At 46.1% G+C, this 72,089-nt stretch overlaps 1 protein-coding gene across 1 annotated transcript; it reads right to left on the bottom strand.

Moving 5' to 3' along the window:
* Positions 1 to 41,622: 41,622 nt before the first annotated feature.
* On the bottom strand, positions 41,623 to 68,478 carry LOC116970168 (zona pellucida-like domain-containing protein 1; the record flags this gene model as incomplete). Its single annotated transcript, XM_033016874.1, has 6 exons — positions 41,623 to 42,059; positions 57,525 to 57,554; positions 60,919 to 61,033; positions 64,936 to 65,107; positions 68,212 to 68,292; positions 68,381 to 68,478. Coding segments are annotated over 6 exons (669 nt in total), but the record flags the coding sequence as incomplete, so codon positions are not given.
* Between the last annotated feature and the right edge of the window lie 3,611 nt (positions 68,479 to 72,089).

Below are 72,089 nucleotides of genomic sequence, written 5' to 3'. Positions count from 1 at the left end.
GGGAACAGTGTTTGATTTAGCGCATCTATCACATCACATATTTTAGTTAATATTATCGTCAATGTTTGCCCCCTCGTCCCCTATTTCCCTCCCATCTTTCCTCCCCAGCCGCCACCTTTGCGTAGTTTCCCTTGCATTGTATTGTGCAGTTTCCCTTCTATTGCTTTAACACACACTGTGCACAAAATTAAATTTAACTTATATATATATTCATATGAATGTGCGTGCCTGTGTGTGAGAGGAAAGTTAAGGGTCTGTCCCACCAGCGCGACCAAACGACCCTTGAAAAATCTTTCACTGTGCTGTAAAAATAAAAGTGACGACATATTTCTCTAGTTTCTTTCTTCAGATTACCTCTAATTTGTTTAGCAAACTTTTTCTTTCAATCTGTGTGTGTGTGTGTGTGTGTATATATTATATATATATATATATATATATATTATATATATTTATTTTTTCAATCTGTGTGTGTGTATGTATATATATACACATACATACATATACACACACACACACACACACACACACACACACACACACACAGATTGAAAAAAAATATATATATAAATCTTTCTTTTCAATCTCTGTGTGTGTGTATATATACATACATATACATACACACACACATTAAAAAAAAGATATATACACACACACACACAGCACTGCCTGCAAATAGATGTTTGGGTTTGGGTTGAAGTAAAAAGGCACTCTCTCTGTTCCCCCCCCCCCCCTCCCGCTCCTCCCACCCCCCCCCCCCCTCCCTCCCTCCCCCCACCTCCCTCCTCTCCCCCCCTCCCTCTCCTCACCCCCTCCCTCTCCTCTCCTCTCCTCTCCCCCCTCTCCTCTCCTCTCTCTCCCTCCTCCCCCCCCGCTCCTCTCTCTCCCTCCTCTCCCCCTCTCCTCTCTCCCACTCTCCTCTCCCCCCCCTCTCCTCTCCTCCCCCTCCCTCTCCTCTCTCATCCTCATCCCCTCTCCCCCCCCCTCTCCTCTCCCCCCTCTCCCCCTCCTCTCCTCCCCCCTCTCCTCCCCCCCATCTCCTCCCCACCCCCCTCCTCTCCCCCTCTCTCCTCCCCCCCCCCTCTCCTCCCCCCCCTCTCCTCCCCCCTCTCCTCTCCTCCCCCCTCTCCTCTCACCCCTCTCCTCTCCTCTCCTCTCCTCTTGGGGACTCAACTCGAAGGATTCAGATTCAGATTCAGATTCAGATTCAGATTCAGATTCAACTTTAATTGTCATTGTCCGTGTACAGTACAGAGACAACGAAATGCATTTAGCATCTCCCTGGAAGAGCGACATAGCATATGATTTGAATAAATATTTACATTAGCATATATACAGACATAGTGTTTTTCCTGTGGGAGGAGTGTCCGGGGGGGGGGTGATTGGCAGTCACCGAGGTACGTTGTTGAGTAGAGTGACACCCGCTGGGAAGAAGCTGTTCCTGGACCTGCTGGTCCGGCAACGGAGAGACCTGTAGCGCCTCCCGGATGGTAGGAGGGTAAACAGTCCATGGTTGGGGTGAGAGCAGTCCTTGGCGATGCTGAGCGCCCTCCGAAGACAACGCTTGCTTTGGACAGACTCAATGGAGGGGAGCGAGGAACCGGTGATGCGTTGAGCAATTTTCACCACCCTCTGCAATGCCTTCCGGTCGGAGACAGAGCAGTTGCCATACCATACTGTGATACAGTTGGTAAGGATGCTCTCGATGGTGCAGCGGTAGAAGTTCACCAGGATCTGAGGAGACAGATGGACCTTCTTCAGTCTCCTCAGGAAGAAGAGACGCTGGTGAGCCTTCTTGATCAGAGTTGAGGTATTGTGGGTCCAAGAGAGGTCATCGGAGATGTTAACACCCAGGAACCTGAAGCTAGAAACACGTTCCACCTCCGTCCCGTTAATGTGGATGGGGGTGTGCGTGCCGCCCCTGGACTTCCTGAAGTCTACAATGAGCTCCTTGGTCTTCTTGGAGTTAAGGGCCAGGTTGTTGTCAGCGCACCATGCTGCTAAGTGCTGGACCTCCTCCCTGTAGGCTGACTCATCGTTGTTGCTGATGAGGCCAATCACCGTTGTATCATCTGCATACTTAATGATGGTATTAGTACCATGTACAGGTGTGCAGTCATAGGTGAAGAGGGAGTAGAGGAGGGGGCTCAGCACACAGCCCTGTGGAACGCCGGTGTTCAGGGTGAGGGTTGAAGAGGTGTGCTTGTCTAACCTAACAGACTGTGGTCTGTTGGTTAGAAAGTCCAGTATCCAGTTGCAGAGGGAGGGATCGATGCCCAGGTTACCGAGTTTGGTGATCAGTTTAGATGGTATAATGGTGTTGAATGCTGAGCTGTAATCGATGAACAGCATTCTTACGTAAGTGTCTTTGTTGTCGAGGTGGGAGAGGGCGGAGTGAAGTGCCGTTGAGATGGCATCCTCCGTACTCCTGTTCTTGCGTTAGGCAAACTGATAGGGATCCAGTGTGGGGGATAGGCAGCTTTTGAGGTGTGCCAGGACCAGCCTCTCGAAGCACTTGGTGATGATGGGGGTAAATGCAACTGGGCGGAAGTCGTTGAGGCTTGCCGCAGTGGAGTGTTTTGGCACCGGCACGATGAAGGTGGTTTTAAGGCACGTGGGGACAACTGCTTGGGCAAGTGACAGGTTGAAGATGTCAGTCCAGACGTCTGTCAGCTGCGCAGCACAGGCCCTGAGCACGCGCCCTGGGATGCCGTCAGAGCCAGCAGCCTTACGTGCATTAATCCTACTCAGTGCCACGTATACGTCGTAGGGGGTGAGTGTGAGGGGTTGGTGATCGGCAGGGAGCACAGCCTTGATGGCTGTCTCTAGATTGTCCCTGTCAAAGCGGCCATAGAAGTGATTAAGCTCCTCAAGGAAGGAGGTGTCGCTGGATGTGGGGGTGGTGTTGGAGGGTCTATAGTCCGTGATGGCCTGGATGCCTTGCCACATGCATCGGGGGTCAGAGTTGTTGTTGAAGTGCTCCTCAATCCTGAGCTTATGGCAGTGCTTGGCCTTCTTGATGCCCCTCTTCAGGTTAGCCCTGGATGAGCTGTAGGCTCGAGCATCGCCTGACCTGAAAGCGGTGTCCCGTGCTTTCAGCAGTAGCCTGACCTCGCTGTTCATCCATGGCTTCTGATTCGGGAATATGGTCACCCGTTTGGGGGAGGTGACACTATTGATGGTGGAGTTTATAAAGTCCAGAATAGAGGATGTGTAGGAATCAATGTCCGTGTGGGAGTCAAGGGTGGCCTGGGCTGCAAACGCCTTCCAGTCAGTGTTTCCAAAACACTGCTGAAGTGTGAAGTCCGCTTCCTCTGACCAGACTTTAACTGTCCTCACAGTTGGTTTAACCCGTCTGATGTGTGGGGAGTACTTAGGGAGCAGGAACAATGAGACGTGATCAGACTGACCAAGGTGGGGGAGGGGGATGGCTTTGTAAGCTTCAGCCAAGTTGGTGTAGACTTTGTCCAGTGTCTTGTCTACTCTAGTGGGGAAGGAGACATGTTGGTGGAATTTGGGGAGTACAGTCTTCAGGTTGGAGTGATTGAAGTCACCCGCAACAATGAAGGCTGCCTAGGGGGTTGTGCGTCTGTTGATTGCTAATGGAAGTATGCAGCTCTTTCATTGCAAGCTTGGCATTAGCATCAGGAGGGATATAGGCTGCAGTCACAACAGTGGAGGTGAACTCTCTGGGCAGATAGAACGGTCTGCATCTAACCAAGAGGAACTCAAGGTTAGCTGAGCAGTGACTCTCGATGATGGTGGAGTCCGTGCACCATGCTTTATTTACATAAATGCACAGACCCCCACCTCTGGTCTTACCGGAGTCTAATGTCCTGTCCGCTCGGAGTAAATGACGCCCCGTTAGCTGGATGGCGCTGTCAGGAACGTCGGTGTTGAGCCAAGTTTCCGTGAAGATCAGGATGTTGCAGTCTTTGATCCAGTTGTGGGAGGTGATCCTTAGCCGGAGTTCGTCCATTTTGTTTGCCAGTGAGCGCACGTTGGCGAGGAAAGGGCTAGGAATCGCCACCCTGTGTGGGGCTAGCTCTAACCTGGCCTTTAACCCACCTCTGCGTCCCCGGCGGTGCTTTCGTATGCGTCGCCGTCTGTTGGTGCTTCTGGTCGGCCGAGCTGGCTTGGTGTGCGCTGGTGTTCTGCCGCTCCGTTGCTCCGCGTCTGCGTCTCCGTGGCTCCGCAGGCGTTCTACAGCCCCGCAGCTCTGCTGATGGTCTCGAGCCCCGGGGCTCACCTGGCGTTCTCCAGCCCAGCGGGTCGGGTGGCGGTCTCCAGCTCCGCGGGTCGGGTGAGCTCCACGGGTCGGGTGGCGTTCTCCAGCTCCGCGGGTCAGGTGAGCTCCACGGGTCGGGTGGCGTTCTCCAGCTCCGCGCGTCAGGTGAGCACCACGGGTCGGGTGGCGTTCTCAAGCTCCGCGGGTAATGTGAGCTCCACGGGTCGGGTGGCGTTCTCCAGCTCCGCGGGTCAGGTGAGCTCCACGGGTCGGGTGGCGTTCTCCAGCTCCGCGGGTCAGGTGAGCACGGGTCGGGTGGCGTTCTCCAGCTCCGCGCGTCAGGTGAGCACCACGGGTCGGGTGGCGTTCTCCAGCTCCGCGGGTCAGGTGAGCTCCACGGGTCGGGTGGTGTTTTCCAGCTCCGCGGGTCAGGTGGTGTTCTCCAGCTCCGCGGGTCAGGTGAGCTCCACGGGTCGGGTGGCGTACTCCAGCTCCACAAGTCGGGTGGCGTTCTCCAGCTCCGCGGCTCACCTGGCGGTCTCCAGTCGGGTGCTCTGTTGCTCTGATGAGCTCAGACGGAAGACGGAGATCACCCAAAAAGTTGTTGCAGCCACAGGAACCGAAGTCCAGAAGTTCCTGTCGGCTGTACGAAATGGATACAAGGGGAATCGTCGCTATTTTTCCCATTTTTGGGAGACACAGGACGTCGCGATGTGCCCGCGCCACCGCCATTTTAAAAAGGACATACATTTGTTTTAGATTATAATTCAGTAAATTTGTATAATGAGGTGGAAAATGATGGAAACATTTTCTTGTGTATTCTATCTGTGTCTGCACAAGATTGTTTACCGAAACTGCCTAGGGCACAAGTAATTGACAATCTATCACAGAACTTCCTGAACGACTAATCTTGCTTCGGTGTAACTTTCCACAGCTAAATGTTATTTCCTGACCATTTGTCTGGATGCTTTTTTGTCTAAATCAATGTGTAAAATAGATGTTTTTCTTCGGAGTCACGTGAGTGACTACGTGAAGAACCCGCTCAGCGCGCATGCGCGGCCATTAACGCCAGCAGTGCAACAGCGGCTGCAACGGGAGTTAGGTGCTCCCGCTACAGAAAGAAACGGACCGTCAGGTGAGTACCCTGAGGTCGGGTTTCCATTACAGGGGAGCCTTTTTCTGCTTGTGTTTTACAGGCAGAGAAAAAGGCTCTGGAACAAAACTGTCCCCCGTTCGAGGAGGAACGTTTTCCGTCGGGGAGGGGGGCAGCAACAGGCGGTAGGAGCGTTTACCCGGTGTTCCGCTATTCCCCGACACCGTGCCGAGCCCAGCCCGCTAGTACCTGAGCAGCGGGCTGGATGCATAGCCACCCAAAGAGACAGCCGGCAGGTGTTTTCCCGATTTCGGACGGGATGTCTGTCCACCCGCACGGGGGGAGAGAGAGCCGCCTGAGCCGCTGGAGTGGCTCTCGGAGCATGTGCCTGCGAGACGCGCTGCTTGAGGGGCGCTCTCACTTCTACAAGGCACAAAAGCTCTAGAAGAAGGCGGTAGGAACAATTACCGGGCGCTCCGCTATCCCCATCACCGCGCCGAGCCCAGTCCCGCTAGTGCCTGAGCTGTGGGCTGGATGTTTAGCCATCCGAAGAGGCATCCGGCCGGTGGCGTCCGATTCGTCGGACGGGGACATGTCTCCACCTAAACGGAGGAGAGACAGTCGCCTGAGCTGCATCCAACAGCTATTGGAGCAGCTCTAGCGGGATGCGCAGAAAGAGCGCTCTCGCGGAGGGAGATCAGGCACCCCCTGCACAGTGTTTCATGCACTGCCCTCTGCTCCCTCATTACTGGAGGCTAGCATTGGTGACCAGGGCTGGGCTGGTCTGGAACAGGGGCTGGCGGACGAGATCGGGAGTATGCAAGGGGTGCAGGAGCAGGAAGAGCTGCTGGGTGTGGTGGACCGCTATGTAGCAACCCCACGTGCTGGAAGACCGCAGGAACCGAAACTGGAGGCCAGCATAAATCAACACAGCACCAGAGAACTGTGAGGCCTCAGAGTGCTGACTGTGAACAGCCAAATCTGGGGGCACGTGGGGTCACACATTCGTAACTATGAACTCAAGTTACAGCGGATCCCAAGGCCCCTGACGTCGGCCATCACAGCCTTTGCTCGTTCTGTGGACAGCACGGACATGGATACCTGCCAGTGTACTGGCATTGATGTGCAACGCTCAATTTGAGATCAACAACTTCCGGTGGGAAATCATAAGACCTGCCCTCAATCCCAAATTTGCTGGGTTATGCAAAGCCCCAGCTGCAGAGACGGACGCTCTGTTATTCGGGAAGGACCTCACCAAAAAGGTAAGGGACATGGAAGAGGCATCGAAAACTTTCAGCCTCATGAGGGCAGGCCCCGGGACGAGCAAACCAAGACCTACAATACCCAAGCGGCAGCACCCCACGGCATCCACCAGTCGACGTCCTCAATATGGGACTGGTGAAAGCTCGGGGACCGCATTTATCCCCAAAGATCTTTTTTTGATCAGGGCCCAGAGCGGACCCCATGGAAAATGCGCCACCCCCCAACATCGCCAGCACGTCAGACAAACAAAGCCTTCAAGAACATGAGAAAACAGAAGACACCCCAATAACCATGGAGGTAGGTGGGTCTGGTTCCTGCCAGCATATAGAGTAAGGGTTCTTTACTGACAGGGGGGAGATTACACTTGTTCAAAGAAGCATGGGGTACTGCCACGAGTGACAACTATATACTCAACAGCATTAGTGGATACAATTCATGTCAGAAAAATCACCGCCAGTTCAACATTGGGCCCAAAGGGTATTTTCTCCCTCCGTCAAAGAGAAACGTGAGGGACAAGCTGAACTGGTGAGACTTATCACAAAGGGGGTCATCGAAAAGACCAAACATGAACCTTTGGGATTTGTATCGAATATTCACTAAAACCAAAAAAGATGGTGGATGCCGCATCATCATTGACTTAACATCATTAAATAAGTATATACATTTCAAAATGGAGACATTTGTTACTGCCAAACAACTGATTTCCAAAGGATACTTCATGGCAAGCATTGATCTCAAAGATGCTTACTATCTAGTACCCATACACAAGGATCATCGCAGATACCTAAAATTTATCTGGATGGGACAGGATGGCAGTACAAAGCATTGCCCAATGACCTAACTTCAGCCCCAAGATTATTCACCAAAATATTGAAACCAGCCATGGCAATACTAAGAAAACAAAAACATATTGTCATGGCATATCTGGATGATATTCTGATAGTAGGGGAAAACGATGGAATTGGCTGTGGCAGCAGTATCAGCTACAAAACAGCTCCTCGATACTCTGGGGTTCGTCCTACATCCAGATAAATCTAAGTTGAAGCCATCCACTATCATGGACTACCTGGGCTTCACAATTAACTCAGTCCATATGACTGTTACCTTGCCAAAGGCAAAAATGGTTGAAGTAGCACAATCATGCAACAATTTAATGGTCAACGTGCGACCAACTATTCGACAAGTAGCAAGAGTAATTGGGGAAATGGTAGCAGCATTTCCGGCTACACAATTCAGACCTTTGCACTATCAAAATTTGCTGAGAGCAAAGGTACAGGCACTAAAACGACATACAGGTCACTATGATCGTGTCATGAAATTACCCACTGAAGCAATATCAGAGCTACAGTGGTGGGCAGAAAACATTTGGCATAGTTTCAGCCCTATCATCATCACTAACCCTACTTTAGTTATTCAAACAGATGCCAGTGCTCAGGCTGGGGAGCGACTAACTCCATATCCAGCACAGGTGGTAGATGGACTAACCTAGAGTCATCATTACTACATACACTGGGCATTAACTATCTAGAGATGTTGGGCGCCTTTTATGGTTCAAAAGCATAAGTATCTAATATGCAGCACTTGCATGTTCGGTTACAAATTGATAATACTATGGGGGTGGCTTATATTAACCATATGGGCGGCATAAAATCGTTATCATGCGACAACATTGGTCAACATGATTTGGCAAGGGTGTGTCGAAAGACATATTTGGCTATCAGCTACTTACCTACCAGGTAAGTTAAACACCCATGCCATGAGAAAATTAAACTCCTGGGTTGCAGGTCTTGAACAGGCCTTACCTGGAACTAGGATTGTCCGAACAAACCATCACCACCATGTCGGAATCCCTTCGAACATCCAACAAGAGGCAGTACTTAACCAGCATCAAAAAATGGGAGAAGTACTGCCAGGAAACAGGGACAACGTACGCAACAACCAGCGCCAGGACAACAGGCGACGGGATCCCATCCACTGGTGGTAAAACTGATGAAGGGCATTTACAATATCAAGCCCAGGTATACCCATATTTGGGATATCAGTGTGGTCCTGACATACTTCAGGGAATGGCCACCAGCCAGATCCCTCGGCCTCGAGCAAGCTACGCTAAAGACGCTCATGTTGATGGCACTTGTATCCGCTCAGAGGGTCCAGTCACTACACAAGTTTAGGCTGGACAACATGGTGACCACCCCAGATCAGATCACATTCATCATACAGGGTCTGGTGAAACAAAGCAGGCCAGGAACAGCTAATCCAGTAGTGGTATTCCGGGCCTACCCCACCAGAGCCACGGTTGTGTGTCGTGACCCATCTACAACATTACATAGACACAACCCACAATATCAGAGGGAGTGAAAAAGCCTTATGGGTCAGCCACAAGAAACCTCATGGCCGGGTAACGAGCCAAACCATTTCAAGATGGCTCAAACAGGTACTGAAGGCTGCCGGAATAGATACTAATACATTTAAGTCTCATTCCACTAGGGCAGCATCTACGTCAACGGCCGAGAGAATGGACGTACCGGTTGACCATATTCTGAATACAGCAGGATGGTCAAGGGAAACGACATTCAGAATTTTATAACAAGCCGTTGACAAAACCTGATTTATTTGCAGAGAAAATATTACAAGCTGCAAATATTTAATTTAAGCCCGGGGGAGGGAGCAATTTATTTTGTTATTGTTAAAAAATACCTTTTTTGTTTCTTGAAAAAACAGATTCATTGGTTGATTACGATAACACTTCCTCCCTCAAGAACTTCGGCAGTGAGTGAAATAAAACTGTTACACGGTTTGAAATCACAGAGCTTTGAAGTCTTCACGTAGTCACTCACGTGACTCCGAAGTAAAATAGTAAGATTAAACGAGAACTTACCAGTTTGAAGTTAAATCTGTATTTTATGAGGAGTTACGATGAGGGATTACGTGCCCTCCGCTCCCACCCTCATTGTATGGATCAAACTAATAACTGATGTCTCCTTTTCTTTACTATGTTTACTTCAAATAACTGTGTCTACCTGTGATTCCACACCGCTGCTTGGAAGTATGCCGCGCATGCGCGCTGAGCGGGTTCTTCACGAAATCCCTCATCGTAACTCCTCATAAAATACAGATCAAACTTCAAACTGGTAAGTTCTCGTTTAATCTTACTAGTTTTCAGCATTAGCTCAGAGAGGACTCCCACAGACACTTGGGCTCTGTGTGACTCTCTCTCTCACAATAAAGTTTGTTCAGTTTCTACCTCCGTTTTTGTAATAGTCTTTGTTGGAAAATTTCTAACAGGCAGCTGATTTATTAAGTGACCTGAGCCAGCATCATAGCCCGGACAACCAGACTTCTAAACAGCTTCCCTCCACAGGCTGTGAGGCTGCTAAACAAGTGATTCCACATGATTTATTACTCAGTGCCAGTTTTTAAATTGTCAGTGCAAAAGCAGCAGAATCATGTGGAATTACTTGTTTAGCAGCCTCACAGCCTGGGACTTGTCACCCTTCATACAGCAAATCAAGAGGCAACTGCTTGGCTAAAGGACTTTGCATTCGCTAAATAAATAAATTAGACCTAAGACACTAGCTGGGCTGCCAACTCTCAGGCAGAGACAGACTGAGAGAGAGGGGAGGAAGAGACTGCAAGGCAGATGGGGCAGAGACCGAGATAGAGAGAGACAGGGAGAGAGGAGAGAGAGAGAAGGGGCAGAGAGAGACAGGGAGAGAGAGACAGGGAGAGAGAGAGATAGAAGGGGCAGAGAGAGATGGGGAGATAGAAGGGGGGAGAGAGAGGACCGGTGACATGTTAAAATGTACAGCCGCCCCATTCTGACAGCTGCCGAACCCGGCACCGCACCACTGCACCCTTCTTCACAGCGGCCCAGCGATGTCTCGGCTCTGACAGTTCAAGGGATCTAATCGGTAACTACACTAAGAGCAGCCCCGGGTCGCTGCGCTACCTGACTCGAATCTGAGGTTAAAATCTTGTGATGGGTCTGATGTGTCTCTCTCCCCATCTCTCTCTCTACCCCTTCTCTCTCTTCCTCTCTCTCCCCCTACGTATACACATACATATGCATACATACATATGCATACATTTATATGCATACATGGAGAGGGAGAAGGGGGGAGAGGGAGAGGGAGAAGGGGGGAGAGGGAGAAGGGGGGAGAGGGAGAAGGGGGGAGAGGGAGAAGGGGGGAGAGGGAGAAGGGAGGAGAGGGAGAAGGGAGGAAAGGGGAGAGGGAGAAGGGGGAAAGGGAGAGAGGGAGAAGGGGGAGAGGGAGAAGGGGGAAGAGGGAGAGGGAGAGTGGAAGGATAGGACATTATAATGGGCAGCCGTCCCATTCTGACCAAAGATGATAGAACAGAGTTGTATAATCTTTGGTTGCACCCTTCTTCACGGCGGGCTTGTGATCTTTGCTTGTGATGTCTCGACAATTCGAGGGACATAACGGGTAACAGCCGCCGCGTTCTCGGACTCGAATCTGAGCTCGAAAAATCTCATGGTCACTGTGTCCCGCGGGCCATATTTTGGAGACCAATCCCTTACAAGAACAAAACCAAAAATGTACAGAAGTGTTAAAATTGTCTTTATTATTGTGGTAAGTAAAGATCTATTAAAAATAAGTCTAATAACTTTCTAATGTACCGACAAACCTAGTTTCCCAATGGCCGTTGATGGGAGAACAGAAAATAACATTTTCACGACAGAATAATATCGACTGAAAATAATAATAATATGTTCTCACCTTTCTTTTTTATTGGGGAACCTAAAGAATGACAGGTCGGGTCGTCTACATTTACGATTAGAACAATTGATAGCAGAGCATTTAGATGAAGATTTAGATGAGGACACCATGACAGTGTGGGGGAAGCCCAATAAAATGCCCTATAAAATGGCATCGACAATCACACACGTCATACTATGCTTTTTTCGAGGAGTGGTCTTTCTTTTGAGGAGTATAATCTTTGATCAGTAGTGATGACTCTGCTGGGTCCTGGTGCACCCCCCCCCCCCCCCACAGGAAAGACCCATCAGTAGTGATGGGTCTTCCCCTTCCCCCTCTTTTAATCAGGTTACCCCAACATTCCCCGCTCAATTATGGATCACAATTTCTACGAATTACGACATATAAAACTATGTAGGCTCACACAAAATGTGAATGCTAGTCTTCACAAAATATATGCAAACATTTTCTGAGATTTCAGGAAATTCTTGGCCCCCCTCCTTTAGCTCCCGGCCCCCCTTTTGGACCCGGGTATGATGTACCCCCTGCACCCCCCTCTCATAGGCCCTGTTCTGAAATATTTCATGACACTGCGTCGATTGTAGTCATTTATCCAATTGTAGCACCTTGCCCTGATAACTTACTGCAAGATGAATGGGAATGAAATCAATTGTTGCAAACAGTCTAATTTAGTGTTTCAAGGATTATATTTCACACAACTGCAACTAACTAAAAACGAGTTAGTAATACACATGTTGCAATCTAACTTTTCTGATGTATTTCACAATGCTGCATCGATTGGAAGTGTTTACCTAATTGTAGCGCCTTGTCCTGAAAGGTTATTTCAAGACGAATGGGAATGAATACTGCTTGCTGCAAAAAAAGCTAATTCAGTGTTTCCAAAGCAGTCGATATTATTCATACAATGGCAATTAACTGAAATGTAGTTGGTGTTGTAAACAAAGTTTCCTGATGTATTTGATGTTGCTGCACCCTTTACTATGGTGTATTTGATTATAGCACCTCGCCCTGCAATGTTACTGCAAGATAAATGGAAATGAATGCTATTTGCTGAAAACAGACAAATTTAGTGTTTCAATAGCAATAGATTTATTTCACACTAGACCAAGTGGGACCCGTTGGGCCCTGTTCCCCCAAGGCAATATTCCACCAAACTGCGCAGTGCAGCTGAAGGGTTCCCATTGTGACGCCTGAAATCCCCGTTGTGACGCGAGTCAAGCAACCCTTCCCCAACTGCGCAGGCGTGGCCGGCAAGTGGTAGCGTGACTGCAAAGTTCAAAATGGCAATAACCTGTAAAATATGAGATCAATGTGAATGCATTTCACTCTCCCTCTTCAGTCCCCTATTCCCCTCCTCCATTATCCTCCCACTCCCCACCCTCCACCAACCCTCCTCTGCTTCCTCCCCTCACCCCCTCCCTCCCCTCCTCACTCTTCCCCCTACCCTTTTCTATCACCTCGCCATCCCTCTTCCTAACCCTATCCTCCCTCCTCCATTGCCCCTCATCCCCCAACACTCCATCCCCTCCTCTACACCCTTTCTCTTTTCTTTCCCCTCCCCTCCCACACTCACCTCTACTTTCTCCTACCCTCAGTCACTCCCTCATTCCCTCCATAACCCCCTCCTCTCCCTCTATCCCCCTGCTCCCCAATCCTCACCTCCCCCCTATCCCACCCCCACCCTCCCTCCTCACCTCCCCACTGCCCTCCTCTCCCTAGATCCCCCCTCCATCCCTACTCTCTCTCCTCATCTCCTCCACTTTCCCCTCTCTCTCCCTCCCTACCCTTCTCCTCTCCCTCTATCCCCCTGCTCCCCCACTCCTCACCACGCCCTATCCCACAATGAAAATCACAATGTTTTTTTAAATGAAACTTCCCCCCATCCCACCACCCCCACAACGAAAATCGCAATGTTTTTTATAAAAAATGAAATACTCAATGAAAATTGTGTTTTTTCTTTAAAATAACCTAAACACAATGTTAGCTGTTAATGAAAATTTGATTCAAACTGAGTTTTTGTGAAAATAGCAACTTTTTATGTAAATGAAATTCGGGATCCCATTGTGACGTTATTGCAAAGTGGCTGACGGGCAGGCAGGATTGTAGAGTCGGAGTCGTCGAGTCGGAGTCGTCGAGTCGGAGCAATTTTGGTGTTGCTGGAGTCAGAGTGGGTAAAGAAATTCCGACTCTGACTCCAACCTCAACATAAATTTCAGAAACTATGTAAATCGGAAAGAAATCCCACTTTTTAAACATACCGCACAATTTATTTCCACCTGAGAGAATGAGAAATCACTTCGCCGTTACCATCACCACCACCAGCTGATTTCCCTCCACCTGCTACTGAGTGAACATGTCCGGATAATTTCTGGATTCTAAACGTAAATTTAATCATTTATTTATGGGGAAATCTATTATAAATGAAAGATTAAGAATTTTCATGATTTACTGCAAAATAAATCGTCAGTGATCATTATTGCCTTCTCAACAGCAGTGAAGACTAGTATTGGTTAAGCGTCAAAGAATTTGGTCATTTTTCATCAATACAAACCATATTTTCTAATATCAGTGGGATGCTAGACACAATATTCTAGGTTAAAACATTTAACCTTTTAACTTAAAAGGTCAGTAAGGGGTTGGGTAATGAAGGAAAAGGTTTGGCAGGGCTGCCAACATTGGGTGAGAGTTGAGAGTGAGAAATTGCGAGGGAGCGTAGCGACCGAGGGGGGGAGGGTGTGGTAGGCTCCAGAGGCGGGGTTAAAACTCCATGGGGTGGGGACAGAGCGGTCGACGGACATAGAGCCGCCGGAGGTGAGGGTGGGAGGTGTGTGCCGTGCCTCAGGGAGGAAGGGGGAGGGGGGTTGGTGCTGGTAGTTTGATAGCCCTGCTTTAAACCAATCCCCTCTAGTGCCTTGGGATGACAGATGGCACAATGGGCTAAGTGTTCGGCTGGCGACCGGAAGGTAGCCGGTTCGAATCCCGCTTGGAGTGCATACTGTCGTTGTGTCCTTGGGCAAGACACTTCACCCACCTTTGCCTGTGTGTGAATGTGTGTGAATGTGTGTGAGTGATTGGTGGTGGTCGGAGGGGCCGTAGGCGCAGAATGGCAGCCACGCTTCCGTCAGTCTGTCCCAGGGCAGCTGTGGCTACAGAAGTAGCTTACCACCACCGAGTGTGACTGAGGAGTGAATTAATAATGCGATGTAAAGCGCCTTGAGTATTAGAAAGGCGCTATATAAATCCCATCCATTATTATTATTATTAGTGCCAAGCCAAACAGCTCATTGCATTTTCATTTAATTTCAATTGCCATTCCAATTTCAAGCACAGGCCAAGCCAAACAGCTCATTGCATTTTCATTTAATTTCCATTGCCATTGCAGTTTCAAGCACAGGGCAGGCCAAGCCAACCGGCTCATTGCATTTTCATTTCATTTCCATTGCAGTTTCAAGCACAGGGCAGGCCAAACAACTCATTTATTTTTCATTAAGGGTTAACAAATCATTAATTGCAAGTACATTGCAGACTCACAGTTCAGTTGATTCACAGCCTAGAATGAGATTCATGGCCTCTCCCTCGTGATCTTTCAGAGTGACTGAGTCATGTTCAAGCATCCGGGATTTTATAGTCCTGGCCCCCCGGAAGGGGCATTACCTTCATCGCGGTGATTGACAGGCGAGAGGATCTCAAGGTTTTTTTAAACACTCATAACTTTTTTATTTTTCATCGATGGCAAAAATCCTCAGAGCCTGCTCAGCGGAGTAGGACTGTGAGTAAGATGCCAACAAATCATAGCGATATATGGTAGTGTTTTTTCTAAAATCAATATACAGTGCAGACAGGAAATGGCCAAGATGAGACTTTTATTGATATAGATATATATACTAGTCCAAGTGGGACCCGTTGGGCCCCGTTCCCCCAACACAATATTCCACCATTCACCCATAGCCCTCAAATGTGCAGGTGCGGCTGTCGGGTTCTCGTTGTGACGCCTGAGATCCCCGTTGTGATGCGAGTCACCGCAAGCCTCCTCAACTGTTCCTCGCCATCCCTCTCCCTACCTCTATCCTCCTCCATCCCCCCTCATCCCGGCACTCCCTCCCCATCCTCTTCACCCTGCCTCTTCTTTCCCCACTTCTCCTCCCCTCCTCCCCTCCCTCCCTCCCTCACCTCTCCCTCCCTATACTTTCTATACTTTAATAGCGTTAATAAGTATCTGAGGGGCAACGTTTTCCACACAAAAGGTGATGGGTATTTAGAATGAGCTGCTGGAAGTGGTAATTGAAGCAGAAACTATAACGTTTAAAAGACAAAGAATAGGTGGCGTTTCCTATTCGTCACCTATTCCTTTTCTCCAGAGATGCTGTCTGACCCGCTAAGTTACTCCAGCTTTTTGTGTTTATCTTCGGTTTAAACCAGCATCTGCAGTTTCTTCCTACACATTTAAAAGACACCAGGGACGTGGATAGAAAAGGTTTAAAGGGATATAGGCCAAATGTTGGCAAGGGGACTTGTGTAGATGGGGCACTTTGGTCAGCATGGTCAAGTTGGGCCAAAGGGTCTCTTTCTGTGCTGCATAATCATAACTTTCCACCTGTGGAAAGTGCCTGGAGAAGTATCTTTAAGAAGGACCAATGTGTCTAAAGTAGTGAATCCTACAGGGTAACAGAATACATTACCATATAACAATTACAGCACGGAAACAGGCCATCTCGGCCCTACAAGTCCGTGCCGAACAACTTTTTTCCCTTAGTCCCACCTGCCTGCACTCATACCATAACCCTCCATTCCCTTCTCATCCATATGCCTATCCAATTTATTTTTAAATGATACCAACGAACCTGCCGCCACCACTTCCACTGGAAGCTCATTCCACACCGCTACCACTCTCTGAGTAAAGAAGTTCCCCCTCATGTTACCCCTAAACTTCTGTCCCTTAATTCTGAAGTCATGTCCTCTTGTTTGAATCTTCCCTATTCTCAAAGGGAAAAGCTTGATCACGTCAACTCTGTCTATCCTTCTCATCATTTTAAAGACCTCTATCAAGTCCCCCCTTAACCTTCTGCGCTCCAGAGAATAAAGACCTAACTTATTCAACCTATCTCTGTAACTTAGTTGTTGAAACCCAGGCAACATTCTAGTAAATCTCCTCTGTACTCTCTCTATTTTGTTGACATCCTTCCTATAATTGGGCGACCAAAATTGTACACCATACTCCAGATTTGGTCTCACCAATGCCTTGTACAATTTTAACATTACATTCCAGCTTCTATACTCAATGCTCTGATTTATAAAGGCTAGCATACCAAAAGCTTTCTTTACCACCCTATCTATATGAGATTCCACCTTCAAGGAACTATGCACGGTTATTCCCAGATCCCTCTGTTCAACTGTATTCTTCAATTCCCTACCATTTATCAAGTACGTCCTATTTTGATTTATCCTGCCAAGGTGCAACACCTCACATTTATCAGCATTAAACTCCATCTGCCATCTTTCAGCCCATTTTTCCAAATGGCCTAAATCACTCTGAAGACTTTGGAAATCTTCTTCATTATCCACAACACCCCCTATCTTGGTATCATCTGCATACTTACTAATCCAATTTACCACCCCTTCATCCAGATCATTGATGTACATGACAAACAACAAAGGACCCAACACAGATCCCTGAGGCACCCCACTAGTCACCTGCTTCCAACCCGACAAACAGCCATCCACCATTACCCTCTGGCTTCTCCCATTCAGCCACTGCTGAATCCATCTTGCTATTCCTGCATTTATACCCAACAGTTTAACCTTCTTAACCAACCTTCCATGAGGAACCTTGTCAAAGGCCTTACTAAAGTCCATATAGACAACATCCACTGCTTTACCCTCGTCAATTTCCCTAGTAACCTCTTCAAAAAATTCAAGAAGATTAGTCAAACATGACCTTCCAGGCACAAATCCATGTTGACTGTCCCTAATCAGACCCTGTTTATCCAGATGCTTATATATATTATCTCTAAGTATCTTTTCCATTAATTTGCCCACCACTGAAGTCAAACTAACAGGTCTATAATTGCTAGGTTTACTCTTAGAACCCTTTTTAAACAATGGAACAACATGCGCAGTACGCCAATCCTCGGGGACTATTCCCGTTTCTAATGACATTTGAAATATTTCTGTCATAGCCCCGGCTATTTCTACACTAACTTCCCTCAATGACCTAGGGAATATCCTGTCAGGACCTGGAGACTTATCCACTTTTATATTTTTCAAAAGTGTCAGTACTTCTTTTACTTTGAAACTCATAGTATCCATAACTACTCTACTAGTTTCCCTTACCTCACATAATTCAATATCCTTCTCCTTGGTGAATACCGAAGAAAATAAATTGTTCAATATCTCCCCCATCTCTTTTGGCTCTGCAGATAGCTGCCCACTCTGTTTCTCCAATGGACCAATTTTATCCCTCGTTATCCTTTTGCTATTAATATAGCTGTAGAAACCCTTTGGATTTACTTTCACCTTACTTGCCAAAGCAACCTCATATCTTCTTTTAGCTTTTCTAATTTCTTTCTTAAGATTCTTTTTACATTCCTTATACTCCACAAGCACCTCATTTACTTCATGCTGCCTATAATTATTGTAGATCTCCCTCTTTTTCCGAACAAGATGTCCAATTTCCCTTGAAAACCAGGGCTCTTTCCAATTTTTACTGTTTCCTTTCAACCGAACAGGAACATAAAGATTCTGTACTCTTAAAATTTCCCCTTTAAATGTCCACCATTTCTCTACTACATCTTTCCCATAAAACAAAATGTCCCAGTCCACTCCTTTTAAATCATCTCGCATCTCATCAAAGTTAGCCTTTCTCCAATCAAAAATCTCAACCCTAGGTCCAGTTCTGACCTCTCCATAATTATATTGAAACTAATGGTATTGTGATCACTGGTCCCGAAGTGCTCCCCAACACATACCTCCGCCTCCTGACCTGTCTCATTTCCTAACAGGAAGTCTAGCACTGCCCCTTCTCGAGTAGGTACCTCTATGTATTGCTGCAAAAAGCTAACCTGCGCACATTTTACAAACTCCAAACCATCCAGCCCATTTACAGAATGTGTTTCCCAGTCTATGTGTGGAAAGTTGAAATCTCCCACAATCACTACCTTGTGCTTACTACTAATATCTGCTATCTCCTTACATATTTGCTCTTCCAATTCTCGCTCCCCATTTGGCGGTCTATAATACACCCCTATAAGTGTTGCTACACCTTTCCCACTTCCCATAGATGAGCCCTCCAATCTATCCTGCCAAAGCACTGCTGTAATATCTTCCCTGACTAGCAATGCAACACCTCCACCTCTTGCCCCTCCAATTCTATCACACCTGAAGCAACGAAATCCTGGAATATTTAGTTTCCAATCACAGCCCTCCTGCAACCATGTTTCACTGATCACCACAACATCATACTTCCAGGTGTCAATCCAGACTCTAAGCTCATCCACCTTTCTTACAATGCTCCTAGCATTAAAATATGCACATTTAAGAAACCCCCCGTCTCTTCTTCTCTGTTTATTTCCTTTTTTTTCTTTCTCCTCTTGTGTCCGAGTGCTTCCCTTTTCTGCTTCCTGCCTCCCATTCTGTCTAATAGCTTTCTCTAATTGAGTCCCTCGCCCAACCATTCTAGTTTAAAGTCTCCCCAGTGACCTTTGCAAATTTCCCCGCCAGGATATTGGTCCCCCTCGGGTTCAAGTGCAACCCATCCTTTCTGTACAGGTCCCACCTTCCCCAAAAGAAGTCCCAATGATCCAGAAACTTGAATCCCTGCCCTCTGCACCAGTCTTTCAGCCACGCATTTATCCTCCACCTCGCTCCATTCCTACTCTCACTGTCGCGTGGTACAGGCAGTAATCCTGAGATTGTTACCTTTTTGGTCCTTTTCCTTAACTCTCCTCCCAACTCCCTAAATCCTCCCTTCAGGACCTCTTCACTTTTTTTACCTATGTCATTTGTACCAATATGTACCACGACCTCAGGCTCCTCTCCCTCTGATTTCAGGATATCTTGGATGCGTTGAGACACGTCCGAGACCTTGGCACCAGGGAGGCAGACCACCATCCTGGTCTCCCGACTGCGTCCACAGAAACGCCTATCCGACCCCCTAACAATAGAGTCCCCAATTACTATTGCCCTCTTCTTTTTTTCCCTACCTTTCGGAGCAACAGGGCCGGTCTCTGTGCTGGAGGCCCGTCCGCTGTTGCTACCCCCGGGTAGGCTGTCATCCTCATCCGTACTCAAACAGGAGTACTTATTTGCAAGGTGTACCGACATTGGAGTACTCCCTCGTTCCTGCCTCTGCCCCTTCCCCTTCCTTAGCGTGACCCACATGTCTCTCTCCCGTGGTTTTGGAGTGACCACCTCCCTATAACTGCCCTCTATGACCTCGTCACTCTCCCTGACCAGACAGAGGTCATCGAGCTGCTGCTCCAGGAACCTAATACGGTCCCTTAGGAGCCCCATCTCTCTGCACCTGGTGCAGATGTGGACGTCTGGAGGGCCATCCGCCACCATGACCTCCCACATCTGACATCCAGAACAGTACACTGCTCTGACTGTCATTCTCTCGCCTTACCCTGGATCCAATACCAGTATAATACAATAGAAACTGCTGGGAGAAATCAGCAGGTATCTGACACAAACAGCTGCTCCCTCTTGCCCTTTAAACTGCACCTTTATTATATAAACAAAAAGCACTGTACCTTTAGCCCACTGTACCCTTAGCTCACTGTACCTTTACTAATGCACTGTACCTTTAGCCCACTGTACCCTTGGCTCACTGTACCCTTGGCTCACTGTACCTTTACTAAAGCACTGTACCTTTAACCAGAAAGCAGAAATGCTAACCTGAGGTTGCACCCAATCAGCTGCTTCCTCTAGTCTGCTTCCGCCAATCAGCGGCTTCCACCAGAAACCCTCCCTATGGAGTGTGGAACGTTACGGGATTTGGTAAAAGCCCTGACCCTCCTCCACTGTCTCCAACGGTCCCGGGCCTCTGTGAAAGCAAGCCCCGCGCCCGATTTAAATACTCACCGCCCTGACCCTCCTCCACTGTCTCCAACGGTCCCGGGCCTCTGTGAAAGCAAGCCCCGCGCCCGATTTAAATACTCACCGCCCTGACCCTCCTCCACTGTCTCCAACGGTCCCGGGCCTCTGTGAAAGCAAGCCCCGCGCCCGATTTAAGTACTCACCGCCCTGACCCTCCTCCACTGTCTCCAACATTGACTACTTTCTTAATCCACAGGAACATCCCAGCTGCTTCAAAAACACACGTTACAAGAACTGTGTTCTCTCTGACTGTGCCTTTACCATGGGCATCAAAACATTATAAATAAACAGAAACAGACAGGGACATACAGGCAGCTCAAAGTATCAGGACTGACCAGACATAGCTTCAGTCACAACACTTTACCTGGGCTAACAAATTATTCTGAATAAAATGTCAAATTAGATTTACAAGTTAATGGAACAGCAATGGGAAGAAGTTTGCCCCAGCTTATGCCCCAACACTTAGCAGAATGTGAAGAGACAGTCTAGTCCTCAGACACTTCCAGCAGCATAGGATCCATGATTTGGAGGTTCTGGGTTGAAACCAACATGAATTGTTCACCCCTTCAGAAGAGAGCCGAGATTAAATGGATTTTGGCAATACAGATGCACACAAATTACCATTGGCAGAATGGGAAGTCTTATACCTAGTAGACATCTCAGGCCCGTACGAAGCTTTTCAAAAAGGGGGGTGGCATGACAGGATTACAAAAAACTTAATGTGAAATAATGTGCGTGCTGCGCACATCACGAGCATGAAGCATGAAGTCCCTCGATGCCAAGGTCCAGGGCCTGCTTAAGGGCCCTGAAAGCTCTGTGGTTTTAGATGCTTTCTGATCCATTCTGAGCCTTATTTTGGAGCATTTTTGCACCAAATTTATGACCAATATTTCAGAAATTAACAGGAATCTGAGAGGTAGCTTTTTCACACAAAGGGTGCTGGGTGTATGTAACAAGCTGCCAGAAGAGGTATTAAGGCTGGGACTATCCTAATGTTTAAGAGACCTTTGGACACGTACATGGATAGGACAGATTTAGATGGATATGGGCCAAACGCATGTGAGTGGGACTAGTTTAGATGGGACATGTCGGTCGGTGTGGGCCAGTTGGGCTGAAGGGCCTGTTTCCACACTGCATCATTCTATGACTAAAAAGTGAAGAAGAAAAATGCATGCAGTTTTGAAAGAGGAGTGAAATGTAAAGGCAGAGAGAGGTTTATGGGTGGAAAGGAAAGGAGGGGGGAGAGTGGGCGTGGGCAGATGGGTGAAGGGAAAATAGACACAAAGTGCTGGAGTAACTCAGTGGGTCAGGCAGCATCTGTGGAGAATATGAATAGGCAACCTTTCACAGAGTGCTGGAGTAACTCAGCGAGTCTGGCAGCATCTCTGGAGAACATGGATAGGTGACATGTCACAGAATGCTGGAGTAACTCAGTGAGTCAGGCAGCATCTCTGGAGAAAAGGTATAGATTATATTTCGGATCAAGACCGTTCTTCAGTAATATTCATGATGTGACATGCATAGACATTCCTGAATGTTACCCAAACCATCGTGAGCTACTTTGTTACTGTGCTTGCCCTCTCCTATAACATCTCTGCTGCCTTGGGTGATGCAGGATAGGAAACAAGCTTTGGGGCACGGTGTGAAGCTGTTGCCGTCTGTCCCAGCATGGTAAAAACCTGGATGGAGTGGATTTGGTGAGGGTGTTTCCACTAGTGGGAGAGTCTAGGACCAGTGGCCACAGTCTCAGAATTAAAAGACATTCCTTTAGGAAGGAGATGAGCAGGAATTTCTTAAGTCAGAGGGTGGTGAACTGTGGAATTCATTGCCACAGACAGCTGTGGAGGTCAAGTCAATGGACATTTTTCAGGAGGAGATTGATAGATTCTTGATTGATACGGGTGTCGGAGGTAATGGGGAGAAGGCAGGAGAATGGATTTGAGAGGGAAAGATAGATAGAGTCATAGAGTGATACAGTGTGGAAACAGGCCCTTCGGCCCAGCATGTCCCATCTGCACTAGTCCCATCTGCACTAGTCCCACCTGCCCACATTTGATCCATATCCCTCCGAATCTGTCCTATGCATGTACCTGTCTAACTGTTTCTTTAATGTTGTGATAGTCCCTGCTTCAACTACCCCCTCTGGCAGCTTGTTCCATACACCTACCACCCTTTGTGTGAAAAACATACCCCTCAGATTCCTATTAAATCTTTTGCCCTTCACCTTAAACTTATGTCCTCTGCTCCACGATTCACTTACTCTGGGCAAAAGACTCAACCATATCTATTCAAATCATGATTTTATAACCTCTATTAGATAATCCCTCATCCTCCTGTGCTCCATGAAATAGAGTCCCAGCCTATTCAACCTCTCCCTATTGCTCTGGCCCTTTAGACCTGGCAACATCCTGGTAAATCTTCACTGTACCCTTTCCAGTTTGATGTCATCTTTCCTATAACATGGTGCCCAGAACTGAATACAATACTCTGAATGCGGCCTCACCAACTTCTTACACAACTGCAGCATGACCTCCCAACTTCTATACTCAGGTTGACCTGCTGAGTTACTCCAGCACTCTGTGAAACGTCATAGAACAGGGCAAGATTAGTAAGATTGGTGATGATACAGAAGTGAGTGGTTTTGCAGATAGTGAAGATGGTTGTGAAAGATTGCAGCAGGATCTGGATCAATTAGTCAGGTGGGCAGAGGAATGGTTGATGGTTGCATGGTTCCTTGAAGGTCGTGTCGCGGGTATATCAGGTGGTCAAAAAGTATTTTGGCACTTTGGCCTTCATCGGTCAGAGTATTGAGTATAGAAGTTGGGAGATTTTTCCCTCTCAAACCCATTCTCCTCTGGTGTTGGGGTTACAGCCGCTGTGTTCAGATTCAGCCACTCCTGCCCGGCGACGGGAGAACGGAGAACTGGCCGTTTCCAAAGTGGAAACGCTGATTTTTTCCCGGAGGTTTCTGCTTTCTGCTGCTTATCTTAGACTGTGACTGTCTCTGGGAGAGTCTCAAGAGGGGTGCTGTTGTCTCTGCTCGAAAGAGGAAAGGTTGAGATGATACTAAAGTCTGGGAGGATGTGGCCCTGGTGTCGGAGAGGAGGATCTCAGTGGGGGAGACCCCACATACAGGTGGAACCGTGTCCAGGGTGAGACCGGACTCCTTTGAGTTGGATGGTGCATGGTGGAACTTCCACCCTGATTCCAATGCTTTTTCGCGGAGGTCTGAGGGTGGTGGTTCCCGCATTGATCGCATGTATATTTCCAGAGCGTATGTTTCCCGTGTCTCAGCAGCCTCAATGCGGCTCGGACCACTGTCTGGTGCATGTGGATTTTAATCCGGCGCGCTCTCGGGCTGGGTCCACGTACTGGCGCTTTAACAACCGGCTGCTGGAGGATCGGTGTTTCCGGGAGTCATTCAGTCAGTTTTGGGTGAAGTGGAGAGAGAGGCAGAGGCGCTTCTCTTCCCTTAGGCAGTGGTGGGATGTGGGGAAAGCTCACATCCGTCTGTTTTGTAAGGAATACACGTGGGGGTCGATGAGACGGCGGGATTCAGTGGAAGAGAGGCTTGAGAGGGAGCTACTGGACGCAGAGACTCGCCTGGGTAGGGTTGGTGATGACTCCTGCGAATAGGGAGAGTTTCAGGAGATGAAGGCTTGAGGTACCTGCAGCTTGAGAGGTCCCGAGGCACTTACGTGAGGTCGCGGGTCCAGATGCTGCACGATCTGGACCGGGCTTCGCCTTTCTTTTTCTCTCTGGAGAAACGGCGGGGAGCCCGCAAGCAGCTCAAAGAGCTGCTCACTGATGATGGCTCCTCTGTCACTGATCCGGAGAGGATCAGTGCCTTGGTCAGGTCCTTTTATGGGTCACTGTTCTCTGTGGATGGATTCAGCGGGGAGGCTCAGTGGGACCTGTGGGCGGGTCTACCGACTGTAGATAGGGAGGTGGCCATTCTTCTTGATGGCCCCTTATCACTGGAGGAGATAACTCGTGCCCTGCACCAGCTCAGGAGGGGTAAGTCCCCCGGGCTGGATGGGTTGACGGTAGAATTTGTTAGAGCTTTCTGGGATATCCTGGGGGGTAATTACATGTTGGTTCTGGGGGAGAGCATGGCGACCAGGGAGATGCCTCTCTCGTGGCATAGGGCAGTTGTCGTCTTGCTGCCCAAGAAGGGTGAACTTCACATGTTCAAGAACTAGCGCCCGGTCTCTCTCCTCTGTACAGAGTATAAGGTTTTTGCATGGGCGATGGCAAATCGCCTGGGCTCTGTGCTGTCTCAACTGACTCAGCCTGACCAGTCCTATACAGTCCCTGGCCGGTCCATTCAGGATAACATCCACCTGGTTAGGGACCTGATTCGTCTAGCCCAGGGTACTGGTTAGTCAGCTGCTTTTCTGTCTCTTGATCATTGAAGACTTATGACAGGGTAGATCATGACGACCTCTTCGGGACGTTGCACGCGTCCGGATTTGGACCGCATTTTGTGGCCCGGGTCTGGCTTTTGTACGCTGCAGTGGAGTGGCTTGTGAAGGTTAATGGATTGTTGTTGGCTCCCTTTTATTTTGGGAGGGGGGTCCGTAAGGGGTGCCCCATGTCGGGTCAGTTGTGCTCGGTCTGTGTGGAGCCGTTCCTGTGTCTTCGGAGGAGGAGGTTGACAGGCCTGGCCGTAGCTGGCCCGAGGGTGGAGGTGGTACTTTCGGCGTATGCCAATGATGCACTCCTTATGTTCACTGATCCTGGTGACCTGCGGAGGATGCGTGACTGCCAGGAGATTTTCTCGGCTGCATCTTCTGCCAGGATTAACTAGAGTAAGTGCTCTGGACTTCTAGTGGGTCAGTGGCAGGTAGACTCCCTGCCGGAGGAGATGACAATGTATGCGTGGAGCACCACGCACCTCCTCTATCTGGAGGTATACCTGAGCCCCACTGAGGATGCTTGGCCGGCAAACTGGCAGGAGTTGGAGATGAAAGTGGTTACCCGCCTGGGGCGCTGGTCAGACCTGCTTGGAGTTCTTTGCTTTCAGGGGAGTGTACTGGTCATAAACTGGCCAGCATTTTGTGTCTATCTTCCATTTTGTTTGATTAGATCAATATGCATTGTATTGTTTCTCTTCAGCATGTTAAGTATATGGCAAACTATTAGAAGTTTAAATCGTCATTCTGCGGAAAGTTTTTCACTCTAAGTATAGGAGTAAGGTCCTACTGCAGTTGCACAGGGCCCTGGTGAGACCACAACTGGAGTATTGTGTCCAGTTTTTATCTCTTAATTTGAGGAAGGACATTCTTGCGATTGAAGGAGGTCAGTGTAGGTTCACCAGATTAATTCCCAGGATGGCGGGATTGACATATGATGAAAGAATGGGTCGACTGGGCTTATATTCACTGAAATTTAGAAGGATGAGAAGGGATCTTATAAAAACATAAAATTCTTAAGCGATTGGACAGGCTAAATGCAGGAATTCTTTTCCTGATGATGGAGGAGTCCAGAACCAGGGATCCCAGTTTAAGAATAAGGTGTGGGCCATTTCGGACTGAGATGAGGAAAAGCTTTCTTCACCCAGTGTAGGGGTTTCGCGTTTCCCTTTACTCCACAAAAAGGATTCCCCTAGGTTCTAGACCTCGGAATTATGGTGGGATATGATAAAAAGGTTGAATTGACCAGAGTGTGCCGATGAGAGAAAACAGAAACCAAGATGGACTCAAAGCAAGTCTAAATTTACAGGCTTTATTAAACAATGAGAAATCGAATCTCACCAACACTACATAATACGTGGCTAAACTTATGCTTTAAACTAAGACTATGGACGGAAAACTATCGGGCACGTCGTAAAACTTACTTTAACACAATTTTATTTGCAAGCATACTTTTATCTTGACCTTTCTCCCCTCAACCTCCTATTTCGGGAACTTCACCAGGTCACCAGGATACTCACAGCTAAGTCGATGCAGGCCCACGAGCTGTCCAGCAGAGCAGGAAGAGCAGGAAGAGAGAGAGAGTTCTGGCTTGACTTCGACTTTTATACCTGAGCTTCCTTTGAAACCCCCAGGTGGTCCTCTGGATAAAAGGGGTTCTTTTGATGTTTCCCAGTTTCGATCTGGCATGAACAATAGGCTTCCGATGATAAGGGGTTTGCTGATGTCATGATCCCTCAGCCTGATCGTTATCATCTCCGATGGTGATTGTGCTTGCTGCTGGCCTGTTTACCAGCGTCTGCTGAGGCTTGGTTCCTTCCTTTGTGTATCCAAGAGAATCTCGTTATCTCCATCTCAGCCTTTCCTGTTCACACCGTTGTGTGATGTCCAAGTCCACAGGCCAGACGGGTTTGAAACTTGAAATTGATTCTTTCTGTGGATTGGGGTGGGGGGGGTGGGGGGGGGGGGTTTCCCGTTGCAGCCAGCAAATCTGTCTTTTAAAATATCCATGTCCTTATCCAAGTCCGGATTGCCCAATAACTTACATGCCCCTACGATACGTCCAGGCTTGCACGGACCGTGTCGATTGACAAAGTTAGTGGGCAATCCTCCAGCCTCAAGAGCTGTAAACACTCCTGGTGAGAAGGTGAAATTATGTACCCCGAAAGCCCCCTTAATCGCTAAACTAGGCCCTCGAAGCACATTAACTTACACTATACACCTTTTACTTTACATCAATCCCACAAACCATACAGTACCCTCACGACCATTCCCTGAAAATGCAGGGATTACAACTTATGTAGCTATACAAAACCTTATATCTAATTACGCTAACTACATCTACTTACACACAAACCAATGCTATATACAACGCCACCCGTCTCCGGGTGGCCAACTCATAACTGGTCCCCGTCACGCTGGGGCCACCCCTCTGGTGGGCCCTCCCGTGCAGGCCAGAACTCCTCCTGTCGAGGGGCCTGACTGCCCCTCACCTCCCTTTGCACTACGGGGTTTTGAGTTACCCCTACGTTCCCTGTGGAGACTGGGCTCCCTCCAGCTGCACTCCGTAGTGCCCTGTTTCGGCCACTCTCCTTCCCGGCCCTCCTGTGGCCGGCCCTAGCCCTAGGTTTAATTAGGGATGGGGACCACCTTACTGGGAGTTTAGTGACCCTGTCACTCCTACGTCTGACCGGGGGTTCCCACACCAGAGGTAATACCTCCATCTCCTCTGTTTCTGCTAGTTCTGCCTCTCTTAGGCAGTCTACGGTACCTGCCTGCGGAGGGCTGGAGTCAGCATCCTTCCCCGCTGCTTCCAGTCCTCGCCCTGGAACACAGCCGGCTACTTCAGGCTGACTACCTGTGGACTCGCCTGGCTCCCCATACGGTTTCCACATCAACCCGGGTCTGTTCTTGATCTTTACCCCCATACGGTCCCTCTATCTTCTCCTGCCTGCAAATGGCTGCTGAGGCAGCCTTTAAAATGGGGTCTTGTGCCTGGACCATGGTCAGGTCCGGGGCCAAAACCACTACTGCACTCTCCTTTTCTCGAGGCTGCTCCCTGGCTGCAGCTACCTGTCCTTCCTCATGGGGATCCCATGCTTTTCCACTCCTGGCTCCTTCTCTGGCCAAGCAATCCGCCCTCTGACTTCCCTTTCCCCGTGGCTCCCTTTTGGAATGGGCCTTCACCTTATGGATATATCTATCCCCGCCCTTCCCTACGGCTGCTACAATCCTCTCTAATAGTGGTTCAGTGGTCAGGGGCTTCCCGTCTGATGAGGTGTACCCTCGGCGGGACCAGATGGCCAAATATTCCGTGCAGGAATTGCATGTGAACATGCTGTCTGAACATATGGTGTATGGAGTGGGGAAACGCTCGGGATGGGTCACCACGTACATTACCGCCGCCAGCTCTGCCTGCTGGGCGCTTAACGTATGTGGGAGTTTAAGAGCTAGGGCTATCTCTGCCTCGGGGTCCCAGATCCCACAGCCCGTGAGCCGTATGCCCTCGGACACGAAACTGGACCCGTCCACGTATATTTCCCTACCCGTGGGATGTAACCCTGCTCTAAGCCCAAAGTCCACCTCCCATACCCCTTCCACCGAGCAATGGCGTGGCTCCCCTGGGTACACCAAATTGGCTGCGAGCTTGGGCTCACATAGCCTCTCAACCCGTAAGGCCATTTGGGAAAGGAGAAGGGTCCAGCGAGTGATCCTCGCACTGCTAACGGTCCCATCCTTAATCCGACCGTCCAGCAGCATCTGGGTTGGGGTATGGTGGGTCAGGAGGGTTATGGGGGACATTCTTATGAAGACCTGTACCTTCTTCACTGCCCAGTATGTGGCTAGCAGGTGCCGCTCACAGTTTGAATAGGACCTTTCTACCTCTGTGAGGACTCTGGAGGAATACACCACTGGCCTTAACTTGCCGTGCCGTTCCTGGAGGAGCACTGCGCTCAGGCCATCGCTGCTTGCGGATACCTCCAGGAAAAATTCCTCCCTGTAGTCAATGGCTCCCAGAGCTGGGGCCTTTTGCAGGTCCCGCTTCAAATGGACGAATGCCGACTCGCACTGCTCATCCCACTCCCACTCTACCCCTTTGCGTAGCAGCCGGTGCAGAGGTGTTGCGGTCGCGGCATAGTCCTCTATAAAGTCTCGGCAGTAGCCCGTGACTCCCAGAAATGATCTTACCCCCCCCACGTCCATTGGGACTGGGAGTTCCTGCACTGCCTGCCTTCTTGCTGTATCGATACCCCTTTCTCCGGCCCTAAGGGTCAGTCCCAAGAACTTTACCTCTTGTAACCCTATCTGTGCCTTCTTGGGATTTATTTTTAAACCGCTCTTACAGAGTAGCTCCAGCAGTTCATTTACTAGGGGCCCATGTTCCTCACTGGTGTCCGTGAATAGCAAAATATCGTCCACATACTGGACGATCTTGTGGGGCTCACTAAATTCCTTTAAACATTCCGCCATACATTGGTGGAAAATGCTGGGGCTATTGTGGAACCCTTGGGGAAGACAGTTCCACGTGTACTGCTGCCCCTTGAATGTGAAAGCAAATTTGTACTGGTCTTCCTTCCTGACCGGGATAGACCAGAAACCGTTCGAGATGTCTAGCACCGTAAATACAGATGCAGATGCTGGAATTTCTGCTAATAGGTCTGCTACAGCTGCCACAGTTGGTGCGCAAGCCGGAATATTCTTATTCAGGACCCTATAATCTACCGTGGCCCTCCAGGAATTGTCTGGCTTCCGTACAGGCCAGAGCGGTGAGTTCACGTGGGTGGCTATGGGCCTCAAAACGCCTTGCTTAACCAGTGAACTCAAGGCGACTTCTAAGTCAGCCTCCGCTTCTCGGGGAAAACTATACTGTTTCTGCGGTCGGGACATGGGATCCCCGTCTATCCTGACCTCTGTTCCTGTGACCCTTCCACAGTCGTGCTTGTGAGTAGCGAATGCGGCCAAATTTCGCTTAACATGGCCTCGATACTCTGTCGGGGTCTGCCTCACTAGGACCTCTAGATCGTACCCCTCTCTGGGATTCACGACACACAGAGCCCCTCTCTCTGATGCCCTCTCGATGACCATTAACTCCTTCTCTCTCTCAGCCCCTTCTCCTGCTATGCCCCACAAACAGTGGTTCCTCAGGTCCACCAGGACCTGGTGGGCCACTATAAAGTCGGCGCCTAGTATCCCCTTTCCCTCCTGCTCCCAACTCATCAGGATGAATTTCCACTGCGCCTGGAGTGCTCCTAATTGAATGGACAAGGGAACAGAGAAAAACCCCGTCTTCTCATTTCCCGTAAAACCGACAAGACTATAGGGTACCCCACTAGATAGAGGGGATGTACGGGGATTGTCCATGTGGACAATAGTACTGGAAGCACCTGTGTCCAGCAGGTAACTCCCGACCACATCCTGGACCTCCATCTTGACCCAGGGTCTCCCACATGGGCCATACTCTAATGGGCATAGGAATGTGGGCTGTTTCGCTGGCAGTCATAAAGGTGCCGGGGGTGCGGATATGGGCGTGCCCTGGCCTGTTGCCATGGCTACCTGTCCGGATCCTCCCGCCTTTGACTGCAAATAGGTAATTAGATCTCTTACATCTATTGTTACCTCCGGGGCTGGGTTGGCCGTTACCGGGGTCCTATCCCCCACTGCTCTACTTGGGTTTCTGCACTCCCTCTTGTAGTGCCCGGGCTTCCCACACCCATAGCACACCGGCCTCATCTCGGAAGAGGTCTGGCTGCCTTCCTGTTTCCACTGCCTCCTTTTGGGAGGTGCAGGTACTATTTTGTGCACCTTGCCCTTAGAGGGCTCCTCCTCACTTCTCACCCCATTGCGATACGCAAGGGTGAGCTTCCTGATCACCTCCGCCTCGTTAAGGTTTGGGTCAGCTGGGTCGAACCAGTGCTCGGCCTTTGCCCTAACTCGCGGGAGGCAATTCGCCACCAGAGTCTTCAGCCAGTGAGCTGTTCTCCCATCTAAATTCTGCCTATCTAAAGGCATCCCACACACTCCCTCATACACTGCCCACAGCCTGTCTGCGAACATGTCCGGGGACTCAGCTACCTGCTGCTTCGTCTCCCCCACCCTGGTGAAAGGACTACCCTGATTCAACCCCATGGCCTCCAGAACCGCTGTCTGTGCCGCTACCCATGTTTCAGGTCTTCCCCCTTCCCTGGAGGTCACCGCCTTGCATAGGTATGAATCTAGGGTCATCAGTAGCAGCTTTACCCGTTCTACCTCATCACAATCGTTTATGTCGGCTGCCTGCTGCACCTCCATAAAATGTAATGACGGGTCTCCTGCCCTGGTTAACTTGGGAACCTGAGCCACCATCCCCCTCAGCACATGTGCCCCATGGGGAATGATGATATCACTCTCTATGGGCCCCCTATCTGCCTGCCCTACCGGGGGACCATATTTCCTTTGCCGTGCCGGGCACATCTGCCCTACTCTGGGCTGTTGCCCCTTTACCCCTGGCTCTCCCACCATGATCGGTAACCCCACCACCTCGTGGTGTGCTACACATGGCGTGGAAGCCGCTAACTGAGGGTGCTCTCCCACCCCTCCTTGGGCCTGTCCCTCCCCGGACAACCCGAACCCCACCTGCCGACCCGGACCTATCCCCGGCGCCTCAGGAGGCGGTCTATTCCCCTTTGCCACTGGGGAATCATCTGCTGAGGGAAGCCCTCTGCCCCCGGGGGACCCCCCTGGTCCTACCAGGTGAACCCGTCCCCTAGTCTTGGACAGAGTCTCCTCCAGCTGCGCTATCCTCGCCTGGCAAGGCCCGTGATCACTATTGCCTAGCTCGCTACGGGCCACCCTGTATGCTGCTTGTATATCCTGGAACTTTCCCTCCAGCTCCCTGCACTTCTGTGTACTCTGAGCCAGGAGTTCCTGGGCGTTCCTTTCCCTCTCCTTTGCCTCTACCACCTGGCATTGGAGGAATTCCTGGGCATTTCTGTGGGACTCCCTCGCCTGCAAGATACACTGCCTGGCTTTACTGCATTCCTCAGATAGCCCTTCCCCTTCTCTAGCGCTTTCTTCAGCGCTGGCCCTAGCTTCTCTCAGTTGCTCTTCCAGTCTATCTACCTGTCTCTGCATTTTTGCTACCTGCTGTGATAGGCACGCTAGCCAAACTGCCTTTTCCTGCCCTTTATTATACAGTTTGCTTTCCGTCCATTGAGCTGCAGCTACTGCAGGCTGCTCTGCTCTCAACAGTGCTATCACCCATTGTTTGGTGAGATTGATCTTTTTAAACAGATAAGAGGAGATTCTCTCCTCCATCTTGCTACGTTCTCTCACCCCCTCTGACAAATCACATATCCCAAACCACCGAGGTCCTGCCGCGGTCGCCATTCTGTAGGGGTTTTGCGTTTCCCTTTACTCCACAAAAAGGATTCCCCTAGGTTCTAGACCTCGGAATTATGGTGGGATATGATAAAAAGGTTGAATTGACCAGAGTGTGCCGATGAGAGAAAACAGAAACCAAGATGGACTCAAAGCAAGTCTAAATTTACAGGCTTTATTAAACAATGAGAAATCGAATCTCACCAACACTACATAATACGTGGCTAAACTTATGCTTTAAACTAAGACTATGGACGGAAAACTATCGGGCACGTCGTAAAACTTACTTTAACACAATTTTATTTGCAAGCATACTTTTATCTTGACCTTTCTCCCCTCAACCTCCTATTTCGGGAACTTCACCAGGTCACCAGGATACTCACAGCTAAGTCGATGCAGGCCCACGAGCTGTCCAGCAGAGCAGGAAGAGCAGGAAGAGAGAGAGAGTTCTGGCTTGACTTCGACTTTTATACCTGAGCTTCCTTTGAAACCCCCAGGTGGTCCTCTGGATAAAAGGGGTTCTTTTGATGTTTCCCAGTTTCGATCTGGCATGAACAATAGGCTTCCGATGATAAGGGGTTTGCTGATGTCATGATCCCTCAGCCTGATCGTTATCATCCCCGATGGTGATTGTGCTTGTGCTGGCCTGTTTACCAGCGTCTGCTGAGGCTTGGTTCCTTCCTTTGTGTATCCAAGAGAATCTCGTTATCTCCGTCTCAGCCTTTCCTGTTCACACCGTTGTGTGATGTCCAAGTCCACAGGCCAGACGGGTTTGATTCTTTCTGTGGATTGGGGGGGTTTTTCCGTTGCAGCCAGCAAATTTGTCTTTTAAAATATCCATGTCCTTATCCAAGTCCGGTTGGCCCCAATAACTTACACCCAGAGAGTTGTGAATCTGTGGAATTCTCTGCCACAGAAGGCAGTGGAGGCATCTTCACTGGATGTTTTCAAGAGAGAATTAGATGTAGTTCTTAGGGCTAACAGGTTTAAACCATCCTGTTGAAAGAAGAAAGTTTTTTTTGCATCTTAACAGAAATAGCGTTCGTGCAAGAAACTCATATCTGTTGCTCAGACAGTTGCCGTCTCTTGTCAGGTTGGGTGGGGCAGGGGTGCCACTCTTCCTATCAGGCTAAAGCCAGAGGAGTTGCAATCCTTATCAGCCAGAACATTTCCTTTGAGCCACATAATGTGATCTCTGACAAGTTTGGTCAGTATGTAATTGTGACTGGAAAATTATACAATACACTGGTAGTTTTAGCCAACGTGTATGCCCCTAATGTAGATGATGTAGGTTTTTTCGAGTGGTTATTTTCATTACTTCCAGACCTGAACACATACTCTCTTATACTCGGTGGTGATTTCAATTGTTGTTTAGATCCTCTTTTAGACCGATCCTCTACTAACCCCCGTACAGGAAGTAAATCAGCTTGTTTCATCCAAGCCCTTCCCTCCCATTACAGTGTCTGCGATGTGTGGCGCTCTTTACATCCACAAGATAATGAATACTCATTTTTCTCACATGTCCATCATACGTATTCTAGAATTGACTATTTCTTTCTTGATAACCAACTGGTTCATTCCTGTGACTATGAGAGTATTGTCATTTCTGACCATGCCCCTGTTGCTCTGGCCTTGTCCCTTCCAGATCTCCCTCAAAAGAGTATGCAGTGGCAATTCAATTCAACTTTACTCTCGGATGATAAGTTTGTAGAGTTTATGGAAAGAGAGATAACCTTTTTTTTCCACTAATATATCCCCTGAAATCTCTAACCTGATCATATGGGATGCCCTTAAGGCTTACCTTAGGGGGCAGATAAGATCTTACACTGCTCAAATGACGCGGAAATCCAATAAAGAGCGTTTAGATCTTGCTCATCAAATTGGAGAAATTGACAAGCAATATGCACAAATTCAAAATCCAACTCTTTATAAAAGACGTTTGGAACTCAAAACCAAATTTGACCTACTCACTACTCACTCAATCGAACACATACTTAAAAAAAATAAAGCCATGTTTTATACATATGGAGATAAAACTGACAAATTACTTGCAAATCAACTTAAAGGTGCTAAAGCGAGACAGAATATTTCTAAATTTCGCACGCTTAATGGCCAGTTCACTTCGGATCACTTGCAAATTAATGATGCTTTCAGAGACTTTTATTCCCAGCTTTATACTTCAGAATCTCAACCGGATCATAAGATAATGCATGACTATCTGAGCAGGCTAAATATTCCCAAACTCTCATTAGATTTTAGGGAAATATTGGATGAATCCATATCACAGGCAGAAATCGCTTCAGCCATTTCCTCAATGCAATCAGGCAAATGTCCGGGCCCCGACGGCTTCCCGGCAGTTGATTCCAGCAGACTTCCTCCAGCAGTTTGGTTATAGACAATAGACAATAGGTGCAGGAGTAGACCATTCACTGTGATCATGGATGATCATCCACAATGAGTACCCCATTCCTGCCTTCTCCCCATATCCCTTGACGCCACTATCTTTAAGTGCCCTAAGAGTTCTGTCTAACTCATCTACATCTGTTTTTCACTGCAATTTCTGTGGCTTTGCCTAGTATGCTTTCCTGTGTATAGTTTTTTTTTAAATTTAGAGATGCAGCACGGAACCAGGCCCTTCGGCCAACCGAGTCCGCACCAACCAGCAATCCACGCACATAAACACCACCCTATACACACTAGGGGCAATTTATATTTATGCCAAGCCAATTAACCTATAAACCTGAACATCTTGGGAGTGTGGGAGGAGACTGAAGATCTCAGTGAAAACCCATGCGGTCACGGGGAGAACGTACAAAATCCGTAAAGACAGCACCTGTAGTCAGGATTGAACCCAGGTCTCTGGCGCTGTGAGGCAGCAACTCTACCGCTGCGCCACCTTGCTCCAAAAAAACTGATGAAGAAAGAAACTTAGGTCTCGACCGATCACTGTGGGCGTGGATGGTAACTGAACACACACAACTGTGTGGCATGGTGGCACAGCGGTAGAGTAGTTGCATCACAGCCCCAGAGACCCAGGTTCAATCATGACTATAGGTGCTGTCTGTACGGAGTTTCTACGTTCTCCCCATGACCTGCATGGGTTTTCTCCAGTTGCTCAAGTTTCCTCCCATACGACAGACGTACCGACTTGCAGGTTAATTGGCTTGGTATAATTGTAAATTGTCCCTCTTGTGTGTATTTGTAGTGTTAGTGTACAGGGTGATTGCTGATCAGCATGGACTCGGTGGGCCAAAGGGCCTGCTTCCGTGCTGTATCTCTAAACTAAACTAAATTGCGGTTCGGCACAAAATGCTGGAGTAACTCAGCGGGGCAGGCTGCATCACTGGAGAGAAGGAATGTTTTGGGTCGAGACCCTTCTTCAGAGTGACTTCTCCTTGGTTGGTGGGGGGTGCTGCAAGCTGGCGCCCTGTCAGCAGCGTTAGTTTTTTTTCAACTTTTTTAATTTTTTAGTATGTTTTAAAGTGTGCTTTTAATATCTCTTTGTGTGTCTTGTGTGGGGTGGGTGTTGTGGGGGGGGGGGGGGTAAAGGGGAAACAACTTCGGTCGCCTCCTCCATGGAGAGGCGACTTTTTCCAGGTCACCTCCCCCCGTGGCCTAACATCGAGGATCGGCACGGCCTTTCCCGGAGACGTGCCCGAGGCTTCAGCGGCGGGCGCAGCATGGACTCTCAGCATGGAGGGGGCAAGCCCTCACTGGGGCTAGCCGGAGGGGAGCGCTCCGTTTCGCTGGCCCGCTGCAGCCGGCAGCCTGAAGTCGTGGTCTGCAGAGTTCCAGCTGGTGCGGCGTCTGCAGCCCGGGATCCCTCGCTGGGGACCCGGGAGAAGAAGAAGCTCTGAATGCCGACCCGCGGCCTACTTCTACCGTGGGCCCGGCGTGGACTTACCATCAACCCTGGAGGGGAGCTTCGACCGCCGGCCCTGCAGTCTGCGGTGCTTCTGGCTGCGGCGCGGCCGGGACTTTAAATCTTCGACCGCTGGCCTGCGCCCTACACCAACCTAAAGCTGCGGTCTCCGGTGGGGAAGTGCCGACTCTGGACTTACCTGGACTTTTACCTGTCTGCACATATGGACGCCCACAGCGACGGCTGTGGAGGGTTGAGGTCCCGTCCACGGGGGAAAATGGAGGAGGACTGGCCAAATGTTGTGTTTTCCACCACAGTGATGAATGCTGTGGTGGATGTTTATGTTAAACTTTTATTGTGTATTGTGTGTTCTTTATCATTGTACCACTGCTGGCAAATTCATTTCACTTGCACTTTATGTGCAATGTGACGAATAAAACCGTATTGTATTGTATTCCTGACTTGATCTGTATTTTTCACACCTTACCCTTCCTTATCTCTGTGTCTCCCTCCCCCCTGACTCAGTCTGAAGAAGGGTCTCAACCTGAAACACCACCCATTCCTTCTCTCCAGAGATGCTCCCTGTCCCGCTGAGTTACTCCAGCATTTTGTGTCCATCTTCAGTGTTTACCAGCTTCCGCAGTTCCTTCCTACACAAATTAATCAAAAGGATATATAAACAGAGAAAATAACTGCAGGAGTAGGTCATTCGGCCCTTTGAGACAGCATCACCATTCAATATGATCATGGCTGATCAACCAAAATCATTATCCCGATCCTGCTTTCTCCCTATATCCCTAGATTGCGTTAGCCCAAAGAGCTAAATCTAACTCTCAGAAGATAGACACAAAAAGCTGCAGTAACTCAGTGGGACAGGCAGCATCTCTGGAGGGAAGGAATGGGTGATGTTTCGGGTCAAGACCCTTCTTCTAACTCTCTCTTGAAAACATCCAGTGAATTAGCCTCCACTGCCTTCTGTGCCAGAGAATTCCACAGATTCACAACTCTCTGGGTGAAAAGGGTTTTCCTCATCTCGGTGACACTCAGAATAGTGGCACTAGTCAGAAAACTGGGGGTGGGACGTGGAGAGAGAGGCAAAGCAAGGGTTACTTAAAGTGGGAAAACCTATATTTGCATGCCTGCTTGCTGCTTGTGGTGTGTACAGCTCGTGTTTGTGGTCTCGTATTGCGTGCATGACTGATGATTGTTTCCACACATTAAGACCGAAAGTAAAAATGTATTTTCGCGGAATTGATGCGGAATCCCGGTGTGGAGATCTCTGAAGAATAAATCTGCAGATATCGCCGCTGGCGTTGGAGTGGATTATTGTGTTTGCTGAAAGGAGTCTCGGTACATCTAATCTAGCGCTGGGGGTTGTGGCTGGTCCAGTGAGGTTCTGTGTCGGGGAGGAGCTCCAAACAAGACCCATCGTCCCATCGCCAACGCTGCAATCCCTTTACAGCTGCAGACGGTCGCTACTTCGATCGGTGAGCGATGCAGGTTCGTCTCCCTGGAATGGACAAGAAACGAAACATGCGGGAATCTTCAGCCAAAAGGTCTCGACCCTAAACGGCAGGTTAGCGGGTGTTGGCAAGTTGGGCCGAAGGGCCTGTTTCCATGCTCATGTATCAGTGTCTCTGTACAGTGGGGGTGTGTATCCAGCTCTGTGTGTTGCTGTTTTCGTGCTAAAGGCGGGGAGGGTTTTCCTCTGGCACTAACAATGGACCTATGTCTCAGTGTACAGTAACTCCACGGGGACATGATCAGAACTTTGCACCATAATTAGCAGCACATTTTTAGTTTGGTTTAGACATACAGCGCGGAAACGGGCTCTTCGACCCGCCAACCAGTGATCACCCCGCATTATCCTGCACACGCTGGGGACAATTTGCAATTTTTACCGAAGCCAATTAACGTACAAACCCGCATGTCTTTGGAGTGTGGGAGGAAACCACGGCACCCGGAGAAAACCCACGCAGCTCACAGGGAGAACGTGTAAACTCCGTACAGACAGCACTTGTAGACGGGATCGAACCCCGGTCCGCAACTCTACCGCTGCACCACTGTGTAATGCCGCATCACACCCGCCCCCCCCCCCCCCCACACCACCTTCTCCACCCCCCCACACCCCCCACACCACCCTCTCCCCCACACACCACCCTCTCCCCCCCACACCACCTCCTCCCCCCCCCACACCACCACCTCCCCCCACCCTCTCCCCCCACACCATCCTCTCCCCCCCAGATCACCTCCTGCCCCCCCACACCACCCCCTGATCCTCCCCCACCACCCCATCCACTTCACCCCCCTCTCCTACACCCGCCCTCTCCTACACCCCCCTCTCCTAACCCCCCCTCTCTTGCACCCCCCCTCGCCTGCACTTCCCCCTCCCGTGCACCCCCCTCCCCTCCCCTACAAACCCCTTCCCTGCACCCTTCCCTCCCCTACACCCCATCCTTTACACCCCCCCTCTCCCACACCCCCGTCCCCTACACCCTCCCCTCCCCTGCACCCCCCGTCCCCTACATCCCCCCCTCCCCTACACCCCCCCCTCCCCCACATCCCCATCCCCTACATCGCCCCCTCGCCTACACCCCCGCCACCTACACGCCCCCTCCCTACATCCCCATTCCCTTACACCCCCATCCCTTACATCCCCCCTCACCTACACCCTCCCCTCCCCCACAGTCCCCTCCCCCACACTCCCCTCTATCACACACACCCCTCCACCCCTCACACACATCCCTCCCCCCTCCCACACACACCCCTCCCACACAACCCCCCCTACCCCCACCACCCCCTACCTCCACCACCCCCTACCCCACCACCCCCCTGAGTCCAGAGGTCCACAAGACGTGAGTGACTGAACTGTGAGTCCGCAAGCCGTGAGTGACTGAACTGTGAGTCCGCAAGCCGTGGCTGAGTGAACTGTGAGTCCGCAAGCTGTGGCTGAGTGAACTGTGAGTCCGCATGCCGACCCACTCCCCGGCTACAGAACGCAACAAGAGACGCAACAAGAAAGAATGGACTGAATAAATCTCCTCTTTAATATTTAAATTGTTGTTATATTTTAAGAATTATTCACATTTTAAATCTTAATAAATCCCTTTACTACTTGCCATGCCCGTCAGCTGCACCTGCTCAGTAATACCTGCATGTTCTACATCACAATGGAAACCCAATGGCAGGGAATGGCAGCGCCGCCGGAGAGCCGCTGAGAGTGGATGGGGATTTGAGGGGGAAATGGAGTGAGTGCATGGCGAGGGGTGGAGTGGAGGGGGTGAGAGGAGCAGGGGGGATCAGGGGCATCACAACGGGAACCCGTCAGCCACGCCTGCACAGTTGGGGGCTATGCGCGAGTGGTGGAATATTGTAATTGGTGAAGAGGTGGAATATAGCAATGGGGGACCAGCCCTCCCATGTGAGAATGGGACCCAATGGGTCCCACTCAGTCTAGTATATAACTAACACTCTGATCTTGGTATCTTCTGGTTTGGGTGGTTTTTCTATTTGCGCAAAAATGGTACATGATAGCGCTACGATTTTTGCCACCTTACTCACCATTCTCCTGTGCTGCAAGTGTAACAAGTTTTGTTCCGATCAATGGCATATTTAAAAAGTTATTAAGGTTTAAAAACCGTTCAAAAACCGCGCATGCGCAGATTGGTCTCATTTCCTGTCCGTCACCGCCAAGTTCCTGCACTATTACCGCACTGATTGGCCGCGTCCGTTGTCAATCACTGGGGAGGGGGAGGGCCGCGAAAGTCTTCCCGGCGAGCGGCATCTGACTGCGGTGCTGAAGCTGGAGCGAGGACTGGGGGCAGCGCAGTTCCGGCTCCACATAGCGGGCCTCGGCCTCTCACTCCCCCTCCCCACAGTGTATTGGAGAGAGCACCAGTCCTCCTGCTGTTTATTGCCATCATGTCTGTGCCCGCAGTTCATGTCTGCAGCTGCGGGGGTAATCTCAATGGTAAGGATCTCTCTGGGAGTGTAAGGCTGGGGGAAGATGGGTGAATTGTTGACTCCTGCAGCCTGCCCTGCTTTTTCAAGCTTCCACAGTAACCTGTCCCTGCAGCACCGTCGATCCACACCAGAACCCACCCCTGGGCATGTACACAGCCTGGTCAACTGGGAAGAGAGAGCGAGAGAGAGACAGGGAGAGAGAGACAGGGAAAGAGAGAAAATGAGAGACAGAGAGAGAAAGAGAGTTTATGTACAAGGACATATCTATCCATGCACTGTATACTTGTATTTATACTTATGCTTCTTAAATATGTATGTCATGTTTTATACTTTGGCAATATAACAATGTATTTTTTATCATGCCAATAAAGTTTTTTAATTGAAATTGAATGAGAGAGAGAGAGAGAGAGAGAGAGACAGAGACAGATAGAGAAAGAGAGACACAGAGAGAGGGAGAGAGAGAGAGAGAGAGAGAGAGAGAGAGAAACAGAGAGAAACAGAGAGAAACAGAGAGAGAGAGAGACAGAGAGAGAGAGAGAGAGAGAGAGAGAGAGAGAGAAACAGAGAGAGAGAAACAGAGACAGAGAGAAACAGAGAGAGACAGAGTGAGAGACAGAGAGAGAGATGTCATGTTTTATACTTTGGCAATATAACAATGTCTTTTTTAGCAATGATTGTGAATGAACTTTCTGAATGGGCTGAACTTACTGGAGGTGCTGGTGTTTTAATATTTTCAAAGAAGTGAGTTAGACTGGCCTCATTATTCTTTCAGTCAAAACAAGAAACTATTCTTAAAACAAACGCATGCAATAAAAATGGCCCAGGCCATTTTAATGTGGTACAAAATACACAGATAAAATGACAGAAAAAACAATCTGCAGAGATATGGTGTTTGGTAGAAATGGCGTGGACATGGCTCAAAGCTCAAACTGCCCCTCAGTCTGGCTTGAGAATAACTAATTCACTCAAAAAGAGCCACTGTTGTGGGTGAAGGATAGTTGCACTGATGCAGAGAGAAATGTTTTTAAGACCTGGAAATGCATGATACCGAAACAAGGTCCCTGATAGGAAAATTATTCAGTAATCCTGTACTGGCATTCCTCTGCTTGATGAGTTTAGTCACAAGAGTCTTTACATATAATAAGTTTGTGATGGACTCTCTATTTCCACTTTCCCTTCCACATGTGTATTAGTATTCATTTACAAGTCTTACATCAAGCCAATACTACCATCATTTCACATTTCATAATGGCCGAAGAGGGTCTGAGTCTAAGCTAACGCTCAGATTCCCCATTCCCAATGTGCTGGCAAATAATCTATGCCCATATGTGCATTCAGTCTCACCCCTCTACGGATTTCCCTGTAACCTATTTCCCTCGAAAACCCATCAACTCCATTCTGATTCTCCTACCACCCACCTAACCCAGTAGTAATTAACCAATTAACTTACTAATCTTTGGGATGTGGAAGGAAACCAGAGCACCCAGTGAAAACCCAGGCCATCATGCAGAGAACGTGCAAACTCCACAGAGACAGCACCAAGTGTCTGATAAGGAACAAACCTGGGTCGCTGGAGTTGTGAGGCAGTCAGATCTACATGCTCTTTTCATCCTTTCCCAATCCAGATCTTACCAAAGAAATAAGACACTTCCTTCAAAATATAACTTAATATTTTTGGGGAATCATTTTCTTATCTGCTACTGTACTATGGTAAGAAATGTAAATACAATTACAAATAGTTCTAGTAGACTTCTAGGGAGCTAATTTGTGTGATAAGGATCATAAGCCTAAGCTATATTCGTAAAGGAAATCTCATAATTTATTGCCGTATAATATCAGCTGCATTATGTAGATAAAGTAGACGTGTTCCGAGCTAGCTAGTTAAAAACAGGGTTTCGGATTCCAGAACGAGCATGATCAGTTTTCAGCTTCCTATTGAGAATGACTGACGTGATAAAAAAGGAAATGCTCATCGCCCCGAGAATAACAATTCCAGAAACTAATGCACTTGTCGCAGAGTTGAAATGAAAGGCAGATTTTCCCATGTATCCTATAAAGAAAATTAAAAACATGTCAGATTTGTTCAATATTTTTCAAAATATTTGCTATTCTAATAGTAAAGTAAATTGTGATGTTTAACCTTCTACAGATGTACCCTGGAAAACATACTGTCAGATTGCATCACAGCTTGATTTGGGAACAGGTCTGCCCAAGACCACAATAAATAGTAGAGAGTTGGAGATGTAGCCCAGCCCAGCAAGCACACCAGATTTTCCACTATTAGAAACATAAAAACATAGAAAATATGTGCAGGAGGAGGCTATTCGGCCCTTCGAGCCAGCACCGCCATTCATTGTGATCATGGCTGATCGTCCCCTATCAATAATCCGTGCCTGCCTTCTCCCCATATCCCTTGACTCCACTAGCCCCTAAAGCTCTATCTAACTCTCTCTTAAATCCATCCAGTGACTTGGCCTCCACTGCCCTCTGTGGCAGGGAATTCCATAAATTCACAACTCTCTGGGTGAAAATGTTTTTTCTCACCTCAGTCTTAAATGACCTCCCCTTTATTCTAAGACTGTGGCCCCTGGTTCTGGACTCACCCAACATTGGGAACATTTTTCCTGCATCTAGCTTGTCCAGTCCTTTTATAATTTTACATGTTTCTATAAGATCCCCCTCATCTTTCTAAACTCCAGTGAATATAAGCCTAGTCTTTTCAATCTTTCCTCATATGACTGTCCCGCCATCCCAGGGATCAATCTCGTGACTCCATCTATAGTTCATGCTGCCTCAGAAAAGCACCCAACATAATCAAAGGCTTGTCCCGCCCCAGTCATTCCTTCTTCTCCCTGCTCCCATCAGGCAGAAGATACAGAAGCTTGAAAGCGTGCACCATCAGACTCAGGAACAACTGCTTCCCTTCTAAAATCATGCTTCCGAATCATGTGGTCTACCATAAGCAAGGGAACTGTCCGATTCACTTCTACCCCACTGTGGATTTCATATTTTGCCCATGGAACTGAAGTGCTACAATACTGAAAACTATATTCGGTACTGTATCTTCCCCTTTGCTCAACCTATTGTGCCTAGTCCAATGACGTACATGTTTGTAGCTTCTTTAAATTGTCTCTAGTGTGTAGGATAGTGCTGGTAGATGGGGTGATATCTGGTCTGCCTAGAGTCGGTGGGCTGATGGGCCCATTTCCACACTGTATCTCTAAAATCCAAAATCTATTGTACTTGAGTTTGACTTGATTGCATTTACAGTATGTACAGTGTTATCTGATCTGATTGGACAGCATGCAAACAAAGCTTTTCACTGTACCTTGTTACATATGACAATAATAAACCTAAACTAGGATTCTACTTCGGTTTTAAGGCCATTCTACTGTTTTCAATACACAACCTTATACTTTATAGTTTACACTAATTTGACTTGGAGGTGGACGTAGAGTAAAAAACAGGAAAGTAGACTATTATCTGAATGGTGGCCGATTAGGAAAAGGGGAGATGCAACGAGACCTGGGTGTCATGGTACACCAGTCATTGAAAGTAGGCATGCAGGTGCAGCAGGCAGTGAAGAAAGCAAATGGTATGTTAGCATTCATAGCAAAAGGATTTGAGTATAAGAGCAGGGAGGTTCTACTACTAAGGGTCTTGGTGAGACCACACCTGGAGTATTGCGTACAGTTTTGGTCTCCTAATCTGAGGAAAGACATTCTTGCCATAGAGGGAGTACAGAGAAGGTTCACCAGACTGATTCCTGGGATGGCAGGACTTTCATATGAAGAAAGACTGGATAGACTCGGCTTGTACCCGCTGGAATTCAGAAGATTGAGGGGGGATCTTATAGAAACTTACAAAATTCTTAAGGGGTTGGACAGGCTAGATGCAGGAAGATTATTCCCGATGTTGGGGAAGTCCAGAACTAGGGGTCACATTTTAAGGATAAGAGGGAAGTCTTTTAGGACCGAGATGAGAAAATTATTTTTTACACAGAGAGTGGTGAATCTGTGGAATTTTACTTCGGAGTCACGTGAGTGGGAGATTACGATATTATTTGGATGCATGGAATAAGTTAGCTGCCGACACTTATATTCTAAGCAGTATCCAGGGTTATACCATAGAATTTATACAAAAACATAACCCTCCATTCAGCATGTACCGAACCGAATGTTCGTGCTCACAGGCATAGAAAAATCTAAAGCACATGCTGAATTACAGCGGCTATATAAAAAAGGAGTAATTGAGAAAACCCAACACGAATCACAGGAATTCGTGTCCAACATCTTTATAAAAAACAAGATAGATGGTGGTTGCCGCATCATCATCGATTTGACTACTTTGAATACCTTTGTACAATATATTCATTTCAAGTTACTGCTGAGCAATTGATTTCCGAAGGCTACTACATGGCAAGCATACTACATGGCAAGCATCGTTTTAAAAGATGCTTACTATACAGTACCCACAAGAGGTGACCACAGATGTTATTTAAAATTCAACTGGATGGGTCAGCGCTGACAATACAGGGCACTACCTAATGGTCTAACATCAGCCCCCAGGCTGTTCACAAAAATTTTGAAACCAGCCCTAGCGTTACTGCGGAAACAAAAACACATGGTAATGGCATATCTAGATGACATACTTATTGTTGGCAAAACTTTGGAATTGGTTAAACAAGCGGTAACAGCCACAAAACAATTGTTTGAAAAACTGGGGTTTATCATCCATCCAGTTAAGTCTAAATTAACGCCTTCAACAAAAATGGATTATGTGGGGTTCACCATTAACTCAGTTCTCATGTCAGTGACTTTGCTGAAAGAAAAGGTTACAGCCTTAATAGAGGCTTGTAACGAAATCATTGACATCACCAAACCATCCATTAGACTGGTAGCTAGAATAATTGGGAAGATAGTGGCTGCATTTCCAGCCACACAATTCGGACCTTTACACTATCGAAATTTACAGAGAGCCAAAATAAGAGCACTCAAAATTAATGGTGGCCATTTTGACAGACCAATGAAGCTACCAACAGAGGCCATAATGGAACTAAAATGGTGGGAATATGCCATCAGGTATTGTTCCAATCCAATAATTATCAGCAACCCGTCTATGGTACTACAAACTGATGCCAGTGCACTTGGTTGGGGTGCTACCAATTCCATCTCCAGCTGTAACAAATCGACATCATGTGACAATCTGGCCAACACAATTTGGCAATGGTGTATCCAGAGAGATATTTGGATATCAGCTACCTACTTACCAGGTAAACTAAATTTAGTGGCAGACACCAGGTCACGCAAATTCAATGAAAACACTGAATGGATGTTGGATAAAAATGTATTTGCTGAAATTACAGCATGGTATGGAACACCAGATATCGATCTTTTCGCATCCAGGCTCAATCACTAGTTATCAAATTATGTTTCATGGGAACCAGACCTGGGGCATTGGCAACAGATGCATTTTCGCTGCATTGGGGGAAATTGTGTATTTATGCATTCCCTCCTTTCTGCCTCATCAGTCGGGTATTAAGGAAAATACAGCAAGACTCTGCGTCTGGTATTTTGATAGTACCCGATTGGCCTACTCAACCATGGTTCCCGGTGATACTAGACATGGTATTAGAACCATGCATCACCATCCATCATAGACCTAATTTACTGGTCCATCCGGTAACAAAGGAAAGATCATCCACAGATCTATGAACATCCCGTCTGTTCTGGAATTCCTGGCAAGCCTCCATTACGATGAGAGGCTCAGTCATAGTGCCATCAACTGCGCCAGACGTGCTCTGTCAACATACCTGTGGCAAGGAACAGAGCGGCATTCTGTTGGGACACACCCTGGTAACCAAACTCATGAGGGGCATTTTAATGTTAATCCCCCAAGAACCAGGTACTTCCAAATATGGGATGTGAGCATTGCAATGTTGGAGCCCCACAGGGAACGGTTCTGGCCCCGTTCCTCTTCACCCTGTATACAGCAGACTTTAACTATAAGTCTGACACATGCCACGTACAGAAATATTCAGATGATACAGCGATTGTGGCATGTGTAAGGAACGGGCAGGAGGAGGAATACAGGAACTTGACCAGTGTCTTTTGTGCCTGGAGTGAAGAGAACTGTCTCATCCTGAACACAACTAAGACTAAAGAGATGGTGGTTAACTTTGGCATGTCCAATCTCCCCCTTCAGCCGGTCAACGCTGCAGGGGCTGACATTGAGGTGGTGCAGACATATAAATACCTTGGAGTGCACCCTGATAACAAACTGGACTGGTCTGTCAACTCTGACTCCCTCTACAAAAAAGGCCAGAGCAGACTCTTTTTCCTCAGAAGGCTCAAATCCTTCAATGTGTGTAATGAAATGCTGCACATGTTTTACAACACGGTGGTTGCAAGTGTTATTTTCTACGCTGTTGTCTGTTGGGGCAACAGCATTAGTGCAAAAAACAAGAAGAAGCTGGTCAAACTGGTTAAACGAGCTAGCTCAGTGCTGGAGGGGATAGTAGACTCTGGGGTGGATGTGCTTGAGAGGCGTATGAGGCACAAGGTGCAGATCATCTTGAAAAACCCCGGGCATCCCCTCCATTTAATTCTGGAGAGTCAAAAGAGCACTCGGAACAACAACCGGCTCCTCTCCCTGCCCTGAAGAACGGAGCGGTTCAGGAGATCCTTCACCCCTGCAGCCATTAGTTTTATAATTCGGACCGCTAGACTGTAGGGGGATGCATTTTGCAATGTTTAACTGTTAATTATTGGTCTTTTTAAGTATTTATTGCTCTCAGGTAGTGTCCACATTGTATTCTATGTATTTTCTGTCTGCGTTCGTTTTGAATCTGTGGGTTTGTTGGTTGGGGGCTTCTGGACATCTGAATTTCCCTGGGGATCAATAAAGTATTTATTATTATTATTATTATTATTATTATTATTATTATTATTATTATTATTATTATTATTATTATTATTATTATTATTATTATTATTATTATTATTATTATTATTATATTATTATTATTTTCTGACCATGTTAAGAAACTGGTCTCCAGCTACAGCTCTGTCCCTACAGAATTGACTATGAAAGTCATGCTGATGGCCTTGGTCACGGCACAAAGTGTCCAGTCACTACAGAACCTAAGGCTGGACAACATGATTATTTCATCTGAAAATTTAACTTTTCACTTCAATGAATTAGTCAAACAGAACAGACAGGGGTCAGCAGGCCTAAAATAAATCAGGGCATACCCGACAGATGATCGTCTCTGTATTGTAACACACTTACTATTATATATGGAGTATACTAAGATCATCAGAGGGAAAGAAATGTCACTTTTAATCAGCTACAAACAACCACTCAAAACATTGACAGTCCAGACCATCTCTAGATGGCTAAAACAGGTCCTAATAAGGCTGGAGTAGACACTAGCATTTTAAATCTCACTCCACCAGGGCTGCCGCTACATCGGCAGCTATGAGGTCGGATGTTCCTATGGACCAAATCCTCAAGACAGCAGGATGGTCAACGGAGAAAACTTTCCAATGATTTTATAACAAACCAGTCGTTAAACCTGGAACATTTGCAGAAACAATTTTAAGTTCTGTAATATAATTTACCCCATAAATAGGGGCTATAATTTGGTGTTAATATATTTATCGTTGGGTTTTCAATATCGTATTGATGTCTAATGATGTTAACACTATTCTCCCCATAATCAAGGCAGATGTGATGCATGGACTCGTTTCCACGGCATGAAATCACAGAGCTTTAAAATCTTCACGTAATAATAATAATAATAAATTTTATTTAATGGGCGCCTTTCAAACATCTCAAGGACACCTTACAACGTGACTCCGAAGTAAAATAGTAAGATTAAACGAGAACTTACCAGTTTGAAGTTTGATCGTTATTTTGTGAGGAGTAACGTTGAGGGATTACGTGCCCTCCGCTCCCACCCTTGATCATATACTCAACTGGTATCTCTTCTGTAATCTTACTATGTTTAGTCATTACCGTTATCTGTGATTTCACACCGCTGCTTTGAAGAATGACACGCATGCGTCCTGGCGGGGTTCTTCACGTAATCCCTCAACGTTACTCCTCACAAAATAACGATCAAACTTCAAACTGGTAAGTTCTCGTTTAATCTTACTATTCTCTGCCACAGAAGGTAGTTGAGGCCAGTTCATTGGCTATATTTAAGAGGGAGTTAGATGTGGCCCTTGTGGCTAAAGGGATCAGTGGGTATGGAGAGAAGGCAGGGATGAGATACTGAGTTGGATGATCAGCCATGATCATATCGAATGGCGGTGCAGGCTCGGAGGGCCGAATGGCCTACTCCTGCACCTATTTTCTATGTTTCTATGTTTCTATGACTGGGAGATATTTTAATTGCGCACTGTAATAAAATAATCTTGCATCCCTCTGGAAAAGTGAGAGACTGAGAGCAAAATGTCTCCTGCTTCTATGTTGCTCAGATTTATAGTCAGACACATGGTGAGTCGGGCCATGAAAACTGCATGAATCACCTCCACAAGTCACTGCTTTGAATTATCTCCGTAATTAGTTCTAGATTGCATCACAGCTTTATGTGGGATCAGGTCTGCCCAAGACCACAAGAAATTGCAGAGTTGTAAATGTAGCCCAGTCATGACAAATACATTCATGTTTGATCATTTCCACCAAATCAATTACCTTCCACACCCTATTTAAGTATTTCTTTATTATTCGCCTTAAACTCCTAATACAAGCAACTCCCAACTTGTTATTTCTTCCTGAGTAAAGAGATGTCCATTGATTTCCATACTTCTTGATTATCTTGTATTGATGTACTTCAGTTGGTTTTTCTCTGTTTCATAGACATGCATGCTGCACAATACAGATTTTCCACTATTAGAAACATAGAAACATAGAAAATATGTGCAGGAGGAAGCTATTCGGCCCTTCGAGCCAGCACCGCCATTCATTGTGATCATGGCTGATCGTCCCCTATCAATAATCCGTGCCTGCCTTCTCCCCATATCCCTTGACTCCACTAGCCCCTAAAGCTCTATCTAACTCTCTCTTAAATCCATCCAGTGACTTGGCCTCCACTGCCCTCTGTGGCAGGGAATTCCATAAATTCACAACTCTCTGGGTGAAAATGTTTTTTCTCACCTCAGTCTTAAATGACCTCCCCTTTATTCTAAGACTGTGGTCCCTGGTTCTGGTCTCACCCAACATTGGGAACATTTTTCCTGCATCTAGCTTATCCAGTCCTTTTATAATTTTATATGTTTCTATAAGATCCCCCCTCATCTTTCTAAACTCCAGTGAATATAAGCCTAGTCTTTTCAATCTTTCCTCATATGACTGTCCCGCCATCCCAGGGATCAATCTCGTGACTCCATCTATAGTTCATGCTGCCTCAGAAAAGCACCCAACATAATCAAAGGCTTGTCCCGCCCCTGTCATTCCTTCTTCTCCCTGCTCCCATCAGGCAGAAGATACAGAAGCTTGAAAGCGTGCACCATCAGACTCAGGAACAACTGCTTCCCTTCTAAAATCATGCTTCCGAATCATGTGGTCTACCATAAGCAAGGGAACTGTCCGATTCACTTCTACCCCACTGTGGATTTCATATTTTGCCCATGGAACTGAAGTGCTACAATACTGAAAACTATATTCGGTACTGTATCTTCCCCTTTGCTCAACCTATTGTGCCTAGTCCAATGACGTACATGTTTGTAGCTTCTTTAAATTGTCTCTAGTGTGTAGGATAGTGCTGGTAGATGGGGTGATATCTGGTCTGCCTAGAGTCGGTGGGCTGATGGGCCCATTTCCACACTGTATCTCTAAAATCCAAAATCTATTGTACTTGAGTTTGACTTGATTGCATTTACAGTATGTACAGTGTTATCTGATCTGATTGGACAGCATGCAAACAAAGCTTTTCACCGTACCTTGTTACATATGACAATAATAAACCTAAACTAGGATTCTACTTCGGTTTTAAGGCCATTCTACTGTTTTCAATACACAACCTTATACTTTATAGTTTACACTAATTTGACTTGGAGGTGGACGTAGAGTAAAAAACAGGAAAGTAGACTATTATCTGAATGGTGGCCGATTAGGAAAAGGGGAGATGCAACGAGACCTGGGTGTCATGGTACACCAGTCATTGAAAGTAGGCATGCAGGTGCAGCAGGCAGTGAAGAAAGCAAATGGTATGTTAGCATTCATAGCAAAAGGATTTGAGTATAAGAGCAGGGAGGTTCTACTACTAAGGGTCTTGGTGAGACCACACCTGGAGTATTGCGTACAGTTTTGGTCTCCTAATCTGAGGAAAGACATTCTTGCCATAGAGGGAGTACAGAGAAGGTTCACCAGACTGATTCCTGGGATGGCAGGACTTTCATATGAAGAAAGACTGGATAGACTCGGCTTGTACACGCTGGAATTCAGAAGATTGAGGGGGGATCATTATAGAAACTTACAAAATTCTTAAGGGGTTGGACAGGCTAGATGCAGGAAGATTATTCCCGATGTTGGGGAAGTCCAGAACTAGGGGTCACAGTTTAAGGATAAGAGGGAAGTCTTTTAGGACCGAGATGAGAAAATTATTTATTACACAGAGAGTGGTGAATCTGTGGAATTTTACTTCGGAGTCACATGAGTGGGAGATTACGATATTATTTGGATGCATGGAATAAGTTAACTACCGACACTTATATTCTAAGCAGTATCCAGGGTTATACCATAGAATTTATACAAAAACATAACCCTCCAGTTCAGCATGTACCGAACCGAATGTTCGTGCTCACAGGCATAGAAAAATCTAAAGCACATGCTGAATTACAGCGGCTATATAAAAAAGGAGTAATTGAGAAAACCCAACACGAATCACAGGAATTCGTGTCCAACATCTTTATAAAAAACAAGATAGATGGTGGTTGCCGCATCATCATCGATTTGACTACTTTGAATACCTTTGTACAATATATTCATTTCAAGTTACTGCTAAGCAATTGATTTCCGAAGGCTACTACATGGCTAGCATACTACATGGCAAGCATCGTTTTAAAAGATGCTTACTATACAGTACCCACAAGAGGTGACCACAGATGTTATTTAAAATTCAACTGGATGGGTCAGCAATGACAATACAGGGCACTACCTAGTGGTCTAACATCAGCCCCCAGGCTGTTCACAAAAATTTTGAAACCAGCCCTAGCGTTACTGCGGAAACAAAAACACATGGTAATGGCATATCTAGATGACATACTTATTGTTGGCAAAACTTTGGAATTGGCTAAACAAGCGGTAACAGCCACAAAACAATTGTTTGAAAAACTGGGGTTTATCATCCATCCAGTTAAGTCTAAATTAACGCCTTCAACAAAAATGGATTATGTGGGGTTCACCATTAACTCAGTTCTCATGTCAGTGACTTTGTCGAAAGAAAAGGTTACAGCCTTAATAGAGGCTTGTAGCGAAATCATTGACATCACCAAACCATCCATTAGACTGGTAGCTAGAATAATTGGGAAGATAGTGGCTGCATTTCCAGCCACTCAATTCGGACCTTTACACTATCGAAATTTACAGAGAGCAAAATAAGAGCACTCAAAATTAATGGTGGCCATTTTGACAGACCAATGAAGCTACCAACAGAGGCCATAATGGAACTAAAATGGTGGGAACATAACATCAGGTATTGTTCCAATCCAATAATTATCATCAACCCGTCTATGGTACTACAAACTGATGCCAGTACACTTGGTTGGGGTGCTACCAATTCCATCTCCAGCTGTAACAAATCGACATCATGTGACAATCTGGCCAACACAATTTGGCAATGGTGTATCCAGAGAGATATTTGGATATCAGCTACCTACTTACCAGGTAAACTAAATTTAGTGGCAGACACCAGGTCACGCAAATTCAATGAAAACACTGAATGGATGTTGGATAAAAATGTATTTGCTGAAATTACAGCATGGTATGGAACACCAGATATCGATCTTTTCGCATCCAGGCTCAATCACCAGTTATCAAATTATGTTTCATGGGAACCAGACCTGGGGCAGCGGCAACAGATGCATTTTCGCTGCATTGGGGGAAATTGTTTATTTATGCATTCCCTCCTTTCTGCCTCATCAGTCGGGTATTAAGGAAAATACAGCAAGACTCTGCGTCTGGTATTTTGATAGTACCCGATTGGCCTACTCAACCATGGTTCCCGGTGATACTAGACATGGTATTAGAACCATGCATCACCATCCATCATAGACCTAATTTACTGGTCCATCCGGTAACAAAGGAAAGATCACCCACAGATCTATGAACATCCCGTCTGTTCTGGAATTCCTGGCAAGCCTCCATTACGATGAGAGGCTCAGTCATAGTGCCATCAACTGCGCCAGAAGTGCTCTGTCAACATACCTGTGGCAAGGAACAGAGCGGCATTCTGTTGGGACACACCCTGGTAACCAAACTCATGAGGGGCATTTTAATGTTAATCCCCCAAGAATCAGGTACTTCCAAATATGGGATGTGAGCATTGCAATGTTGGAGCCCCACAGGGAACGGTTCTGGCCCCGTTCCTCTTCACCCTGTATACAGCAGACTTTAACTATAAGTCTGACACATGCCACGTACAGAAATATTCAGATGATACAGCGATTGTGGCATGTGTAAGGAACGGGCAGGAGGAGGAATACAGGAACTTGACCAGTGCCTTTTGTGCCTGGAGTGAAGAGAACTGTCTCATCCTGAACACAACTAAGACTAAAGAGATGGTTGTTAACTTTGGCAGGTCCAATCTCCCCCTTCAGCCGGTCAACGCTGCAGGGGATGACATTGAGGTGGTGCAGACATATAAATACCTTGGAGTGCACCTTGATAACAAACTGGACTGGTCTGTCAACTCTGACTCCCTCTACAAAAAAGGCCAGAGCAGACTCATTTTCCTCAGAAGGCTCAAATCCTTCAATGTGTGTAATGAAATGCTGCACATGTTTTACAACACGGTGGTTGCAAGTGTTATTTTCTACTGCTGTTGTCTGTTGGGGCAACAGCATTAGTGCAAAAAACAAGAAGAAGCTGGTCAAACTGGTTAAACGAGCTAGCTCAGTGCTGGAGTGGAGAGTAGACTCTGGGATGGATGTGCTTGAGAGGCGTATGAGGCACAAGGTGCAGATCATCTTGAAAAACCCCGGCATCCCCTCCATGTAATTCTGGAGAGTCAAAAGAGCACTCGGAACAACAACCGGCTCCTCTCCCTGCCCTGTAGAACTGGAGCGGTTCAGGAGATCCTTCACCCCTGCAGCCATTAGATTTTATAATTCGGACCGCTAGGACTGTAGGGGGATGCATTTTGCAATTTTAATTTTAACTGTTAATTATTGGTCTTTTTAAGTATTTATTGCTCTCAGGTAGTGTCCACATTGTATTCTATGTATTTTCTGTCTGCGTTCGTTTTGAATCTGTGGGTTTGTTGGTTGGGGGCTTCTGGACATCTGAATTTCCCTGAGGGGATCAATAAAGTATTTATTATTATTATTATTATTATTATTATTATTATTATTATTATTATTATTATTATTATTATTATTATTATTATTATTATTATTATTATTATTATTATTATTATTATTTACTGACCATGTTAAGAAACTGGTCTCCAGCTACAGCTCTGTCCCTACAGAACTGACTATGAACAGTCATGCTGATGGCCTTGGTCACGGCACAAAGTGTCCAGTCACTACAGAACCTAAGGCTGGACAACATGATTATTTCATCTGGAAATTTAACTTTTCACTTCAATGAATTAGTCAAACAGAACAGACAGGGGTCAGCAGGCCTAAAATAAATCAGGGCATACCCGACAGATGATCGTCTCTGTATTGTAACACACTTACTATTATATATGGAGTATACTAAGATTATCAGAGGGAAAGAAATGTCACTTTTAATCAGCTACAAACAACCACTCAAAACAGTGACAGTCCAGACCATCTCTAGATGGCTAAAACAGGTCCTAATAAGGCTGGAGTAGACACTAGCATTTTAAATCTCACTCCATCAGGGCTGCCGCTACATCGGCAGCTATGAAGTTGGATGTTCCTATGGACCAAATCCTCAAGACAGCAGGATGGTCAACGGAGAAAACTTTCCAATGATTTATAACAAACCAGTCATTAAACCTGGAACATTTGCAGAAACAATTTTAAGTTCTGTAATATAATTTACCCCATAAATAGCGGCTATAATTTGGTGTTAATATATTTATCGTTGGGTTTTCAATATCGTATTGATGTCTAATGATGTTAACACTATTCTCCCCATAATCAAGGCAGATGTGATGCATGGACACGTTTCCACGGCATGAAATCACAGAGCTTTAAAATCTTCACGTAGTCACTCACGTGACTCCGAAGTAAAATAGTAAGATTAAACGAGAACTTACCAGTTTGAAGTTTGATCGTTATTTTGTGAGGAGTAACGTTGAGGGATTACGTGCCCTCCGCTCCCACCCTTGATCATATACTCAACTGGTATCTCTTCTCTAATCTTACTATGTTTAGTCATTACCGTTATCTGTGATTTCACACCGCTGCTTTGAAGAATGACACGCATGCGTCCTGGCGGGGTTCTTCACGTAATCCCTCAACGTTACTCCTCACAAAATAACGATCAAACTTCAAACTGGTAAGTTCTCGTTTAATCTTACTATTCTCTGCCACAGAAGGTAGTTGAGGCCAGTTCATTGGCTATATTTAACAGGGAGTTAGATGTGGCCCTTGTGGCTAAAGGGATCAGGGGGTATGGAGAGAAGGCAGGGATGAGATACTGAGTTGGATGATCAGCCATGATCATATCGAATGGCGGTGCAGGCTCGAAGGGCCGAATGGCCTACTCCTGCACCTATTTTCTATGTTTCTATGTTTCTATGACTGGGAGATATTTTAATTGCGCACTGTAATAAAATAATCTTGCATCCCTCTGGAAAAGTGAGAGACTGAGAGCAAAATGTCTCCTGCTTCTATGTTGCTCAGATTTATAGTCAGACACATGGTGAGTCGGGCCATGAAAACTGCATGAATCACCTCCACAAGTCACTGCTTTGAATTATCTCCGTAATTAGTTCTAGATTGCATCACAGCTTGATGTGGGATCAGGTCTGCCCAAGACCACAATAAATTGCAGAGTTGTAAATGTAGCCCAGTCATGACAAATACATTCATATTTGATCATTTCCACCAAACCAATTACCTTCCCCACCCTATTTAAGTATTTCTTTATTATTCGCCTTAAACTCCTAATACAAGCAACTCCCAACTTGTTATTTCTTCCTGAGTAAAGAAATGTCCATTGATTTCCATACTTCTTGATTATCTTGTATTGATGTACTTCAGTTGGTTTTTCTCTGTTTCATAGACATGCATGCTGCACAATACAGACGCACATTTGTTCAGTTACATAGAGTAATTATACATTTATATTCCTAAACCTCTTTGCTCCTTTGCTACTTTATGTGTTACTTTCCCAGCTTCCTTCATTTCCTGCCAGAAGGAGGTTATAAAACTAATCAACTTTTTCCATTTTTCAAGTTTTATTTAATGCCTCCTTTGCAGTTTGTTGCACCCTTCCTCATTTATAATGATGATCCCTTCCATTTCAGTGTAATCTTCACGCTGATTCTGAAAATCTACTTGTTAATATAAGCTGTGAGCAACAGTGGCAGCAGCGATAAGCCTTTTGGAAGCCCATCTTCCCTCTTCTGACTCTGGAAGCAGTTGTGATTAACATCTCCTGTTTTCCATCTTTCAACCCTGTTCTGCTATTTTTTTTACCCCATACATTAAGTGCTACCTAAACAAAAGACTTTTAGATGAATTACATTTATTAAATTACCCTCACCTACCATACTTGTCAGAAATTCATCTCTCCCATTGGTATGAAGCATGCAAAACGGTCAGTAGTTCACCCAAATCAACACCACAGAGTGGGGTCATGACTTTGCAGTTCACTCGATTTAAGTCAATAGAATGAATCCCAGAGGCAGAGCATAACTTGTTCATCAATGTGTGGCATGAGTACTGTTCATGCTGAGGATAAGGTTGCCTCCTCTTCATTTGCTTCTACTATTGGGACGCCAGGAGCTTTGCACGATTGGCAGCCCCGCCAACAGTCTGTTATTTTTATCTTTACATTTTTTTTTAGTGTGTGTTAAAAGTTTGTGTAAATGTTCTCAGGTTTATTTTATGTGGGGGGGGGGGGGGGGGGGGGGCGGGGGGAAACTTTTCTTTTTTCAATCTATTCCCTTGCCGGAGATGCGATTGTTTTCCAGGTCGCATCTCCGGTCGCTCTGCGGTCTACCATCGATGGAGCTGGAGGCCTCTTCGGACTGACTTGAGCCCCACCGTGGGGCATGGACTTAACATCGGAGCTGATCCCTTGCCTGGGATCGCTCCAACTGCGGCCTGCGGACTTACCATCAAGAGCTCGCAGTCTCGGGAGAGGCCGAGACGGGAAGCTCCAACGTCGCAGGGGCTCGACCAGCCTCGACGCGGGGTTAGATCGCCGACGCGGGAGAGCTGACATCCCCTGATGCAGGATCTGATCGCACCGATGCGGAGGGCAAACGCCATCGGCTACGGGAATCAAGATCGTCCCGTCAACGGAGAGCTCGAGGCCCCCGACCGCGGAAGAGCATAGAAGGGAAGAGATTTGAACTTTTTTTCGCCTTCCATCACAGTGAGGAATGTGGAGGAGTCACAATGGTTGATGTTTATGTTAAAATGTATTTTATGTGTTCCGTTGCTTTTTATTTGTATGACTGACTTGGCAAATGAAATTCCTCGTATGTTGCAAACATACTTGGCTAATAAAGTATTATTGTGATTGTGATTGTGACCATCTGCAGGGTGTGGATGGACGTATCAGGAAATAGGTTCTCAAGAATAGTTTTCTCAGTTTAATATGTAAGGTACTGTGTAGCCAGTTTAGTTTCCTGTTTCCCTGTGGCATTGGGAGATCAACAACTTCTTTTTTGAAACCTGGACCTCTGTGACACACATCGCGGCAAGAAAATCACTTTTTAAAGATTCTGTCAAAATGGGGCGTATTGAGATGGCTGAACACAGCCTCCGAATTTGATTGCAACAAAGGTGCAGAAATTGAAACCTACTCAAATCTGACCAAATTCATGCTGCGGTACCTCCTCCCAGAGTTAAGCAGTATAAACAGTCCAAAACATTAATGTTCTCATGAAATAAAAAATGAAGGTGCTGTCAGAATGAAATGAGAACAGAATGTGCTCTAAACACTTAGCAGGTTATGCAGCATCTGTCAAAAGTAAAATAAGGTCAATGTTTCAAGTCAAAGATGATGGTCTTCAGTCCAAACTGTTAATTCCTGAATATCTACAAAGAGAGCAACATTTTCTGGCCAGAAATTCTTTTCAAAATACACCACACAGACAATTGCTCTCGCCCAAAATTTGCATCAAAACAAGACTTACCAACTTGTGATTTGTTTGCTGTTGTGTCATCTGTCAGTAACAAAAGAAAAGCAATATCAAACTAAACATTTATAAAATCTTAACGATTTGTACAGCAGTTAATGGGATCTATAAGAGCAGATGACTTGATATATTAATGGAAGTAAATGTTAGGTTAGGTGGTTGCAGACTCCAGGCAATGCGTCATATTTACCCCAAAACTACCAAATGCTATTTATTTGTCCAGGTCTGATATTACGTTTAATAAAATGCATGTACAATTTTTGTAATCAGTGTAATCTTACTTAAGAACATCCATATTATTTTCTGGAAATGTCCAGATTGAAGCATCCATTGTGATACTGCAGTTCAATAATCGATCACCTATCAATGAATATAAATTACTCCTGAATGTAGATGGGCTGGTTAGTATGTTCGCAGGTGACACCAAGATTACTGGAGTTGTGGACGGTGAGAAAGGCTATCACTGTCAAGGATAACTGCGGGATATCGCTCACCTGCAGAAATGGGCAGAGAAATAGCAGATGGAGTTTAATCCGAGCAAGTGTGAGATGTTGCAGTTTGGGAGATTAAATGTAAAGGAATGGTATACGCTTGATGGCAAGATATTTGACAGAGGAATCTTAGGATCCAGGTCCATAGCTCTCTGAAAGTGGCAGTGCAACTAAATAAAGTGGTAAAGAAGGTGTATGGTATGCTTGCTGTCATTGATTCGGGCATTGAATGTAAGAGTCAGGAAGTCATGATGCTACTCCATCAGATTTTGTCTAGGCTGTAATTGGAGTATTGCATGCAGTTCTGGTCAGCCCATTACAGGATGGATGTGCAGGTTATGGAGCAGCTGCGGTTTACCAGAAGGGATTAGGGGATATTAGTTAATAGACAATAGACCAAGGGTTCCCAACCTGGGGTAAATTTAGCCTACCCAGGGAGTAAATCTGTTGAATCTGGATTTGTACATTTTTTTTTTCATTGAATGACTGTGTTTGGTTCTGGTATATCGGTATATGTTCATCATTAGTTGTTCATAAATAAGTGAATTAACATTGTTATGTGCTATTAAACTTGCCAGGGGTAAACAGGACAAAAAAGGTTGGGAACCCCTGCAATAGACAATAGGTGCAAGAGTAGGCCATACAGCCCTTCAAACCAGCACCGCCATTCAATGTGATCATGGCTGATCATCCACAATCTGTATCCCGTTTCTGCCTTCTCCCCATATCTCCTGACTATCTTCAAGAGCCCTATCTAGCTCTCTCTTGAAAGTTTCCAGAGAACCGGCCTCCTCCGCCTTCTGAGGCAGAGAATTCCACAGACTCACAACTTTCTGTGTGAAAAAAGTGTTTCCTCATCTCCATTCTAAATGCCTTACCCTTATTCTTAAGCTGTGGCCCCTGGTTCTGGACTCCCCCAACATCGGGAACATGTTTCCTGCCTCTAGCATGTCCAAACCCTTAATAATCTTATATGTTTTAATAAGATCCCCTCTCATCCTTCTAAATTCCAGAATATACAAGCCCAGCCGCTCCATTCTCTCAGCATATCACAGTCCCGCCATCTTGGTATTAACCTTGTGAACCTACGCTGCATTATAGCAAGAATGTCCTTTCTCAAATTTGGAGACTAAAACTGTACACAATACTCCAGATGTGGTCTCACTAGGGCCCTGTACAATTGCAGAAGGACCTCTTTGCTCCTAAACTCAACTCCTTTTGTGATGAAGGCCAACATGCCATTCGCTTTCCTCACTGCCTGCTGTACCTGCATGCTTACTTTCATTGAGTGATGAACAACGACCCCCAGATCCCGTTGTACTTCCCCTTTTCCCAACTTGACACCATTTAGATAATAATCTTCTTTCCTGTTTTTGTTACCAAAGTGGATAACCTCACATTTATCCACATTAAACTGCATCTGCCATGCAGTTACAAGGAGTGGTTAGACAAATTTAGATTGTATTCTCAAAAATGCTGGGGGTTGAGGGGAGACCTTGAGATTGAGAATTTCATCATTCTGATCCATTTAATATAGGAGATTCCTCAATCTGATTAGTTCACCACACAAGTCCTATCTACGCTTTAGAGCGGACTGTAATCTCTCAACAGTTTCATGGGGGAGCATCTAGTAAAAAGCCCACAGTAGATCTTTGGATAAATAAGTGTAAGAAGATAAATGTAAGATGTTTGGCTGGCTGCAGATCCTGCTATTAGAACACACAAGCATCACTGAGAAACGAGTGGTACAATATGAAATAACGTTAATTAGCTATCACCAAAGATCATAACCTCAAAATCATTTAGATAGAAAATCAGATCCAATAGTATTAGCTGTGAGGAGGATGCTAGGAGGCTGCAAGGTGACTTGGATAGGCTGGGTGAGTGGGCAAATGCATGGCAGATGCAGTATAATGTGGATAAATGTGAGGTTATCCACTTTGGTGGCAAAAACAGGAAAGTAGACTATTATCTAAATGGTGGCCGATTAGGAAAAGGGGAGATGCAACGAGACCTGGGTGTCATGGTACACCAGTCATTGAAAGTAGGCATGCAGGTGCAGCAGGCAGTGAAGAAAGCGAATGGTATGTTAGCATTCATAGCAAAAGGATTTGAGTATAGGAGCACGGAGGTTCTACTGCAGTTGTACAGGGTATTGGTGAGACCACACCTGGAGTATTGCGTACAGTTTGTCTCCAAATTTGAGGAAAGACATTCTTGCCATAGAGGGAGTACAGAGAAGGTTCACCAGACTGATTCCTGGGATGTCAGGACTTTCATATGAAGAAAGACTGGATAGACTCAGCTTGTACTTGCTAGAATTTAGAAGATTGAGGGGGGATCTTATAGAAACTTACAAAATTCTTAAGGGGTTGGACAGGCTAGATGCAGGAAGATTGTACCCGATGTTGGGGAAGTCCAGGACAAGGGGTCACCGTTTAAGGATAAAGGGGAAATCCTTTAGGACCGAGATGAGGAAAACATTTTTCACACAGAGAGTGGTGAATCTCTGGAACTCCCTGTCACAGAAGGTAGTTGAGGCCAGTTCATTGGCTATATTTAAGAGGGAGTTAGATGTGGCCCTTGTGGCTAAAGGGATCAGGGGGTATGGAGAGAAGGCAGGTGCAGGATACTGAGTTGGATGATCAGCCATGATCATATTGAATGGCGGTGCAGGCTCGAAGGGCCGAATGGCCTACTCCTGCACCTATTTTCTATGTTTCTATGTATCTAATTTCTAAAGTGACTATGATGAGGGCTGTCCCATTAAAAAATATCGTGAAGTCTTCAAGTATTATTATGATCGGCAGGAATTTCCAGCTTACATGTTGCGATTGCTTGGGAAACTGAACTTACCCGAACGCTCGCTAACATTTGTTTGCTGCTTGTTTAAACCTTACCACTTTCACTCCTGGTGATAATAGGCCCGGCGGTGATAACTGCATTACCCGTGGAGCTGCGAGGGATGGAAGTAGTAACTTCCATTAAATCTCTTCGTTTCCTTTTGTAACAATCCTGTTAATTGAAATCAAAAATAATTTAATACAGTAGATTTTTTGTATTTCCAATGTAATCAATTAGTTGAGTTCCTTTCCCCTTCACCCTTCTCCCCTTTCACCCATATCCCTCCCTCCAGCTTTAGATTTCACTCCTTTCCTTATCTGATACCCCCTGTGCCTTCTTTTTACCTCTAATCTTTGACACTAACCCCACCTATCCGCTAATCACCCTCCACTCACATGTATCCACCTATCACTTGCCAGGATTTGTCCCACTACCAGCTCTCTTTTCCACCTTTCTTCCCCATACTCCATCAGTCTGAAGAAGGTGGTCCTGACCGAAAATGTCGCCTAGCCATTCCCTCCACAGATGCTGCCTGACTCGTTGAGTTCCACCAGTACTTTGCTCTTGGCTCAAGATTCCAACATTTGCAGTTTCTTGTGTCATCGTTAATTAGTTATTCATTTTTGGTATCCCCATATCAGTTTTACATATCATTTCCCAAATCAGTAAGTCTGTAGAGGAGAACGTGCGGAACAAGACAATCCGAGTCTGCCCCAACTGGAAACCATGGATGAACCGTGACGGCCAAGACCATTGCGTATGTCAAACGATCTTGAGCGGTACAAGAAATCTTTCTATGATCTTCACAAACCCATCGGGGATGCCAAGAGAGAATACTGGGACTAACTTGAGTCCCAGTATAACTACTCAGACATCCATTAACTGTGGGAAGGCCTGAATACGATAGCGCAGGGGCCGCGGAGCGTTTTTGAAAGTGGGGTGGCTGAGCGATCACCGATCACCGACCTTGGGGGGAGGGTACGGGAGGGGTAAGGACTTTTTGAAATTTGATGTATTAAAATAATGTTTTAGTGCATCGTAGAAGTATGATTTCAATATTTTTTGTTTGAAGTATTTTTAAGATAATGTAGTGCCTACATGAGAGATAAGAGCTAAATTAAATTTTAGTTTGTTTCATGTGTGCGGCAGTGAGGGTGGGGAGGGAGGGTGTTTGGGGGAAACTGCAATTTTTTTCCCGTATCGTATCTCCGTCCGCACTGCGGCCTAACATTGATGAGTTGCCGGCCTTTGCTGGAGACCGACTTTGGGAGCTTCAGCCACGGGTGCCTGCGGACTTACCATCGTGGAGCTTGCAATCCTCTTACCAGGGATCGACATCACAGCTCCAACATCGTGGAGCTTGCGATCTCTGATTTGAGATCGACTTCGGGAACTCCAAGCCGCAGGAGCTTTGATCGCCTCGACGCGGGAGCTTCGACCGCCCCGGCTACGGATGGATCGACTGCCCAGACCGCGTGTATCCATCACAGTGTACAAGTATGTGGTACTTGTACACTGCGTGCGTTAACTATAGGCTACGCATGTCTAGCCAAAAAAGTGGGCGGGGCTGCAGCCCCCCAGCCCCCCCCGGTTCCGTGGCCCATGTAAAGGGTTTCAAAACAAAGTCAAGCAACATCACCGGTGATGGAGTGGCCCTCTCTGATGAACTAAATGCATTCTATGGTTGCTTTGAGCAGAAGGTCAACAGCGCAATGACATCCATCCTGACAGACTTGAGTGTGCCTCTTCCCATGGACACTGTTGCAGAAGTAGGATCAGCCTTCCTACAGGTGAACCCACGGAAAGCAACTGGCCAGAATGGAGTCCCTGGCCACGTCAATAGGAACTATGTGTACACACACACATATTGATGGTGCCGAAGTAGAGATGGTTGAAAACTTCAAGTTCCAAAGATATAATATCACCAGCAATTTGTCCTGGACCAGCCACATCGAAGCAATGGCCATGAAAATACACCAATCCCTCTTCTTCCTCAGAAGGGTGAGGAGGTTCGGAATGTTATAGAATGCATTCAATCCAGTCTACCAAGCAGCCTTGACCCATTGCAGTTCGCCGCCCATCACAACAGGTCCACGGATGATGCCATCTCCCTGGCCCTACACTCATCCCTGGAACACCTGGATAAGAGAGACACCTACACCAGACTCCTATTCATAGACTAAAGCTCTGTCTTTAATACCATTATCCCATCCAAGCTCATTACCAAACTCACAGGACTTAGTGTCAGCACTCCTCTGCAACTGGATCCTCGACTTCCTGACCAACAGACCCCAATCAGTGAGGAAAAGGGACAAATCATCCTCTACAATAATCCTCAACACTGGTGCTCCAAAGGATGCGTTCTCAGCCCCCTTCTTGTACACTGATGACTGTGCAGCCAAGTACACATATAATTCAAATTACAAATTCACAGACGACACCACCGTTGTGGGCCGGATATCAAATAATCATGACGGAGTACAGGAAGGAGATTGGAGAACCTGGTGTCGCGACAACAACCTTTCTCTCAATGTCAGCAAGACAAAGGAGATAGTAATTGACATCAATAAGTGAAGTGGTACACACACCCCCAGTTTGTAATTGACAGCGCTGAAGTAGTGATGGTTGAAAACTTCAAATTCCTAGAAGTAAATATCACCAAGAACTTCTCCTGGACCACCCAACACACCGATGCCTCTACTTCCTTAGAAGGCTTAAGAAGTTTGGCATGTCCGCGTGACAACAGATGCGTTGTAGAAAGCATTTTAAAGGGATGCATTAAAGCATAGTTTGGGAACAAATCCATCCAAGACCTCAAGAAATTGCAGTGAATTGTGGATGCAGCTCAGACCATCACATAAAACAACCTCCCTTCCATTGACTTCATTACACCTCACACTGCCTCGGCAAGACCGCCAACATTATCAAGGACCAGTCTCACCCCTCTTCAGCCCTCCCATCAGCAAGAGGCATAGAAATTTGAAAATGCATGCCTCCAGTTTCAAGGACAGTTTCTCCAAGCTGTTATTGGGCAGCATAGAGTGCGGTCCTGAACTCCTATCTACATCATTGGAGATCTTTGAACTATCTTTAACCAGACTTTATCTGAATGTTGTACCCTTTATTCTTTATCTGTGCGCTGTGGACACTTGATTGTAATTGTGTAAAGTCTTCTCTTTGACTGGATAACACACAAACAAAAACTTTTCAGTGTACCCTGGTATATGTGACAATAATAAAGTAAACCAGAAGGATCTTGTTGCACATGTCCATGAAATCCTGAAGGCATCAAATGAGAGCAAATGCAACTTGTCACTTGCAGAAAGAGTTGTTAAGGAGGATTGAGGGACACTTGCCTTCATTGAAGAGGGTGCAAGATCAAGGGGGTTACTGTACAACTTAATAAAACATTGAGTTTTATGGCCACAACTGGAATATTGTGTGGAGTTCTGGTAACTATTGGAAGAAAGTGATTGCTCTGGAAAGAGTTCAAAGGCGATTAATCAGGAAGTTGCCTGGGATGGAGTTTTACATTAATTGAAATATAAAGTATGTAAGGATGGCAAGAAATGAAATATAAGAGAGATAATAAAACAAAATTGAGAAGCAGGAGATGTGTTGAGCATGAAGAATGGTTGTCTTTGTGACAGAGAAGATTCAAGGTTCCAAGTTTACATAAAATTACACAGTACATTACCTAGTAATTTTGAGACACAAGAAACTGCAGATGCTGGATTCTTGAGCATAAATTGGTGGAGGAACTCGGTGGGTCAGGCAGCAACTGTGGAGGGAATGGAGAGACGACGTTTCATGTTGTGACCCTTCTTCAGAGTTTTTCTTTCTACCTCTGAATATTATCTATTTGACATAACACTCACAAAGACTTGTTGCAGATTAATTAAAATGATGGGGTGGGAGATTGCAACCTTCACGTGGTCCGCCCTGTTTTGACGAATGCAATCTACCCGGCGTGCACAAACAATTAGATCAAGTAGTACAAGTTGCCCGACAACTTTAGGCTCTGCACGCCATACGCAAGAAGATGAAGAAGTAATTAAAATGATGCCACTTACTGGTGTCAAGAATGGGCAATCGTCTGACTTGCAAAGCTTCGTCACACAGTGCAAGAATACTGGAGACATCCTCTGGTTCTTATGTTTTACAAAGCGAAAAACCTCAAATGAGAATCTGCCCATTTGACTCCTGCCATTTTCTATAACTGTTGTTTGTGAATCCTTATTACAGCTGTTCTCAGCAAAAAATAAAAGAAAAAATGAAGTTGCATTCGTCATAAACTTTGCTTATCCTTCTAAAACTTGCTAATGTTCAAAAGAGTTTAAAATTTGAGCTAATCTGCTCCACTGTATGATTAAAATCTCTCGTGTACAATGAATTAATTATCTTGGAGGATATAGATCTAGAACAAACATTACAACCCTTCCTTTAATTATCCACCCTTGAATGCCCTTATTTGGATATTGTCCATTTTAACCATTCTTATCTAAAATAATCCATAATATCCTGAGAGTGATGCTACATTAATCAACATTAAAAGGTTTATTGTGGTGACACGTTGAAATCACTGGCTAATTCATTGCTAGTTGTGTTGTTCAGTTTGAGCTCCTTTCACTGATTTGTATGACACCGTAGGCTGTCTTTTTAACTGCACTTCAGTTTATGTTGGGAATTTAATTATATCGTTGCTATGAGTTCTTTTGGATATAAGGTGGAAAATTGGATGTAACCAACAGGAGTGCAAATAGAGGTGCATGGAACGACGACAAATACAACACACAAAATGCTGGAGTACCTCAGCAATTCAGGCAGCATCTGTAAACGACATCAATAGATGATGTTTCAGGTCTTCAGACTGATTGTGGTAATGGGGAGAAAGTTGGGAAAGAGGTGGGGGTGGGATAGAGCCTGGCAAGTAATAGGTGGATACAGGTGAGGGGGGTTGCTTGGCAAATGGGTGGACACAGGCTAGAGATGAAACGAGACAAAAGAGTGCCAGATAAGCAGAGAAGAGGAGTGAAATGTAGCCAGAGGAAGGTGAAATAGGTGAAAGGGACAGGTTGGGGGAAAGGATGTGGAATGGAGATGGGGTAATGGGAGAAATGGGTGCATACTGGGAAGGAGGTATGATAAAGCAGTAGAGACATAATGCAATAGACCTACAATAGGAAAATATGATAAGATGGAAGAAGCATAATGCTAGTGATTCAGGTTCATGCCTGGATTTACCAGAGCACATTTTCAACCTTAGCTTGAAGGTTCAGGACATATGTAGGTAGTTTCTACAGAAAATGGAGTAAAGCTGCCAGGCAATATTTCCAGCCCAACCTCTAGTTTCTTCAGTAGGATAAGGTTAAATGTCATTCAGCATGGGAGATATTTCATGGATTTTGAGTTTAAGAAATGTAATTATCTTTATTTGATGGATTAAATGTATCATTTTGGCAGCAGCAATTTGTCAAAACCAGGGAGCCACAGAAATTTGTGTTTGTGCCTCACCAATTTCTGATCTACATCAATGACTTAGACAAGCATAATATATTCACATTTGCCAATTATAAACATTTGCTTATTTAGATCAGCAATTAATAGTTTGTCAGCTCTTATTAAAAATGGTCTGGAGAGAGAATGTGTTAAGCTTGCTGCAATTCTACATGGGTTCAATCGGACTATGTTTGAGATGTGGGGTGTGTACTTTTAATCTTTTCCTGAAAAGATCAATATTTTTGCCCGAGCATGTGTGAAGAGGTGTCATGTGAGGATAAATTGTGTAAAATCAGTCTATATTCTTTAGTGTTTAGAGTTTAAGTGTGATTTCATTAAAAGTTAACAAGTCGACATGTTAAATTTCCAATGAGTGAAGAAACATAGAAACATAGAAACATAGAAATTAGGTGCAGGAGTAGGCCATTCGGCCCTTCGAGTCTGAAGCTGATGGGCCACAGCTGTGGGGAGAAAGCAGGAACGGGGTACTGATATTGGATGATCAGCCATGATTATAGTGAATGGTGGTGCTGGCTCGAAGGGCCAAAATAGCCTACTCCTGCACCTATTTTAGACACAAAAAGCTGGAGTAACTCAGCAGAACAGGCAGCATCTCTGGAGAGAAGGAATGGGTGACGTTTCGGGTTGAGACCCTTCTTCAGACTGGTTAGGAATATGGGAAACAAGAAATATAGACGGTGATGTGGAGAGATAAAGAACAATGAATGAAAGATATGCAAAAAAGTAACGATGATAAAAGAAACAGGCCATTGTTAGCTGTTTATAGGCCTGCGCCTATTTTTTATGTATCTATCACGCAGTCAGACTGAGCCGTCTGCAGAGAAACATGAGTGCGGCTGGCAGGTGGCATATCCACCCCAACTCTTAGATCCAGCATTCTGGATTGTTAGAAATACATTTCTACACTCAGAACGTTATGTTTCTTTGGAATTTGCTATGTGGAAATTGAATCATGGAGCATGTGGGGTCTTGGATGGTAGATTTTTGGCTAAGGATTGACAGGGTACGTGAGAATGTGCCTGTAATGTAGATTAAGAAGAAATTTTGTGATGAAAATAATGAATATTAAAGTCAGCCAGGGTTTGCATGGCCCAGACCAGCTCTCTGTGTTCTTACCACAAACACATAGAACAATACCACAATTAACTGCAATTGATTCCTGTTATTTTTAACCATTCAAGTAATTATCCAACTTTATTTTGATGTTTCTATTGAATCTTTTCACATCACCCTTTCTGGCACTACTTGCAAGATCAACACTTGCTGTGTAAAAAAATCTCATGCCATCCCTATGTCTTTATATAAATCACCTTACAACTGTGTTCCCACTTGCCTTCCTGCCAATTTAGCTTAGTTTAGATTAGTTTTAGAGAAACAGGCCCTTCGGCCGACCGAGTCCGCACCGACCAACGATTCCCGCACATTAACACCATCCTACTAAGGACAATTTACACACAAAGGACAATTTACACATACACCAAGTCAATTAACCTACAAACCTGTACGTCTTTGGAGTGTGGGAGAAAACCGAAGATCTCGGAGAAAACCCACACGGTCACGGGGAGAAGGTGCAAACTCTGTTCAGACAGCACCCGTAGACGGGATCGAACCTGGTTCTCTGGCGTTGCAAGCGCTGGAAGGCAGCAGCTCTACCGCTGCACCATCATGGCCGCCCTTTCGAATTCTAGAAACCGTCACCTCCATACGCCACAAAAAACAGTCGTGAACAGGTCATTTACGTGACCACTGAGGCTCCCCACTCTGTGGAGAAAACCCCAATCTTCTCCAGTCTCTCCACCCACACATCTTAAAGTCGGAAGCCCACTCACCTGAAGAAAAGGTCATATCTATGTTCATCATTTGGATTACCAGAAGGAGTGGTGTAACAATAATCCATGAACACGTGCCATCTGCAGAGATAATGTAAGAGTTTTTCACCTGGAAATGTTTATCATGCTGATAATGAATCAAATTAAATAGGAAAATAAACGTGTTTACCTTCCATCCAGATTTGTAGCTTTCACAGCTGCGTACACCTTGGTCTTTAAAGGCAACCCCAAAGTTGGTATCATTAGAGGAAGGTTGTAGGATGAATCCTGGAGTAATGGAAAATTAGAGTTCTTATCACTCTATTCACTGAATAAACAGATTTTACATTATGAATTTCTATTATAAATGGACTTACTATCAGTCTATTAAGCAACACATTGTTATGGGAAGGGAAGGTGCAAGAAGTCAATGTGCAAGAAACCAAGAACAGATCGTAACATTTAGTCATGTTTTTTCCTTGTAGCATGTATTTGATTATGGTTCCGAATGTTATCTGTTTAATCTCATGTGAAAAAACTCTGCTGAGTAATTACAAGGTGCAATTGATGGGGAGAAGGCAGGAAAATGGGATTAGGAGGCAAAGGTCAGCCTTGATTGAATGGCGGAGTGGACTCCATGGGCTCCTATAACTTGTGAACTTGTGCAATTGAAGTCGGGTAAGAACCTACAAAATACTTAAGGGGTTGGACAGGCTAGATGCAGGAAGATTGTTCCCGATGTTGTGGAAGTCCAGAACAAGGGGTCACAGTTTAAGGATAAGGGGGAAATCTTTTAGGACCGAGATGAGAAAAACATTTTTCACACAGAGAGTGGTGAATCTCTGGAATTCTCTCCCGCAGAAGGTAGTTGAGGCCAGTTCATTGGCTATATTAAGAGGAGTTAGATGTGGCCCGTGTGCTAAAGGGATCAGGGGGTATGGAGAGAAGGCAGGTACAGGATCCTGAGTTGGATGATCAGCCATGATCATATTGAATGGCGGTGCAGGCTCGAAGGGCCGAATGGCCTACCCCTGCACCTATTTTCTATGTTTCTATGTTTCTAAGAGGGTGGGCCCACAACAGATCCCTTGGCAGTGATATTTAGATGCATGCAAGGTAATTCGGAATATTCCTTGTAAGAACAACTTGTACTAAGACTTTTCTTCTGTCAGCTGCTGGAGGTACAGAGAATGACATTCACAGAGGCAGTGAGCTCGGGGCAGCAGGTTGGGTCGGGTGGAGTGGGAGCCTGTGAGATATAATCTGTGAGATGTTATTTCTGTGCTGACAGGAATTACCGAGAATGAGGAAATGGGAATCACATTAATGACATGAGTGATAACTGAGAAATTGTAAAGAGCTTGTAAATTGTAAATTGTGAAGCTTACTCCCAGCAGCAGGTTGTTAGACCAAAACAAACAACTTATGAACCACCTGTTTGGGCTCATGTTAAGACCCATCTAACTCAGCACTCTTTTCAGAGGCCAAATGTACAGACTCATAGGAGTAAGGGTGCACAGGGGGGCTGTTAGCATTGCTCCCCCTGTACGGAATGATAGAAACCGACGTGATATCTGGAAATTTATAGAGAAGCAGAATCAGATTACTACTCTGCTAACTCAACAAAATATCTCTTCGACCTTACCACCAAGAAACATTCCTGTTCATGATGGTGACCCTTTGCAGTATGAAATTTTCATTATGCCATTTGAGAAAAGAGTGGAAAGGAAGACTACTGATAAGAGTGACTGCTTGCATTTTCTAGAGCAACACACAAGAGGGCATCTAAAAGAGCTAGTCCACAGTTGCCGACATTTGCTTCCAGCAGATGGCTATCAAAAGGCGAAAGCTCTGCTTAAAAAATATTTTGGTGTTATCTTTATTTTGGTAAGTCAAAATAAAGACAGGAGTAAAAGTCAGGATCTGTAGAGAAGGTGGGAGTTAGAGCAAACTGAGAATGAAAGCCGACAGACCAGTGTGTGTGACTTACACCAAGGGTGATACATTGGCGCATTTTTAAAATCTATTATCAGTCTCTGTGAACAGGTAACTTACATGGTGAGTCCCCTGTGCAAGTTCACAAGTTACAGGAGTAGAATTAGGCCATTCGGCCCATCGAGTCTACTCCGCCATTCCATTATGGCTGATCTCTGCCTCCTAATCTCATTTTCCTGCCTTCTCCCCATAACCCTTGACAGTTCTAATCAAGAATTTGTCCAACTCTGCCTTAAAAATATCCACTGACTTTGCCTACACAACCATCACAGATTAACTACCCTCTGACTAAAGAAGTTCCTCCTCACCTCCTTTCTAAAGGAGTGCCCTTTAATTTTGAGTCTATGACCTCTGGTCCTAGACTTTCCCACCAGTGGAAACATGCTTTCCACTTCCACTCTATCTATGCCGGCAGGAGCCATTCATGCTTAGGCTAGTTACTGTTAGCATACCTTATTGTTTTGTCTAGATATTTCTAGAAACATTGTTTTGTCGCTTGGGATGGGCTTTTGATACGTAGATGAACGTTACATTTAGCGTAATCACAGGGAGTGGCTAGGTCAGACTGGAGCCGGTACAGGGGGAAGGAATGCAGTTTTTACCATATCAAATAGTAAGAACGGAAAGCTACGATTTGTAGAAGGATAAAGAGGATCTGGTAAGTTTACTTCTTTGTCTGTACAACTATTTCAAAAAAGAACAACTGGGGGATTCGTTTTTGCTATCGGCTGCGTACAATCACTCCTCCCTGCCAATGGAAAGCTAAGGCTTGGAATAGTTTGAAATTGCCATTACATAAAAGTTAAAATTATTCTCGATGAGTGAAACTGAAGCCAAAGCTGGAACAAAGAATCTGCCTGACGTCGTCAACTCGACAAGGTCACCACCTCCGCTACGCCGTTAGACGAAGATTGGAAACTTCGAAAGCCAGCGCAGGGAATCATGAGTAAATGTACAGAATTAAGCTTTAGAACGGCTACTTTAAGTCATATAGAATGGCCAAGAATCTGTGTATGAAGGAACTGCAGATGCTGGTTTAAACCAAAGATAGACACAAAATTGTGAAGTAACTCAACGGGACAGGCAGCATCTCTGGAGAGAAGGAATGGGTGATGTTTCGGGTCGAGACCCTTCTTCAGGTTCTTACAGAACTTAATCTGGAACAGAGTATTTTGGTTTAGGTCACTTGAAAGGTAGAATTAATAAGATGCTTTCTTGTTTAGGAAGCTCTAGGGAGTAGAGAAAACGTAAAAGATCAATATTTACTACCAAGACTGAACGGACATCAGATATTAAGTTAATGACACAGACAAATGTATTACAGTTCATTCTAGAAAACAAAAGAGATAAGTCAAGGTGGATAGGAAGGAACTGCAGATGCTGGTTTAACCCAAAGATAGACATAAAAAGCATGAGAAAATCAGCGGGTTAGTATTACTGGAGAAAAGGAATAGGTGATGTTTCGGGTCAAGACCTTTTTTCAGACGATAAATCAAGATAAATCAAGTGGCAGTGCATAAAGGGATTTGGAATTTTAGAGGCATTTTGCTTTTACATTCATACCTTATCATACCTTAAATCTTCCAAAAAGGAACAAACCTGAAGATTGCTGGCAAATAATCACTTTCTATTGTAAGAGTTCCCATTAAAAATATCATGGAATGTCCCTTTGATTCACATACTATTTTTTAAAGTTTGTTGTAACAAACGATTAACCTAACTTTTAATACGGTACTTCTAAAATTAATCTGTTTAATTAATGTCAAATTCAATAGTCATGAATTAAACCATGACTTAGAAAATGGATAGATAATTTGGTATGGGGACAACACAAAGTGCTTTAAAATCAACAAGTTATTTTTGGGGAGAGAGAGAGAGAGAGAGAGAGAGAGAGAGGAGAGAGA

The sequence above is a fragment of the Amblyraja radiata genome, unplaced genomic scaffold (genome assembly GCF_010909765.2).
Source record: "Amblyraja radiata isolate CabotCenter1 unplaced genomic scaffold, sAmbRad1.1.pri scaffold_597_ctg1, whole genome shotgun sequence".
Classification (NCBI taxonomy): Eukaryota; Metazoa; Chordata; class Chondrichthyes; order Rajiformes; family Rajidae; genus Amblyraja; species Amblyraja radiata.
This window is presented reverse-complemented; position numbering and strand designations above follow the sequence as displayed.